At 39.8% G+C, this 72089-nt stretch overlaps 1 protein-coding gene and 1 long non-coding RNA gene across 4 annotated transcripts in view; both read right to left on the bottom strand.

Moving 5' to 3' along the window:
- The window catches only part of LOC114901779, an 8702-nt gene extending 8526 nt beyond the window's left edge, over positions 1-176 (bottom strand). Inside the window, exon 1 of the long non-coding RNA XR_003795291.1 lies at positions 9-176. This is a non-coding gene — a long non-coding RNA (uncharacterized LOC114901779). The remainder of the gene's footprint in view (positions 1-8) is intronic.
- A 16532-nt stretch (positions 177-16708) lies between these two features.
- On the bottom strand, positions 16709-71692 carry KLHDC10 (kelch domain containing 10). Of its 3 annotated transcripts, XM_029233376.1 has the most exons (10): positions 71280-71692; positions 43418-43504; positions 28313-28534; positions 26778-26932; positions 25430-25578; positions 23780-23864; positions 22851-22917; positions 21750-21797; positions 19810-19949; positions 18805-19178 (listed from the first exon to the last, which is right to left on the bottom strand). In XM_029233376.1, exons 1-10 carry the CDS (start codon positions 71452-71454, stop codon positions 18969-18971), a joined length of 1338 nt encoding a protein of 445 aa, XP_029089209.1. In that variant the 5' UTR covers positions 71455-71692; the 3' UTR covers positions 18805-18968. The 3 variants fall into 3 exon arrangements, with proteins under 3 accessions (XP_029089211.1, XP_029089212.1, XP_029089209.1); XM_029233378.1 differs by lacking the exon at positions 43418-43504 and having other exon boundaries at positions 16709-19178; positions 71280-71541; XM_029233379.1 differs by lacking the exon at positions 43418-43504 and having other exon boundaries at positions 16709-19178; positions 71376-71541.
- Positions 71693-72089: the final 397 nt, after the last annotated feature.

Below are 72089 nucleotides of genomic sequence, written 5' to 3'. Positions count from 1 at the left end.
TTCCTTACCCGCCTCCATCTCTTGCAAAATGAGACCAATTCCTCTCGGCGCTGAGGTAAGAGGCTCTCTCATGGCAGAGCTGGGGAGGGAGCAATAGCCAGGACCTTCGCCCCACCTCGAAGCCCGGTGAGGCGGTGACGCATTTTCTCTCCAAGGGCAAGAGCGAGCTGAACGAGCGTCGTCCTGACGCTGCCCTGCGCCACCGCCGCCCTGCGTCACCGCGTGGGCGGCCAACTCACCCTACCTCGCGTCACAGATTAGAGGCGCGGGACAGGGGTGAATGGCCCCTGGTATATTTTCCGGGTGTGCCTGCGCGTGTGTGTGGTATTTTGTGTGGTGGGTGTGGTGTATGTGGGTGGGTGTGGTGTGTATTTTGTGTGGTGTGTGGGGGTGTGTGTGGTGTATGTGGGCGTGTGTGTGGTGGGTGTGGGCTTGTGTATTTTGTGTGGTGGGTGTGGTGTATGTGGGTATATGTGGGTGTGTGTGGTGTATGTGGGTGTGTGTGGTATGTGGGGGGGTGGGTGGTGGGTGTGGGTGTGTGTGTTGCGTGGTGGGTGTGGGTGCGTGTGGTGTGTGGTGTATGTGGGGGTGTGTGTGGTGTGTGTGTGTGTGTATTTTGTGTGGTGTGTGTGGGTGTGTGGTGTGGTGTGTGACTTGTCTGTCATGTGGCGTGTGTGGCTTGTGTACGGTGGCGAGGTCAGCACTGGGGGTGAAGGCGCTGCGTGCAGAGGAGGTTTGAACAGAGGACAGGCCCTTAATGTTTCCTTCCAGAGGCTGTTACAGGGAAGGGCCTCGGTTTGAGCTCCTAAAAGAGTGATTCTCAAAGTGTGGTTCACAGTGGATCCTACAGCTGACCCCCAATTTACTGAAGCAGAACCTCTAGGGTTGAGGCCTCATAATCTGCACTTTTTCACCAAGCCTCAAATAGTCCTTTCCGGCCCCTCAAGCCTAAAAGCCGCTGATCCGGCCAGGAGGGGGCGCAGAACCCCAGCCTGCAGGCGGCGCTGGTGCGCAGGTTTCGTCCACGCCTGCGGGGCGCTGGCAGGTGTGGCCCATCCTTAGCATGGTAGCAAACAGCTCCCTGGGTCTCGGTCATTCCCTGCGCACAAATGTTCTTCAACTTTTTAAAAAGTCCTTCCGACTAGCCCCCTCGACCCCATCTTTTGAAACCTCCTGGTTTCGTAAGTATGTACTGCCCCTGGTTTGGTTTTGTTCTCAGGCCCTTTGGTGGGTAGATTTGTGTTTCTTGACCTAAATTAGAATATCCTTGAAAGCAGATGCGTTTCTCTTTTGTTTCTTTTTTGCTCCCTGGGGTCTAATGTGGGGTTCTGTACACAGCTGGTGCTAAAAACCGTTTGTAAAATAAAATGGTGACAATGTAGAGAGGGTAGGAGAGACTAAGAGGCCGGTGGGAGTTACTGGGGCTTGGCAGGCACCTCTCCGCAAAGCCCTCTTCCCTGCAGCTGCCTCCTCAGCACCCTGGCCTGGCCGGCCCTCCCTCACCCCCTTCATTAGATGAACGTGGAGATGAAGCAACTCTTGGCAGACGTAGAGCAGATGTGGGTGCAGCTGGGACAGCGTAGCAGGTGGCCGTCCTTATCCAGCATCCTCTCGGTGGAGAGCTGGGTTGGGTGGGCTCAGGCCCTTCCAGCCCAGCAGGACTGCGAGTGCCCCGCCACTGGTGGGCTGCTTGAAGCTCCTCTGCGGGGAGCAGGACCTGAAGCTGCACCCCACCATTAGTCCCCAGGCAGCAGAATCTGGGGGAGGGCGCAGCACATCCTCAATGCCCCCTCCACGATTATATGCCAAGCAGCCTGGGGGTGGAACAGGAGGAATTCCAGGCTTTCAGGGTCAAGTGTCTTGACAGGCCTCTTAGCCTCCGACTTCCCAAGCTGAGTCAAATTTTAATTGAAGCCTGTGAAGCGCAAAGTCCTACAGAAACTATTATGAGAGTTTTCTGGAAAATAGAGACTGACAACACTCCCTGTAGGGAAGAAGATGAAAGTAATTCAGGGCTCACCAAGCCCTCTGGGCCACGAGCCCCAGGGCACCCAGCAGAAGTCTTCTCCATCTCTGTCCTATCCCAGTCCTCTCCCAATCCTGATCTCATTAAAAGGAAACCGAAAGGGCAATATTACTTGGCTTCCATCTGGCCTCTTGAGATTTAAGGACTTTAATCAGTAGAACGTTAAAGAATAAAATAACTCTACAATAACAAGAAAGCTGCCAGCTGGCCCTTCCAGTGACCTTGCCAGAGTGCATGGGAAATGGATCGTACCATCTGGGCTTGACTTCCCTCCGGGGGAAGAGTGAGTGATTGCAACACTTTAGGATCCAAGTTTACCCAAATTAAGAAAAGCTGTGCCCGGAAACAGCTTATATGCCGTATCATCTGCTTCCTGCATCCCACTGCCTTCACCCCAACCCAGCCCTCCTCTGTGCCCTATTCCAGGTCCACAGTTCCAACATGGCATTTTCGGGAAGGGTTAACAGCACCACAGAAAGCTCCCAGGGAAGAAATGTGGAAAAGACTTTAAAAGCAGGAAATAAATGACACTGGTTGAAGAGACAAGAAAAGGTGTGGAATTCTTCCCTCAAGTCCAAGTCTAGGATTTCCCAGTCCTCCTCCGGAGGCCATCCTGCTCTCACCGGGGGAACTTACACCTAAATCTGTGAAGGAAAGCCAGAGCAAGCAAACTGCCCAGTGGTGACCGTCGAGGAGGGAGGAGGGAGGAGTACTGGCGGTTCATGCTGACCTTCCCTTCTTCGAGGAGACATTGAGAGGAAGCCTGAGTTTCTAGACTGGGAGGCAGCCCCTAAATTCCCACACACACCCCTCTGGCAATGGCTGACTAGCCCCACCTGATGAGTCCCTGGGAAAAAGAGGCTAAGAGAGCAGGAAGACTCCTCAGGAGGCAGGACTGAAAACTGGGGCTGAGGCTCGGGCTCAGCTCTCTGAAGCGCCACCGTGAGGAAGGGGCTGGGCTCTTCTTCCCCAAAAGGGGCTGTAGCAGATGAGGCCGTTCGGGGTAAATCTCCCCACTGAAGGACACACTGCAGCCTTGAGCCACTTGGCCAGCTCCCCCTCTCACCTCGCTGCCCCTCAGACTCCTTTCCACAACCTGTGGAAGCTTTGTCCCCCTTTGGCGGGTAGGACACCACAAGCAGGCCCCAGAGGTCGTCGGCGTCTTGGCCACGGGTGCCCTTTCTGAAGGAAGTGGCCATCCGTCATCCTCCCAGGGAGCACCCTGGGCTACAAAGGTTAGGGTGGCCAGACCATGGTGGGAAGAAGTGGTGGTGAAGAAGAAGTCGCTTCCTGAAGCACGAGAAGCAGACCCTGGAGAGAGATCCTCATGAGGTCAGCAAGGGCTTGAGGTGGGAATAGGGGCTGGTGGGTGGCACCTGGGTGGCTGGTGTGGATCCCGAGGCTGGGACCAGAGCTTCTCCCAGGCTGTAAAGTGTGACATCAATCACCCAGTAAGTATCAAATCAGACACCTACTGACATTCTGGCGCTTTACAGGCACTCTGTTTTTCTTCTCGTGCTTGATCCTCACAACCTTCTGAGGGCAGTTTTTCTCATTTTAGAGAGGAGGGAAGGAAGGTCCAGCAGATCACATTCTAAATAGAATCACTGAGACTCAAAGCTATGTATTGTTTAAAGCTCATGTAACTAAGCCTCCTGGCCTGGCCAGCTGAGTCCAGGTGCTCACAGGGCATCAGAGCCCACTCGCTCGCTGCCTTGTCCTGGGGCAGGCTCTCCCCAGACAGAAGTCACACGGCCCCAGGCTCAGAGCCACCAACCCCAGTAAAGAGAAGCTGAGTCTTTTTTTTTTTAATCCTTTAAGTGAAAGTATAGAGAATATTCATACCTACTACTCAGATTTGTCTTATATCTACTACTCAGCCCTGAGCTGGTGTTTAAAAAAAAAAGGGTTTTTTTTTAAGAAAAAAATTAGAAATAGATAAACTGTAGTATATCCAGACAGTGGAATATTATTCAGCACTTAAAAGAAATGAACTGTCAAACCATGAAAAGACGTGGAGGAAACTAAGTGAAAGAAGCCAATCTGAAAAGGCCACATACTGCATGATCCCAACTATGACATTCTGGAAAAGGCACAACCATGTAGACAGTAAAAAGATAAGTGGTTGCCAGGAGCTGAGGGGAGGAGAGATGAAAAGGCAAAGCACAGAGGATTTTTAGGACAGTGAAATTCTTCTGTATGATACCATAATGGTAGATACAGGTCATTAAACATTTGTCCAAAGTGTGAACCCTAATGAAAAGTAGACCCTGCCTACTTATGATGTGTCATCCATTGCAGCAGATGTACCCCTCTGGTGGGGGATGCTGACAGTAGGAAGCTGTGCCTGTGTGGGAGCCGGGGGTACATGGAAACGCTGTCTGCCTGCCTCTCAATTTTGCTATGAACCTTAAACTGCTCTAAAAGAGACAATCTTGTAAAAAACAAAAAGTACAGGAACATTAAGAACAGTAACACCCAAGTCTCCATGATGCCCCACGGAAATAGTTTCACAGGTCAGTCATAACAATGTACCTCAAACCACGTGGCTTAAACAACAGAAGTATATTGTCACACAGCTCTGGAGGCTAAACATTCGAGATCAGGGTGTTGAGTGGGTTCCATGCCTCTCTCCTAGCTCTGGTGGTTGGCTGGCGATCTTTGGTGTTCCTTAGCTTGCAGATGTATTGCCCTGATTTCTGCGTTCAGGTTCACATGCCGTTCTGTGTGTGTCCAAATTTTCCCTTTTTATAAGCACACCAGTCACATTGGGTTAAGTAGGACCCATCCTAATGACCTCATATTAATTTACCTCTGTAAAGGCCCTATCTCTGAATAAGGTCACCTTCTGAGGTACTAGAGGTTAGGACTGCAACATATCTTTTTTTCAGGAACACAGTGCAACCGGTCATGTCTGCTGGGGACAAGCCTTGCCCCAGCATGTGGCAGCTGATTGAGTGCTATGTTGCTACAGGACCATTCAGACTGTTTATAACCAGCCACGGCCGAGTTGATTTTATTCCATTTCGGAATCTCACAGGTAATTTCACAAATGGACTACAACTCACCCCTGGCTCTCCCATCAGAGCAGCCTGTCAACCCGCAGCGTGGCAAGACACATTTTCCAGGTGTCACAGGACAGTTCAACACGTGGCAGGTCAGCAGGCACTCAGCAGGTGCAGACAAGTCTCCACCAGTCACATCCAAAGGGTCTCAGGGAGACCTGGGCACTCCCAGAGCTTCTCTCTTTCTTATTTGTCTCTGTGCCACAGAACCCATGCCGGACATTCCACCAGCGAGAATTTTCTCAAGATCTGGTGCCCAAAACATACTTACTGTCTGACACAGTCATTTTTGTACCTTTTAGAGTCCCTTTTCGCACTGCTGACTCCAAGAAAGCTAATTAATTATTTTATACACCACTAATAAACTGACAAAGTGATTAATCTGATAATCCTTTTTATGAAATTACCTCTGAAATGCTAACTTCTCATCTTCTGAAACTCACTGTGTAAAGTACTCTGAAGATTACATTGTACCAGGTTTTGGCTCTGTAAATCTTAATGGCAGGGTTTTTTTTTTTTGCCAAAAGCAATAAAAGCTGTCCTGAATTTATCAGGTCAATCAGGAAAGAGGCAGGCAGCAGAAAATTGAAGGTGACTCACACCGCAAGTGGGGTTTGACTGACATCGTTCGAACCTGCTGTTGCCAGTTAGCTACGGGGGACTTTGCATCAGTGAGCGGTACAGTGGTAGCCTCATGAAGCAGAGGGGCATGTGGAGCCTGCAGTTGCAGGTGTCAGGGCTCCCTGCCTGAGAGAAGAACTAGTGTGGTTCTGAGTGGTCCCTCCCCCCACCCCTTCCACCGCCTTTCCTGCATCTTCTCTCAGTGCACCCACTGAGTCTCTTGGTGGTAGAGACCTCCCGGCGTGTCCCATTTGGGCTCAAAGCCCACAGAGAGCTGCTTCATGGCTGCCCACCCTGAGCAATTCCCAAAAGTCCTTGGCATGGGGTAGGGGCAGGGAGCGTACCTTGGCTATTGCCCTCCACTACACTTTACTCCACCCAGTGGGCAGGCTCCTGGACTCCAGTCTCAGGCTCTACCCATGCTGTCATCGCTGTCCCACAGAGGGAATCTTAAAGCCTGCAGAGGCTACCAGGTCTGGTAGAAATAGCAGAGTCCATCTTCATTCTTTTTTCTAACAGCTAGTTTTCTTTCTTTTTCTTTTTAATAGTAAGTCCTGTGCATCCCAAGTGTGCCTTACCAAGAGAGTGTTAGGTCACTTTGCCAGCATCTTCTAAAGCTGCATGCAGAACACCTTTTACTTGTTTTGAGAACAGGTGAAAGACAAAACCTATTGAACCCATGGCCTCATGTATCCATCCACCAGCCCAACCATCCATCTCTCTCTCCACGCCTCCACCCATCCATCCACCCATCCATCCATCCATCCATTCAGCAGTGTATATTGAGCAACCTACTGTGTGTCAGGCTCTGTTCTAGGCTCTGGGTTAAAACAGAACAAGAACACGGCAGGGATGATTCCTGCCCTCATGACACTTCCATTCTAATAGAGAAGTTGGACAATAAATAGGATAAATACTAAATGAGATGGTATTCCATGCTTTGGGAAGAGGATAGGGACTTCTAGTCGGGGTGGCAGTCTACAATTGTAAATAGAGGGGTCAGGGAAGGCTGGGTTGCCTCACTCACCTCACTCTATCCCTGGCTCTGCCTCATGGAGAAGATGACATTTGAATAAAGAACAGAAGGAGGTGAGAGATTGAGCCCTGTGGATGCTGGAGGAAGAGACTTCCAGGCAGAAGGAACAGCCAGTGCCAAGGCCCTAACACAGGAGCATGACTGACTGGTCAAGGAACAGCGAGGCAGTGCTGTGGCCGGAAGAGGGTGGCGGGAGTTGAGGTCAAAGAAGTTTGGAATCCACGGGCCATGGAAAGAGCTGAGTAAACTTGACACTTCTGGGTGCTCTGCAAGGGAAGAGAGCATCTCTGTGCCTTGTTCCTGTGCTCCCCTGGCATTCCCTTGTACCCCAATTATGACCTGAAGGTGTCTATCCCCCAGGCAGACCACAGCCGGAGGGCCCAGGCTAAGAGAAGGGTGTGGGCTGGAGAGCATGTGGGTGAGCATTTCTTGGGCTCTGAAGCCCCACTGCCAGGATTCTCTACATGGCCTGGGGAAACTGAGGTTAGAGGGCACCTCCCTCCAGCTTCCCCTGTACTGTCACTGCAGCCGCTTCTCCTCTGAGCAGGTTCCTTCTAATTCGCTGGGGCAGGAAGTTTACCACCTACAAGTTCCCTCTGTTCCAGATTTTCTCCCATCCCTGTGCACACAGGTGAGATAAACGAGAGAAGGGCCCTTCCCAGGAGCTGCTGGGCCGATTCCTCTGGTGGAAAGTTTCTGATGAATCTAACACGAAGCCTTGAAACCAGAAGCGGTTAATGATGCCCTCACGTTGCTCCTGAGGGAAGACCGCAGTGCGAAAGAGGGCTCCAGTCAGCGGCTGGAGAGTGGCACGGTGAAAAAGAGACAGTCATTGTCCTCTGGAGGGCTGAGGGGGACACTCCTCTGTGACCCTACACCCAAAATCCTGTGTGGAAGTTAGTCTATTTCATCACACTCCCCCCTTCAGCAAAAGGATGACTTTTCCATAGTCATGATGCCACATTGAGGTGTCAGCCTTCCAGGGGTCTAAAGGAGGTACAGGAAGAACCCAGGAGGCCTCTGAGGGGAGCACAGAAGGGACAGCAGTGTCCCCTAGCTCACCCGTAGTTGTTTGTTTCAGACAAACCCTGTCTTTGGGCCTGGAGCTCTGAATCTAATCTGTGACTGCCCCTCCGCTGAGCTGCCCCACGAAAAAATTTTCTGGAAAGGGACAGCCAGGTGTGAGTTTGGGGAGACTGAGAGCTCTGGCATCTCTGTTTTTTGCTTCCTGGGTGTGAGGATAAGTGACAGATCGATAGATGTCACAATAGCACTTTGGTGTGTCCCCAACCCTCTGGCTCATCTGCCACTCCACCGCGAGTGCCTGACGCCTGCCTCCTCTCCTCCCCTCCTCCCCTCCTCCAGGCCCACATCACGTTCCAGAACAACCCCCCACCGTGTGCGTGGGGAGCGGCCTTACTCCCTGTTGCTTTTCTAATGAGCCTTTTCTTCCTCCTGAAGCCACACTCACACACCCGAGAGCGCCATATCGACTGCCCTCTGGGTTGCCATGGAAACAGAGCATTCTTCCCTCCTCCCTCTTCTCTGTTTACCTTGGTCAGGGACTGCGGCAAAAACCAGCCTGTCGCGGAAGGAGAGGGAGGACGAAAAGCCAGCCGCTCTAAACCAGATCATTCCGGTTCAGAGTGGTGCCCCCGCCCCTTTCCAATCCTGAGAGCCTTTCCGTTAGGCGTGGTGGGCTACACTGGGAGGCTCTGGGCCCTGGGGCGGGCAGCGTCCGGGGCTCCTCTCTCCGGCCTACCCCTCTTCTTTCCTGCGGGGCTGGGTGATAGCAAAGTCTTTGCGGTGCTGGCCCAGGTTGCTGGGCCTAAGCCCAGAGCTGGGCAGTTGTTCACTGCACAAGAGCGCCCTGCTGGGGGTGAGGAGGAATGAGAGCTGAAATCCAGCCGTGCCCGCTGGCCCGGCCCAAAGCATCCTCACCCTGCCTGGACCACTGCCATGTCCTCCTAACAGAGTCTTGCTTCCTCTTGCACCTTCCCTAAGGCAGCCAGAAGCATCCTTTTGTGTTCTCCCTGCCTTAACGTTTTCCACGTTAAGGAAATAAAAGCTCTTAAAATAAAAGCTAAACTATCTGCCCAGCTCGTTATGATCTGCCTGGCCTGCCTCTCCTTTCTCGCCTCCAGTACCTCTTCTTCCGGGTTCCCCTTTCTCCTTCCTTCTAGAAGACTCCAGGAGGTGGGTTTGGTCTGTTACCATAACATTCTTCCTCATGGCGCTTTCTAGCTCTTCCTGCACATTCACTGGGTTCTTAAAAAGGCTTTATCTAACTTTTCTATGTAAAACGTAAAATAGTTCGTATTCACATTAGCCCCCCCACCCCGACCCGCAACCAGATGCAAGCTCCCTGAAGGCAGGGCCATATTCCCTGCTGCATACCCAGCACCCGGCACTGCGCTCGGCACGTAGTAGGTGCTCAGTTAGGAACTGACCCAGAGGTAGTGAGCGCCGGACCCCCTCCACCACCACTTCTTTCCGGGTCCGGCCGGGTGGCGGTTGCCCGCTCCGGGAGGAGCTCCGCCGGCTCCATCCCCGCTAGGGGGAGGCAGGGAAGCCACCGGGACGGCTCTTCGCAACGCTTGACTGCAGCACCAGGCAATCTTGCTGCGGACGGAGAAACTCGACTCTTTACTGCCCCGCCGTGTGTCCAGGACCCAACCGGGCAAAAGCCGGGGCGGCAGGGCGGCGGGGGTCTCACTGCAGGAGTGGAGGTGGCGCGTCGGGGATCCGGCGTCCCTGAAGCTGTAACCCCAGCGCACCCCGAAGTCCCGACAGCACGGCCCTTCCCTGCCCCAGACCAGGGCTTCACAGCCCGGAACAGCCCACCCCCGGGAGGCTGGGGTGGGCGGATGTGGTTCTCCAGACGCCCTTCGATAAGGGTTCTTTCGGTAACGACTTGCTGCCTGCAGCCAGGCCCCGCCCAGCGGGTGGCAGTTATTACAGAAAACCTCTCGGAATTGCAGGCAGGGCGCCCCTTTTCTGGGCTTTGCGGTTCAGGCAAATCCCCTGGAGGGCTGAGGGGGACACTCCTCCAAATCTCGTGACAAATCCCCTGACTTGTCTTGTCTTGGCTTCGCAATCTGTGAAATGGGGTAAGACCTCCCCATCCTTTGATTCACCCAATCATTTACAGCCAGACTTGGTCAGAAGGGACCCAGATTTACGGTATCCTGAAGAAGAACTAAATTGAAAGAGCTGTGAAATTCTGCTTTATAAAGGGGAAAAAAGGAAAAAAACAAAAACCAAGAACACACTTGAAAAATCAGCAGCCCCTGCTGCAGCTCTTCTTACCTTCCAACCTGTCTTACAACTGTTAGCTCTTTTGTCTTTCTCTGGATACCTTTACATCTCTAATTAATGTGTTTCCTGGTTATTTGAGACATTCTGTATTTTTCCTTCCTGGTATGGAAGATGAGGATTTATCTCACTTCCATCACTCCACCTCTCCTGTCTCATCCTCTCATATTTAGTTTCTTTATTGGTTATTTTTATAATTTTAGTAAGTAAAAGTACTTCACCTTTATTTCTTGTTCCATCAACTCCAGAGAGCAACCTAATAATGCTTACTATGTGCCAAACATCGTTCTGAGCACTTTACATGTATCTACTCATTTAAGGCACACAATAATGTCAAGAGACAGGTTATTGTTATTAGCCCCATTTTAGGGAAAAGAAAACTAAGGCCATTTTACTATCATTACTAGTGGTTTTCCAAGGGGGAGAGGAGGGGAATGTGGGTGGCCAGTCTGCCATCTTCACACTGAGTTCTAACAGAGCAAGTTTTGGGAAGCACTTATTCTGACCTTTGCTCTAGTTCCCTGTTGGGCAATGAAGTGTGACAGTGACAAGTAAGGTAGGGAGGTCTCCCGGTCATCTCAGCCAGTACCAGACAGTTAGCTCAGCTGTGGGACAAGGATTCCCAAATGTTGTAAACCAGCTAAATTGTAATCAACTGAGGAGTATGTTAAAATAACCCACCTACAAGAACAGAATCTTTGGGATTTGGGCCCGGGAATCTGTTTTTAACAAGCAGGCCTCCTGCTTGGAAGCCAGTGGGTCATAGGTGAGTCTGGCAGCTGGCCTTGTTCTATTCCATACTCCATTTTCAGCACTCTTCCTCGGAGCCTGCAATGAGCAAGTGGGTACCCTTTACTGTGTCACTCACTAAGGAACTACCTGGCTTTTGCAGTAGACCTCCTATCAAAGTAGGATCAACGATTTTAATATGAAGATCAAGGTGAAGAGCTAATGCAAGTCCAGTCCTAGTGTGGATTCTCACGTATGATGTTCACCATTATGCTCCAGGCCTTTGGTCATAATCACAGAATGTTAGATCTGAAAGGGACCTTGGAGATTATCTAGCCAAACTCCTCACTTGACAGATGAGTAAACCAAGGCCCAAAGGAAAGCAAATTGCATACAGAACTATTATGGACTGAGCCAAGAGCCAAGCCCTGGTCTCCCAATTCTCCAGGATGTCTCTTTCTAGAACTGTACTGTCTAGGTAGCCACTAGCCACGTGTGACTATTTACATTTAAATAAATTTAAATCAAAAATTTAGAAAAAAAGTTTTTTTTAGATTTGTTTTATTTTTGGCTGCATTGGGTCTCTGTTGCTGCGCGCGGGCTTTCTCTAGTTGTGGCGAGCAGGGGCTACTCTTTGTTGCGGTGCGTGGGCTTCTTATTGCAGTGGCTTCTCTTGTTGCGGAGCACGGGCTCTAGGCACACAGGCTTCAGTAGTTGCAGCACGTGGGCTCAGTAGTTGTGGCTCGCGGGCTCTAGAGTGCAGGCTCAGTAGTTGTGGTGCATGGGCTTAGTTGCTCCGCGGCATGTGGGATCTTCCCGGACCAGGGCTCAAACCTGCGTCCCCTGCATTGGCAGGCAGATTCTCAACCACTGCGCCACCAGGGATGCCCTAAATCAAATTTAAAATTTAGTTTCTCAGTCACAAAAACCACATTTGAAGTGCTCAAGAGCCAGCAGCTAGTGGCTACTACATATTGGACAGTGCAAACACAGAACATTTCCATCATCATGGAAAATTCTATAGTCTAGGGCTGGTCTGGAACCTGGGCCTTTCATCTGAAGGTAGTATGGGAACTGGATAGTTTTATCAATGTCTTCTCCCCTCAAACAATTACTGCAGAAGAGTAACTCAAGAGAATGTGGTTGTACTATTCAGTTAACAGTTAGCATTTTGACAAACTAGAATTTTATGCATGAAACTGGCAGAACAAACCCACCCAAACCAACTAAGCCACTGAAAACTCCTCCTAAGCTATGATGGGTCTCATCTAAGAACCAAATCAGATACTAACATGAGTTCATTTTGAAGCTCTGGCTGGTTTAAAAGGTGTAAGGTCCATTTCTTATTCCTGGTAGGTCTGAGGGGAGTATACTTTCGAAGAGACAGGAAAAATAAACCAAAGGAAAGAAAATTGCTCTGCATAATAACTGTAAAATGTTAACTGTAAGGTGGGCTGGGAAGGTTTATGAATTAATTAAGGGGCAGAAATTGTATCTTTTCCTCCTTGTGGATTTATAATATCTAAGATTATTCATCCCGGGAAGGTGTATTTGATCCAAAAGTTTGTCAATGGAAACACTGGAAAACAAAAGGTGCATGTGCAATTCTGGATGGGAGACCTTAAAAGTGACCAGACTTGCGAGTGTCCACCCTACTTCACACTTAAGAGACATGAAGAAAAGTACTACTGGGAGAGGGGATCTCATTAGAAGTTAAACTACACAAAGCAGAGGTCTTGGAGAAGGAAGCATCTGGAAGACCAGTTCCAGAACTAGGAACTGTGGTTTCATTCCCAAAGGACCCTGGCGAAGGGCTCAGATCCTCCTGGGGCTTTTCCCTTGAATCATACAGATAGTCGTGACTCTGTATGTAAAGGTTCACATTCTTCCTCTGAATTCCCTGTAGCTCCTCCAACCCATCAGAAGTCTTGATACATCCATATAAACTTGTGTGGAGGTGGTCTGGGGAATATATGGGAGGGGGCAGTAAAAGGGAGTATGCCTTGCCCCACAGTTACTCCCTTGCTGATGTCCTGGAGGGAGCCACGTTGCGTTGAGTGGATTACGTGTGTCCAGGAGTTGCAGAGGGGTAGCAGAGAGAAGGTGCCCACAGTGGGTGGGTGTGAAAGGTAGACGACACAGAGAGAAAACTGGACCCTGTGGGGTGGTAAAGGGAGTGGCGGAGGTAGGTTGGACTGACGCTTGGGTCATAGAGGTGAGCTCACATACACAAGTTACTGTCAGACAATCAAGGTGGCCTTGAACCAAATAGATCTGGATAAGATTTATTGATCAGATTGTTTTAGAAAACCAACAGCAAAACACTGACAAGATACATAAATACAGACTGGACATTTTAGGGTAAATTCACTATATTTCCTACCTGCTTGTAGGAAACCAGGTAAGGTGGGAAAAGCTGTCCTGATCATATGGCATGCACACCAGACTGCAAAAGGACTTCCACACTATTTAACAGGACTGTGGCAAACAGCTTTAAAGTAAGGCAAGCATCGTGTGTGGCCTAAGCATATCCTGTACCAAGAGCCAAGCCCAGGCTCGCCTCAGAGACTGCATGTGAGTGAGGTTTCCCTTTCTTGCCTAGTTCTTCCAGAAAAATCCTCATTGGCAGGTGCCTTTACAGGGAGATGCCTGGCGCTGTCCCTGCTCAGACTCTGTGTACAAGGAAGTGGCTTTAGAGAAAGTCAGTGTGTTTCTGATGCCTCCTTTGTATTCTAAATGTGCAACTAGTAAAACAGCAATTACTACAGCTTGGTGAAACTGCCTCTGACTCACCCTGTACAGTGACTAAGCAGGGCCTTTTAAAAACTTCTAAAAAGTGAAAATAATAAAAGATAAAAACATGAAAGTTATGTTAAAAAGATGGTACCACTTTTGAAGCACAACTCAAAACTTCTTTCCGTAACACCAGATGAGGGAAGAGGTCGCTTTCCACCAAATCTAACGACCTTAGAAGGGAAACGCCACTGCTGGGCATGATCTGGTGGCGATGCACACAGAGGTTACAGAACTCTACCAAGCCTACCTCAGGCCCTGCCAACGCTCCTAGAGCCCCGAGGCATTTGGGGAACCTAAGCCATTTAAGCAAATGGTGACCAGTTTTGGAAGCTTATGATCATAGGACCATAAACCCTCATCCATCCTGGAGCTCAATGCTAGAACAATGAAGAAGGAGGAAACTGACTTTTTGTGCTATATCGGAGTGCTGGCAGGTGGACAATTCAGTAACCTATGCCACCTTCTAAACATCTTTAAGACCACATAAAAACAAACTGGTTTTACAGAATTAAGACCAACGTAGTCTTAAGAGGATAATTCAACCTTTCCTACAAGCCAAGCTATGGGTTGTAGGAAAGGTTGAGGCTCCTTCAAGAATAGTGGAAAAGCAAGTATTTGCAAAGATCCAAAGAAATGTATTCAAATGATGGGATTTCCTCTGCATCATACACAGCTTTTTCTTCCAATATGTGCTAAGAGTTCTTTGGTGGTTATAGGAGAGACAGCCTAGAACTCAGGGCAGGAGACTATGCCAAAGCAGAAGAGTGAAGAGTGACATCTAAACTCACCATTAACCACTGTCATCAGGTTGATCACCTACAGCTAACTGGGCTGCTTACATGTTTGCTGGTTTCTAGCCCCTCCGTGATTCCTGCTTTTCAATTTCTAACTACACATTAGCCCCACTCCACTGAAAAGGAGGTGCTTGTGGGAAAGGGTAGGGAGAAGGAAGAACTATAAATCAATCGTCTGATAGAAAAGTTGAAACACTGATTATCTATGGATTTCAATTATCTGTGCTTTACTCTGGGTAATGAAAGGTCACTGTTAATATACCTTTTGCTTAGAAATGTTAATGTTTATTATTATATTTTTAAATCTAGCTATGTAATGGACACGAATAGCTTAGAGCAAATTTTTACATCATGTCACCAGGGCCCTGAAAAAAGAAGATTTGCCAGTAGAAAGGGTTTCAGTTTGGCCCCTGAACAGTTAAAATTTCAATCTATTCTATATTGGTTTATAGATTTTCCAGAATATGGAAAATACCTTATTAAATGAAGAAAGCATCATTTTCTTCATTTAATAAAGTATTACTTTCACAGATAAATTAGTATATACATGGGAGAACTCATAGTATTAAATATTAGGTTTTAATTCTCCATTTAGAAAACTCCTTACAGGTAGACTTCCTTGTTCCTAGGCAAAGAAATGTAAGAAGATATGCAAACATGAGATAGTACAAATATGACTGGGGAAAAGTCTCAATTCTAACAAACCCAAGAAACAACAAGTCTCTAAGAGTTGGAGTAAGGAGGCACTGGACTTGAAAGTCCAGCTTTACCAAGAGTTGGCCTAAGCCAGCCAATCACATCTCAAATTTTTGGTATAATTTGACTCTAAAGTAATGAGCTGGCTTCCCCAAGACAGATACAAAATAGTAGTCTACCTGCTTTATAGTCACACCTTATATATAATCTGTATATATCCATATGTGTTTCTATATATTGCACTTAAACTTACAGGACTGCAGTAAGATAGCTGGGAGTACCTCAAAGAGGCAGAGAAGCAGCAGGCATAAACTTTCCTAAGTCAAGTAACAGTGTCAGGAATTCAGAGTGCTGGTTTTGGATATACTGAAATGCCTGGTGACTCCCTATATAAAATTCTAGTCATCTACATTTAAGTCATCATACACACAGTCTCATTTGGCATTCAGAACACGTGCACATGTGTGGTTCTATAGCACTCAGAGCTGATCATACTACATCATTTTCACTAGTGTTATATTAAAAGAAGACACTTTAGACCAAAGATATGTACTTTTATGAAAACGTCACACACAAGGTGTTGGATGTCAGGCCTCCAAAGTCTACCTCAAAGAATACCGCCTTCAAAAGGTTTTAAAAAGGATGCTAGGGGCTTCCCTGGTGGCGCAGTGGTTGAGAGTCCACCTGCCGATGCAGGGGACACGGGTTCATGCCCCGGTCCGGGAAGATCCCACATGCCACGGAGTGGTTGGGTCCTGAGCTATGGCCGCTGAGCCTGCGCGTCCGGAGCCAGTGCTCCGCAGCGGGAGGGGCCACAGCGGTGAGAGGCCCCCGCACCGCAAAAAAAAAAAAAAAAAAAAAAAAACGGATGCTAGCAAGTGTGGATTGAACCAGCCTCTCTTTCAGCTCTCTGGTGTCACAGAATTAGAGACCTGCTTATATCCCAAGGACTATGGAAGGATAAGCACAGAGGCTGAACATTCAGTCTTTGGTCCCTATAAATCCAGGACATTGTAAATAGAGCTGCAATGAACATTTTGGTACATGACTCTTTTTGCATTATGGTTTTCTCAGGGTATATGCCCAGTAGTGGGATTGCTGGGACATGGAAGCAACCTAAGTGTCCATCAACAGACGAATGGATAAAGAAGATGTGGCACATATATACAATGGAATATTACTCAGCCATAAAAAGAAACGAAATTGAGTTACTTGTAGTGAGGTGGATGGACCTAGAGTCTGTCATACAGAGTGAAGTTAAGTCAAAAAGAGAAAAACAAATACCATATGCTAACATATATATGGAATCTAAGAAAAAAAAAGTCATGGAGAACCTAGGGGTAAGACGGGAATAAAGACATAGACCTACTAGAAAATGGACTTGAGGATATGGGGAGGGGGAAGGGTGAGCTGTGACAAAGTGAGAGAGTGGCATGGACATATATACACTACCAAACGTAAAATAGATAGCTAGTGGGAAGCAGTCGCATAGCACAGGGAGATCAGCTCGGTGCTTTGTGACCACCTAGAGGCGTGGGATAGGGAGGGTGGGAGGGAGGGAGACACAAGAGGGAAGAGATATGGGAACATATGTATATGTATAACTGATTCACTTTGTTATAAAGCAGAAACTAACACACCATTGTAAAGCAATTATACTCCAATAAAGATGTTAAAAAAAAAAAAAAATCCAGGACAAAGATCCTTTTGCCACCCTGGGTAGTGTGACTTGTTTAATTATGGATAGTTTCCGCCCAAACATCCAGAGACTAGATTGGAGTCACGCAGCAAAGCTTTGTTTTGAACTAATGGAGCTGCTCAGACTGACCTGCTCTGGAGAGAGCTCCTCATTGAAACAAGCCTAGCAGTGGGTGGCAAGAAGTTAAAGGCCAGACTGGTCATGGCAAGAGGGGGATGGGGCCTCTGGAGGAGATGCTCCTTTCCCTGCTTCCCCCCTACCCCCTCATTCCCCAAAAGGACCCAAACTCACAGATGAAAGGTTGTTACAAAACCTTGCAGAACACAGGCTCTATGAACTCAACCCCACATGGATGGGAGGTTATAATAAGGCCTGGAGGTTAGGAGTCCAAGTCTAGAGGCCACATTCTTCTCTTCCCCAGAATTGAACACTAGATGGTAACTTTTTAGCCATAACTCAAAGGTGATTTTCAGTCCACACATGAGCCTAAGAGATTCCCTTCTGGGACGAAGGGAGAAGAATAATTTTAAAAGCTAAGCGAAAAAGAGGCACTTAAAGCAAAAACATGTCCCTAGTCTCCCATCTGAGTCTCCTGTTATGATGTAACCAACGGAATGATCAGCACTGTGCCCTCTTGCACACCTTTAGCACCTTTCATACACCGAAGGACTTCCAACTGCTCATGTCTCAGTGACCACTCTAGCAGCCTGATGGCAAAGCAAGTAAAAACTTAGGTCATTTCTTTTTTAGAATTAAAATACAACACAAAACAAACCAGAACTAAAATTTCACACCAAAAAGTGAATGATACTCAGTTTCATTCCTTCCTCATGCTAGTTTTAAAAATGATACTTAGTTCTTCAGGAAGAATGACCTGTGGCTTTTCCCCAAGACCTTTTATCCAGTTACTAGGCAATTACTCACAGCACCATGCACATTAAAGCAGACAGAAAATGAGGCAAAAAGCTAAGAGAAAAATCAAGGGCCAACTGGCTTTCTAGAGATAAAACCCATTGCCTGAGAATACGGCAGGTGCACGGCCCAGAGCGAGAAAAGAAACAGTTCTGGAAGAGATACGGGAACATATGTATATGTATAACTGATTCACTTTGTTATAAAGCAGAAACTAACACACCATTGTAAAGCAATTATACTCCAATAAAGAAAGAAAAAAAAGAAACAGTTCTGAAAGGAAATGGCCGATATGACAGTCAAAGTTCACAGCCCAGAGCAGAAGCCCTCCCTGCCCTGCTCTATTCAGGCCTCTCACGAACTTACATTTATGTCCCACAGCATTTATGCCACACACTTAGGGTCTGCAATTCCCCACAGTGAAGTCAAAAAGATACTTGAAACCATTAATAAGCATAGGAGAATTTCAAAACTGCCCAGAACGAAGAACTGTGACCACCATAAATTTCTTGATTTGAAATGTTCTTGGTGCCATAATTTCTAAGAGCAACAACAAACAGCACAACTACAACACACAATAAAGTCTTTAGACAAGTCAACTCTAACCACTGCTGGCACCATAAGGATGAGAAAAGAAATCACTAATCAAGAGCTGCTGAGCTGCTTAACTTTTCTCCAAAGTCAAAGGATCGGTTTGGGTACCTAGGCAGCAAGACATCAACCACCGCTGCCATTAGATCCAGCTACTCAGTTAGATGTACCTTTGAAAACAGGAAGTTAAACATCTAGCTTTCCCTATAATCTGCAAGAGTCTCAAGGTTAGCCTTCTTGTTCTATCCCCAAAACTTCTTGTTGTTGTTGCTGGATTTAATTTTTTTAATTTTATTTTTGTTTTTATTGATGATGTTGCTTTAATTTATAGAGCACTGCCTGACAGGGTCATATCCTTAGAGTTCCTTTAAAATTTTCTTTATCTTATCTTAATTCATAACATTATTAAGGTACTTTCAGACTTTCCCTCAACTCCATCAAGGAAGAGGGAATATGTGAGTATGTGTGTGTGTACTGGGGCAGAAGGGAGAGAAGCAAAGAAAAAAGCACGAGGGAAAGTGAGATTCCATAAACTTAAAACAATTTACAGAAAGGCATCTGATGTATTTTCTGAATAAGGCCTTGATCAGGGTAACCAATCCTCTCTGTAGCACATTCTACACTGCCCATAAATAAAGGAGTCTCTTTAAATTAACATTTCCAGTATCAATGAACAGTCCAGAAATCCTCATTTCAAGCGCTCGATGAGTCCCTGTGTGAGTCCAAGGTGCAGAAGCTGTGTCCGGGAGAGGTTTGCTAGGTTGGGGAAGGCCGCAAGCAGCTTCTCCCACGCCAGTTCCAGCAGGCTAGGAACCACCAGCCAGATCTTAAACAACGACCCAGTCCGTTTATTTTCGTGGATGTTCACCACTCCTCCATGAATGTACATGCAACCAGCCTATGAACAAATGGCAGTCAAAAGAGGATAAATTCACATGGGAGAGAAACAGGTACTTACGCTGAAGATTCAGCCAAAAAGTTCATAGTAGGCTGAATTAGACAACAGGAAACAGAAAAGTTTCTCACTGATCCCAACACAGTGCAGAGATCAAGAAAGGCTTAGATACTGAACGAGTTACTAAGGGAAAAGCAAGAGGCTGGTTTTACTTCAACAACAACTCCAACAACGGTAAACTAAGACTATATTAGGCATCCCCTGTGCCCAGTACTAGGGTACAAGGTGAAAATAAAGGTCTTTGCATTCAAGAAAGTAGTAGAATCTTCAATAACATGGCATCTTGGGGGTAAAACTGTTCTGCCCTCCCAGGAAACACCTTTGATGTCACTGTCAGGGCCTGAATGCCACATGTAGCATTGCTTTTACATTTATGTTGCTCTTTTAAGCTTGTATTATGATGGTTTTTCTCCCCTTTTCTCAGGGGAAGAGCTAGCTTTGGAAGAAATGTCTTAAAAACACATTCTTAATCCAAGCTTTGCTAATATCAGAATCTTCTTTTCTTGCTCTATGTCTAAAAGTAGCTCCTTATCATCTGCAACTACATAAAAGAGATACGAAAACGAAGGCTTACTGGTGTAACAGCTGCACAGTGAAAATACACTGGCTCTGGCATGGTAGCTGGGAGCTTTACCCACTGAAAAGTCTGCAGATTCAGCTTCCAGATGTCTCCCAGGATCACTTCTCCATTATAGCCCCCGCAAATAAACACATCTATCAGGAAAAGAGAAAGCCAAAATCACACAAAGGAAAAGGGCCACGGTGACAGCATGTCCTGTCGTAGCTCTCACGGCTAGATGACACGGGACCAGTTCAGTCCCCATACCATACAGGACTCCAGCTGGCGGGCCGCTCATGCTGCTGTCCTGTCCCTCACTAAAGTTCGGACACTATGTTGGGATCTTTGCTAGGGCTAAGAATGCAAGCCTCTGAGGAAGCTTCATGTCTAGGTTCTCAACTACAGGTGCCAGGCATAGGAAGTGAATGAGCAAGAAGGTTCAGGGAAAATAAACAAATAGGTCCAGGGAACAAACAGGAGTGCACATGCTCTAACGAGGAAGATGGCGATGCAGCTCCAGCTCATCGATGCCATGCAGGACTTAGGGTCAGCAACTGCCAGATCTTCCAATTTTTTAAAAGACGCTGGAAATCCAGATTTTTTGAAAAGTGAAACATTTTGATTTTTAAGTATTGGCCACTAATTCAAAAACTGTAATACACACATGAGCCAAAGAGAACACATCTGCAGGCCACCAGGCTGCAAACTCTTCTTTTAAATAACATCCTTAAAAGGACATTTTTCTGCCCATAGAGACAAACATTCTCTACTTAGACAATTAACCTGCAGTGTTCAGTTTGGGGGCACAAAAGAGGTTTTTCCAAGCTTTCTTCAGCCCAAAGAGGACAGTTTGAAGTCCCATTTGACCTGTACCCGTTATTTATGTCAGGAACAAAACCTTCCCAAAATCAAAGGGTTTTTTTTTATTATTGTTCTTGTTGTTCTTTTTGTTTTTATAAAGTCAGTTAGTTATAACTAAGTAGACAACAAGTAACAAAGGCTATGTGAACCTTCAAGCTAAATGCCCACAACTATAGCTGAATTCCATTTGTATGGTGCCTGGACTCAAAGAACCAAATGAATACATGTGTTAACTCAAATCTAGATCAAGTTTAAGTCAATACAATTAAACTATAAAATACACTGGAAACTTTTCTGGCTAGGATTTTAAAAAAGTATGGATCCGTTCTTAAGAGAGGCAAAGCTGAACAACGCCACTATCTATAAATCTTGTCCAAAGAGCAGAAGCATAATAAAAAGCGCCTCTGTACTAGAGATGGCAGCATAATCCTAGTAAAATCTGAACTAAGCTGCTGAAAGGATACAGGCTATCAAACTCATTTACACACACCTTCCTCCCCTCCAAAAATTTAAGGTGGTATATCCAACTATAAAATAAGCTGTAAATTAAAAGACAGGATGGTTGTCCAAAGAGGAGTCATTTATCACACTCAGATAAAGTAGCTGCAGCTGCTTTCTGAAGCCATACAATGCTTGTGTTGTAATATGGCCAAAGAATGAGCTAAGAGTTCTATCTGGTATCAGATAGAGAAGAGAATAAACTTTATGAAATAACACTCTGAAGGAGCTATTACAATTTTAATACAATGTCTACCAAGGTTTCTACTGTATGTCAGGATTATTAGTGCTACCCGCCAAAACCAGAGACATCTGTTGAGGTGGGGTGCTGAACGATTAGGTGGTAGAGTAAAAGCTTATTTATCACTTATTTTTGAGTTCTGTGATAACTGAGGGAACCCAAACAATACATTCGTTTACTTTACGAAAATTGCTGAGAGATGCAGAACTTTATGGATTTCCCTTTAAGTCTAAACTAAAAGAAATAGACTCTCCCCAAAGTTATGCCTCTTTTAAAGAGTTATCATTAAGAAATAAAATAATCTCAGTAGGTACAATTACAAAAATGGAACCAGCCTGTTATTTAAAATCCTTACCATTTTTTATCTGAACACAACTGTGACACCTTCGGGCTGCAGGAAAACCTGCCAAACACATAAATACAGAAATTCCATTATTCACAGAAAGACTGGGAGTAATGGTGATCCGACACAGCAAAAGACATACTATGAATAACTTGCTTAAAACAATCCCTTTGTTTTGCATTAAAGCAAACATTGACTAGTCCTTCCAATCCTGCCTTATTTCACACTAGAATAAAGCCATCATAAGTTTCATCATAATGATATAATGTTAAGGTGTCAGGAAAACAAAGTGAGGTGGCAGTGGGCAGGGGTTACTAGTGGCTTTCCCAAGCCCTTTTACCCACAAAGAGACAGGTAGATCTTGATTTAAGGGCCTACTTTTATCCTTCCCAGATTTCCCCTCTTCCACAGAATTCACCAATCCCCATTAAAAGTCTGTGCTCATGGGCTTCACTGGCGGTACAGTGGTTAAGAATCTGCCTGCCAATGCAGGGGACACGGGTTCAAGCCCTGGTCCGGGAAGATCCCACATGCCGAGGAGCAACTAAGCCTGTGCGCCACAACTACTGAGCCTGCGCTCTAGAACCCGTGAGCCACAACTACTGAGCCCACGTGCCTAGAGCCTGTGCTCCGCAACAAGAGAAGCCACTGCAATGAGAAGCCCGCACACCGCAACGAAGAGTAGCCCCCGCTCGCTGCAACTAGAGAAAGCCTGTGCCCAGCAATGAAGACCCAATGCAGCCAAAAATAAATAAATAAATAAATTTTTAAAAAATGAAATAAAAAAAATAAAATTCTCTGCTCAGTTGCTGAGGAAGAATAATAATTGGACTAAGGAATACAAGTAATTTCTTTTCTTTTTTTCTTGGCCACGCCGCACAGCATGCGGGGTCCTAGTTCCCAGATCAGGGATCGAACCTGTGTGCCCTGCAGTGGAAGCTTGGAGTCTTAACCACTGGATCGCCAGAGAAGTCCCACAAGTAATTTCTAATACCAATTTAACAGATATTTTTCTTCTCATATAATGCAATAAAATTACTTTTTCTCTTTCAGAACAAGTAAAACTATAAAATACATTTATTAAAGATAAATGAATCAATACTTTAAATTTACCTATTTTTTCATGGGGTTTTGTTGCAATTTCCTCCCATGCATTCGTTTCAAGGTTATATGCATGAATCTTGGAGAGAAAAGAAAAAAAGAGGATACACAAAAAATTTTAGCTAGCCTGAAAACTGGATTTTTCATAACAGCCTGTACAAACATATTCTTGGTTGAAAAGCCTTCTTTTCCTTTGCTATTCTCTGATCTTTCCTAATTCTAATATAAGGCAAAACATTAAATGAAGCAATTGAAAATTAAGCACATACATAATTTTATTATTTTTAAATCATAGAAAAGAATGAAGAAAAAAGTTGGAATTCTGCAACTTGCACATTTTCTACAATGAACATGTATCATTTTTATAACAGAAGAAAGCAAGTGTTGGTAAGAAAACACGGAACTGCAGTTTTGACAAAACTTGAAAAAGACCATTAAGGTTCCCAATCAGGAGCTCTGAGGCCTACAGATTTCCCCTGGGACATATGGATTTAGAAATGCCACAGAGACAGATGAATAAAAGCCCTTCAGAATGCAGCTTTCTAAAGGTAGTGATGTGCAGTCCTAAACATGCCTGTTCTTTTTAGATACACAGCACTGACAATGAGAGGGATGTGACATTCTGAGAATCCTGGTTCCAAATCTAATTAGTTGCTCCATTTAACCAACTATTATCTTTCTTTTAATGTCTTTTCTCATCTAGCATAAAGAGATAATTCTAATAAAGTATTTTCAGTGTGTGATTATGCAACTGTCAACTGGAAAGCATATCAGGGGCACAGAGTTCAACCTTATAAAGAGCATCTAACACAAAATAGGTGTTGATGAAGAAACTGCTTGAAAATTACAATATCTACAGTAACAGAATTGTTACTTATTATGCTTAGTGTAACACATGCCTCTCTCTAGCCTTCTTCCTCTCTCTCTCTTTTTTAATATACCTTGTTTAAGGAATAAGCTGTCCAAGAAGTACCACCTCCCAAGATGTAAATCCTCTGCCCATCATGTGCAATTTCATGTCTGTATCTGAAAATATACAATAAAATACATTTATAATTACGGGAAAAATGATCTACCTAAGATTTGGCTGCAAGACTTTTTATTGCATCATTATTTATAATAATAAATTATTGGAAATAACCCAAATGTTTAATAATAGTGAACTGGTTAAATAAATTATACAATATATAAAAAATGGATTAACATGCAACCAATAAGAATGTAGGAACAGAGGATGGTTAATATACTGAGAACTTCTTTTCATGTCATTAACTGAAAAAAAAAAATCAGTTATATAAGAGCAGATAGGCTATAATCCTACTAAGAATTTATAGATATACAAATATGCACAGAAAATGACTATAAGGATACATGCAAAATGTTAACCCTGGTTATCCCTGAGTTTAGATTTTGCTTTTTATTTTCTTCATTTTGCTTATTGGTATTTTCTAGATTTTCTATCATCTTTTTGTGATAACTTTGTATAAGGGGGGAAATTATTACAGTTTTAAAAAGTGATCTGCCTACATTTAGACTATGGGCTTTCAAATTAAGACACTTATTTAACAGATACAAAAATATCAGAAAAATTATGCTACATAAAACTGTGAATATAATATGAAACACCTACCAGAACTTTTATCCAAGCAGTCTAGCTAAAAGCTGAAACAAGTTATAATATGTCCATAAGATGATTCAAAGAAGGCAACCATGTGAAAATGCTTTGAAAACAATCTATTTCCTCCTTTCCCTGGAGGCCCTGGTGCTGATAAAATAAATTACATCAAAATTGCTCCCCATACGAAGCCAGCTTCCAAGTCCTCTCATGGTAGTTCTGCAATAATCAGCCCACTAAGATACTACAATAGAAATAAGTCTTCCTTGGCACCCATATGTCGTTTTTTTAAAGGCAACAAAGACATAATAGTCTAAACAGTGAATAAAAAATTATTTACTGTCTTCGCTTTTAAACTAGAGGGCAAAAAAACCTCTTTAAGTTTTCCAGTGAGTTTAATTCTAAGAAGAGGCAACTGCTATTAGGAAAAAAAAAAGTGAAAGATCTACGACTGCTACTAGAAGGCAACTAAAGAGAATCATGTGATGTTTGAGTGTTTAACAGAGCACTTAAAATAAATGACCTTCCCTTCCTTTCTTCCATCCACCCAACCAACACTCACTGAGTACCACTATGGGCAAGGCACTGTGTTCTTACTGGGGATACGGTTGTAAGCAAATGAGCCAAAGAATCCTAATATGCAAGTTAAGAAGGGAAATCAAAAAGTAACTAGAATGTAATTATTTTGCCTGTAATATGAAATTTAGTTACAATTGTTACCATTGGTTTCACTATTTTCCTAATGCAGGAAAACTGAAGTACAAGAGGAAATAACAGGAAAAAAATTCTTTAATTCAGAGGGAGATATCATTCCCTCACCAGAAGATCCTTCTTTAATGCTGAACTGGGATCTAACAGCCAGTTAGCTATTTTAACCAGGCCAAAGGGTCTTCTTCAAACCATACTGCCAATATTCTGAAAAAAAAGTAAAATCTTAGCAAGAAAGAATAAATATGCTTTAATCCTAGAATCTCACCTCTCTTCTGGTAGATCACAGGATAGGTTGTTTGGTTTCAGTTGTGTCCACTCTCTGGTATTGAGATCTAATTTGTGCAGGTCTGTGCTGTAAATATAGCCAGTTGTCCCTCCAAAGACATAAAGGGAGCCATTGATGATAGCCATGGCCTGGATAATGAGGAAAGGTGAACGAGACTTCCTCGTTAACATTTGATTGAAGAATGTAACCTTATTAGATATCCCCAAATCAGGTTTTATGAAATTTTCTTGTATTTTTTAACTTTCTAAAAATCAGACCCTTAAAAAGGACTAAAGATTTTAGAGAAACAGAGATTATTTTTAGAAAAGTTAACTTTGCTCAACTGGAAAGAAAGTTCTATCCAGATAGGCAAAGGGCGTCAGATGATCCTTAGGGGTCCTAGCCAACCAAAGAATTTATAGATCATGGACATGAGCATTTCCACTGAAAGCTGCTTCACTTTCTAAGCAGTCTGAAGAAAAATGCCCTTAAGGAGAAGGAGCAAGTATGAAAATAAGGCACCAGAATCCCTTAAGTAAGAAGTCTAGAGGTGGCAGTCCCCCAAACTTGACATTTTCCACCAGACTCTTCTCAGTGTAAGTTTTGCTATTGTTATGGTAATTTATTAGAGTTTATTAAATGCCTCCTGTGGTGGGATACGGTCATCCAGTATGTGCCTCACACATAGTTCAGAAGCTATGTATCAGTACCAGTGCCAGCCAGTGCTAGTTGAGAAAGAAGCCACAGCTTTGGTTGTTTTAAGCTTAGCCCATTACTCTCAAAGGGTCCCTGAAGTATGGTGAGTTGTTTTCCTACCTTTTTAGATACAAATTTTCAAACCTAAGGTTTGAAGCACTAGAACCTAACTGGAAACTAATTTCTATATAATCTGTGTTTTAGCTCAGATCTGTATAAAAGTCTCTTAACATCACTGCCTTAGCAAAGACCCAGTGGGACTCAGTAGATAGGGATCATCTACCCTATTACTTAGGTTAGAAAGCTCTTCAAAGCATCATAACGCTCTGAAGACGATAGGACCTGGGCCATAAACAGCCAAATCTCTCATTGGGGGTGGGTGAGGTCCTGACATTTATAGAAATCTCCATACAGGTCTAGATCATTGATCTTAATCAGAAACAAAGAGTAAGGGGAAAAAAAGGAAAGAAGAATGCAAGCAACCAGATTTACAAACTACAATTTCACATCAGAACTGAAATATCAAATAGTAACCACAATGAATTTATTCTCCATTAACAAAAATTGGTGGCAATATAAATATTCTGACATTGTTCCTGGAACTAGAAAATCTGAACAAATACATCCACAATGACTGGCTATAGATTGGTACCTGTCCATATATACGACTGGGTTTCTTCCCCCGACAGCTGAGTAAAGCCCATCTCTTATACTTCACGTTACAGACATGGACGTCATTGCCGTTGCTCTCACCAAATGGGATGCCTGTTCCTCCAAACACCAACAGGTTGTTTCCATGCAGCACAACTGGGAAAGGAGAAGCACAAATTTCATTTTTGTACTGGCTACCTGCAATGTGTTCCCACATTAACCCAGAAAATCTGAGAAACTCAAAAATGTCCGCTTTAATACTTTCAGAAGATAGCTCAAACCACTGACATATAACTACTACAAAGTTTTACAGAAAAAGGTCTAATTCACACTATTTCACATAGCTCACTGTTTGATATGTGACATGTATTGTGAAATGCATGAAACACTGTAGATAACAATACAGAATGATATGAACTACAGTCCACCACTGCTGCGCAACACAGTTCAAGTACACAGTAAAGCAAAAGAAAATGAAGGATCATCACTGCCTTAGCAAAGACCCAGTGGGACTCAGGATGAAGGGATAAAAGGATCATTCGGTTTTTGCAAGGGGAATGATCTCTACATTTTAAATTATAGTTTCTGTCATCTTAATCCTCCACCAGATAAAAAGAACACGAATATCCTGCTAGTAACTTTCTGCTCCTGTCATCACACACACTTGTATATACTTTTTCTCTCTCTGATGGCAAATATTCTGAAAATACTGCTACTGTATTATTTCAGTGACTTTTTTTTTTTAAACCAATTATTCAATTGATGTAGTGTAAGAGTCAACAGCATGAGCTCTGGTGCCCGTGAGAGCTGGGTTTAAAGTCTCGTGTGACCTCAGGAAAGTTATTTAATCTCTCTAAATTAATCTTCCCAACAACCCTATGAGGTAGGAACTATTATTATCTTTTCCATTTTTATAGATGATAAAATAGAAGTGGTGAGAGGTTTAAATAATTTGTTGAAGGTTTCCTAAAAAGAACCTTGCCAAGCTAGGGTTCAACCCCAGGCAGTCTGGCTCCAGAGCCTGCACTCACAGCCACTGCCCTTCGGGCCTCTCTAAAGCCTCAGTTTCCTCATCTGTACAATGGCGATAATTCCAGTGTTGGCATCATAGAGATGTTGTGAGGATTAAACAGATACCACATGTGAAGAACTTTGCTCAAGAGCTGCAAACCCCATTTGTTGATCTTCTACTACATTTTGCCTAGCATATATATGATACTTTATGTTGAACCCTCTGAGATATTATTAATTCCATTTTATAGGTAAGGAACTAGAAGCTAAAAATCATCTGTCAAGTAAATGACATACAGCTAAGTTCAAACTCAGGACTATCCAGCTCACAACTGATTCTGAATCACCATGCTATAGTATTGACATAGTATTATCACAGTAAGAGTCTATCCATTAACAGGGTTTAATTATATTACTATTATGATTTAGTATTATTAAACATTATTAACAAGGAAAACATGTGACACTGAGCCAGACCTCTCAGACATTTCATAAAGTCAAAAGTTCAGAACTGCTGGCACTCACGTGACATAGATGCCAACTCTCGGGGCATGTAGCCATCTGTGCCCATCTGGTGCCATACTCCTGTAGCAAAATGATACCTCCAAAGCTCCCTGAAGAGAGGATAGTCTTCATTATCTGGCCCTCCTGATTCATCATAATCTGGGTTATAACCTCCAAACACATACAGATTGGTATTATCTGCCACACAACGATGTCCGCTTCGTGCTGGTGGAGGTCTGTGGCCTAGGAGAGAAGAGGACAGCTTTCCACAGATGACCCAGCACATTAAAAGCACAAACAAAATTTGGCAACAAACATTTTATCTTTAAAAGGAAATCAGGGAAAATTTATAATGTGGATGTACTTTTTATTTACTTAGGTTATTTTATACATTCACACATACTACTTAGGATTTTAAGGAGCTAGTCTCCATTTCTATTTCATAGGACTATTTTCAGATTTTGATAACTGTAAAAAGATTTTTCCCAAGGGAGGCAAAATAGCATCATAAACTTGAGAAAATGGCTGGTAACTTGGAGTTTTCAAGAAAAGAAGGACAGATTTTCTATTTTCTTAGAGGAGAAGAAAACACAGGCCAACGAAATTAAACTGAAAATATTAGAGAACTACATAAATATAATCACAAATGTGAATGAGTCATGTATAAATAAAAATACACATACATAAAACCTGTGATTTTTCCACAATATATAATTATACACTTAAAAAGAAAACTGGCTTTCAAAGAGTTATAGCAATGTCTGGAATTTAAATACCACTCCAGACATTATGGTAGTTAACAAAGAATATCCCTGTATTTATCTCAAAGAGCATCTTTCATCCTATTAAGAACTTTACTGAGAAAAGCTATTTCAGGGAATTTCCTGGTGGTCCAGTGGTTAGGACTCGGTGCTTCCAATGCTGGGGCCCCGGGTTCAATCCCTGGTCAGGGAACTAAAGATACCACAAGCTGCACAGCCAAAAGAAAAGAAAAAAAAAAGCTATTTCTACAATTTGTATTTGTAAGCTTTCTGAAGTTTAAATTATGTCAACTAGCTTACTAAAAGTTACTTCAAGATTATTTTAGAGTAAAAAACCCCGGAATTTTTATTACTTCTATTATCCTTACAATTTTTACACCAGTCTACACAAACCCTTATATAGCTACAGAACCAAAGATGCTTAAATACACACTGGATGGAATAAGCTACTATGGTCATCTGTTATCCTACAGATTTATCTACTTTCATATATTAGGAATAGATACTAGTATAATATTAATATTTATGACAATGCTGGACACCTAATAAACATTTGTTATATAAACATTTATTACCAGCCTAATATAGGCCTCACATATTTATATTTTAAATCAAAATCCCACTTCCTACGGTATGCTTTTAAACAAGAACTGAAAAGAAATTGCAGAGCTAGAAAAACTAAAAAACAAACGAACAAACCACGAATCACCCAATCACTTAATTCCAACCTGTTGGTCCTGAGAATCTTTGATGGCTCCTTACTGCTCAAGCTTGAAGTCTTCAAACAGCAATTCAGAGCCTTTCCTGATCCTGATCCCTCACACTCCTGCCTGTTTACGTCTGTCTCTCTGCTTAGAAAGCTGAGTCCTTCCCTTAGCTCTTGGCCTGGTCTACCTAGCCTTCAATGCCTGGAAGATCCCTGGTGGCCTAGTGGTTAGGACTCTGGGCTTTAACTGCTGTGGCCTGGGTTCAATCCCTGGTCGGGAAACTGAGATCCTGTAAGCCGCGCAGTGCGGCCAAAAAAAGAAAAAACCTACAGCCCTTACAATTCAGTACCATACCACTCAAATAATAAGACAGACATGGACAATTAATAAGACGATTATACCATAACTATGTAAATACATAATAAATATAATTTTAGGCAAACTATAATCACTTAGGAAATTTACTCACAAGCTGTGATTTACCTCACATGAACTCAATTTCTCTTTCTAAAAATCTTGAAACACAGAAAACGTGGTGTGGAAGAAAGAGCAATAACTTCTACAAATATCTAGATTTGAATCCAGGTTCTTTCTAACTGCTTCCTTGAGCAAGTCACTGACCCTCACTGAGTCTCAGCTTCTTCATTTGTATGAATGGATTATTATTCCTGTACTTTACAGATTTATTATACTTGCTATTATGTTAAAATGTTTATTGGTTAATAATATATGTATCTTCCCAGGAGGCTATAAGCTATTTGAGGGAAGAGGAATTATTTGCATTCACCTTTCTATTACCAAACCTAAGGCACACAGAAAACACTGAACAAATTTACAAATTTAACTTTTCTCTACTCATTTAGTTAATATTTATTTTTCTTCTCCAAATAATTCTAAGTTTCTAAAGGGCAAAAATCATGTATACCAATTAGCCTGTATCACCCACAACACCTAAAACAGAGATATATAACAGAAACTAGAAGTTTCACTGATACTAACTTCAGGTCAAAGTTAACAGTAACAGGGATGATCAAAACAGTGTAGAGCTCTCAGTGGACTTTGATATTGTGCTTAAGAGAGATACAATTTTGGGGACAGGGGTTGGATTATGCAATGGTCTTCTCAAAACACAAATGTTTCTAAGAATTAGCAAGACAAATTTTAAGAAAAAAAACAGAGTTGCTATGGTGAACAGACAGGAACTCTAAGGATCTCTATAATGTCATTTGCTTTATTACCTGGAGCCAAAAGATACTTTTTGAAACTGCTTTTGGGCAAATATGAAAAGACATACAGTATATTCCAGGATTTTCTCGAAACGACTGTACAACGGAGAAGACATTCCATTCTAAGTTTACTGCCAACTATTTTTGAGACAAATGTAACTCACATGGATTAAAGGTTGAGGAGTCAATGAAAGATGATTTTATATTTACTCACTCATTCATTCATTCATTAAGCCAAAAATATTACTGGACGCCTCTACATACCAGGTACTGTACTAGTTGCTGAGGATACAATGGTAAGACCATTACTCTTTCTGTCCTCTGCAGCTTACAGTCTAGTTCTGCGCTGTCCAACACAGTGGCCACTAGCCACATATGACTCCTGAGCATCTGAACTAAGGCTGGTTCAAACTGAGCTATGCTTTAAATGTAAAATACCCCCTGGATTTCAAACACTTAGTATCCAAAAATAAATGTGAAGTTACTGATTTTTATAACTGAATATAGGTTGAAATGACATTTTTGATCTCTTGAGTCAAATAAAAATTAAGATTAATGTCACCTATTTTTTACTTTTTTCATGTGGCTACTAGAAAATTTAAAGTTTTGTGGCTCACATAATATGTCTATCAAAAGTGCCTGTCTAGCTCAATTGCTGGCTTCTGTAAATAATGCCATTATCTTGCAAATTAAACTGCTGGGTAAAGAGCATCTGATCAACGTATGATAAATATTAAACATCCTGTCAAGAAGTCTTATAGCTAGGAGTAAAGAGGTAACTATTCTTTCTCTTTAGTCAGTAACTAAAGATTTCTTTGTACATATTTATAGTCCAAGAGTGACTAACATATTAGAAAGCCATATTTTATTTTGAATAAATCATGGGGATTTATCAGGGTTAATGTCACGGAGACTACACATTAATTTTCATTATAAAGAATATAGCATAGGCTCCTCAACCTTGACCAAAACTTAACTGGGTTTTAGATTCTTAAAGTAGTTCTCTGAATCTTGTCCCAAATTCTCCATGTGCAAACCCCACTTTCCTAAAAAGTACTTGCTACTAATAAAATCAGCCACAGAATTAGGTTACCTGATTGAGGAACTCCAATTAGAAAATGCAGAAGTCAAAAATTAAAACTGAACCTGTGGGCTTCCCTGGTGGTGCAGTGGTTGAGAGTCCACCTGCCGATGCAGGGGACACGGGTTCGTGCCCCAGTCCGGGAAGATCCCACATGCCGCGGAGCGGCTAGGCCCATGAGCCACGGCCGCTGAGCCTGCGTGTCCGGAGCCTGCGCGTCCGGAGCCTGTGCTCCGCAACGGGAGAGGCCACAACAGTGAGAGGCCCGTGTACCGCAAACAAAACAAAACAAAAACTGAACCTGTATGCAGAGGTGAACTCAATACCCAGAAGGGAACATGCAGCTGAGGGAGTTTGTACCTGTGGTAACTGAGCCATCTTTTTGCTTCAGTGTGCTCATCATGTGACAACGATGAGCACACCTGCTCTTTACCCCAGGGAGTAAGCCAGAGTTTACTGTAACCAGGGACATGGGCTTTAGTTTGCAGCCCAAAGGAAGAAAGAAGCTGTCAGAGATAAGGCAATGATGAGGTTGCGCCAATGTTATTACCGTTACAAATAATTTTGTAACAAAGCTTTCTTTATGTAGATTTATATGCAAATGTCTAAAAATTTCTGGAAACAGAATTTCTGGGGTCAAAGGAATATACACTTAAAATTGACACAGATAGGGGACTTCCCCGGTGGCGCAATGGTTAAGAATCTGCCTGCCAATGCAGGGGACACGGGTTCGATCCCTGGTCCAGGAAGATCCCAAATGCCGTGGAGCAACTAAGCCCGTGCACCACAACGACTAAGCCTGCGCTCTAGGGCCCACGTGCTGCAACTACTGAGCCCGCGCACCTAGAGCTCGTGCTCCACAACAAGAGAAGCCACCGCGATGAGAAACCTGTGCACCACAAGGAAGAGTAGCCCCCGCTCACCGCAACTAGAGAAAGCTCACGCACAGCAATGGGTCTTCAACGCAGCCCCCCCCCAAAAAAATTCTTACAGATATAATATTGTTATAGAGCCATATTGCTTTCCAAAAAAACTGCAACAATTTATACCCCCAGCAACAGTGTATGGTAGTGCCTATTCCTTTATGCCCTCTTCAACCTTTTTAGTTTGTGCCAATCTGATGGGTGTCAGGTTACTTTGTATTTCCCTGATTTTTACTAGTTCACATGTTTATTGGCCCATTTGTATTTCTTCTTTGGGGAATTGCCTGATCATATCCCCTGTCCACTTTCCTATCTATTGTGTTGTCTTCTCACAGATTTGTAGAAATTATTTATTTATTCTATTTCTTTCTTCCAGCCTGCTATTGGGCTTTTAATTTTGTTTATGGTACCTTTTACTATATGGAAGTTTTTGTGTAATTGAATCTCTCAATCTTTTCTTTTAAGGCTCCTTTGCAACAACAACAAAAGGCTCATTTGCTTTACATCTCATTTAGCTCTGCATCATTATAAAATTGCTATTCTTATTTATTTCTAACAATTTTTTAGTTTTGATTTTTAATATTCAGAACCTGAATACATTCAGAACATATTTTTGTGTATTTTATGAGGTAGGGCTCTAATATTTCCTGCAAAATGGATAGGCTATTGTCCCTAAACCCCTTATGGAAAGTCATCCCTTCTACACTGAACTGAAATGCCATCTTTATCGTGTACTAAATTGACATGTTCTAGAGTAGAATTAATAAAATCCCAATATCCAGGTCTAATCACCTTGGACACAAAATCTATTGCTCTTTAAGAATGCACACAATCAAGACACATCACACAATCTTAAATGCGAAAGCTTGCAAATAAAGTAGCATATAACATTTTTGCTTAATAAGCCTATCACAAGATGTAGCCACCTCTAGATGTGCTATCAAACATTTGTGATAAGGCCATTGTAAAAAAAAATTAAAACCTTTATTGCTAAAAGTATTAACTAGTTATATATATCATACAGCCTAAATGATAAATTCAGTTTAACTTAACTGGTCCCTTCTTTCCAAATATAAAGTCCAGCATTACCTCTACCTGAGAAGACAGGTCTTTTATTGTACACCTGGAAGCCTGGACAGGAAAGCCGGGGAAGACTGGGCCAGCTGGTTCCTATCCCTGACTGGTACGTAGACTGTTTTACTACTCCCAGAGTCCAAGCTGCTTAGGCAAAGGCCATCCATCCACAGCAGCACACAATATTCTTGGTTATGTAAGCATCTCCTACCACAGAGACTCCATACACTGTATGAGATTCATATATAAAGATCTGGCTTCTTAAGGCAGAGTAATCTTAAGTCTAAGTTGGCAGCAGTAAAAGAAACTTGCTTTGACAGACTGGTGTTACCATGAGTTAGTTTCAAGCGCTGAGCAAAGCATACTGGAGACAGCTGTCACTACATATCAGCCTGGGCTTCTGGGCTCTGTTCAGTCCCACTGTTTATTTATTGATTCCTGTACCATTACCACACCGTTTTAATTACGAAAGCTCTGAAGTATCTATCAACATCTAGTAGGACAAATTCCCCTTTGTTACTCTTTTACAAAAACTTCTTAGCTATTTTCCCCCATTTACTCTTGCATTAGGTTTTAGAATCAGTTTGTTAAAATCTGTAAGAGGCCCCTTGGAGAGACACCATCTTATCCAGGTGATCAAAGTTAACATCACCAGTAAAGGGACAAATCAACATCATGTGCAGTGAAATGAACACAGCATTACTTCCGACTAAGTCCCTACTGTTCAAAAATATTAAGGCTAAAGATACATGAGAACTGAATGCAACACATGATTCTGGGACTTTATTTTACTATAAAGGACATTATTGGAATAATTGGCAAAATCTGAAATGAGGTCTGTAAATCTGATGATAATGTTAATTTAATCCATTATTTATAGTGTTAATAGTGTTAATTTCCCAATTTTGGTACTTGCTCTGCAGTTACATAAGAGAATATCTGTTTTCCAGGAACAAACACCAAAATATTTAGGGGTAAAGGAGCATAGTGTCTGCAGCTTAATCTCAAGTGGTTCAAACAGAAAAACAATATGTATATGCATATGTATTACAGAGAGCGAGGGGAGAAAGGGAAGAGGAGAGGAGAGAGAGAGGGAGCAGGATAAAGCAAATGTGATCAAATGTTAACATCTGGGGGACCTGGGTGAATACAGGACAATTTTTTTACCATTCTTGTAACTTCTCTGTAAGTCTGAAATTATGTCAGACTAAAATTTAAAACTAAATTTTAAGCAAGTCCCTTGAGGATTTTACTTGAGATGACCCATGAAGAAATATAGTCTCTAGCCATTTATCCTCATCTTTTTGATATCATCAGTATAGTTTCATTGTTTTCTTCTTGTTTTTTATTCCTAAATACCTCATAATTTTCTATATAATTGTGAATAGATATCTTTTATTTTTTAATTTCTTGTTGTTAATATACAGGAAAGTAATTTATCTTTGCAAGTTTAAATTTTATCCAGCCAATTTTCTAAACTCTAATATTAGTTATCATTAGTTAATTATCTTGAATTTTACATCAGACAATCATATCATCCTGTTATTAAAGACAACTTGCAGCTCTTTCTTTCCAATATATGTACCTTTTAATTTTTTCTTCATTGTATTGGCTGAAACCTCCAGAACAAGGTTGAATAGTGGAGATGATAATGGGCATTTTTGTCTTGTTTTTTACATTTTTAATGATGATACTGGTAATGTTTCACTATTATATATGATATTTGCTATTGGTTTCTTGTAGATAGTCTATCAGTAAAATAAAATTTCTTTCATTCCTGGATGCAAATTTTTTTCTTAACCAGGAATGGTTTAAACTAAAGTCTTTATTAAAATGTATGTATAGAAAAGTACATATATCATAAGAGTATAGCTTGATGCATTTTAATAAAATGAACACACTGAGTATCAAATTTTATTAAATGCTTTTGGTAACGGAAAAATCAAACTGTTTCTTTTAACCTTTTAAAGTACTAAATACATTCCACAGATAGACCCAATTTGATCTTAATTTCTATTTTTATTTAGATTTATCCCTGCCATCATATATATATATTTTTTTAACCATTCTTTCTTATGATTTCATTTTCCCACTTTTCTAATTTTACTGAAATAATCAAGCTTTCTTTTTTCCTTTCCTTTTTCCCTAGGGAGATCTACATAGTATTACCCCTAATATTTTTTAAAAACCCATAAATTGGTATTTCTCTAACAACAGAGTAAACCACGTCTGGAAAGAACTTTGGCTATTAACAGTGGTTGCTTCTGGAAAGGGGAATAAGGTGAGGAGTAAAGATGCAAAATGGGACCTTGCTTTTTTAATTTAACCTCTTTCATTGTGAAATACAACACATGTATAGGAACATAATTATAAATGTATAGTTTAACAAATTATCAGTAAAGTAACATGTCGTCATCATCCAGGTCAAAAAATAAAATACTGCCAGCACACAGATGCCCTCTTACCTGCCCCTTTTGATCACAACCCTCTCCATCCCACCTCCTTCACTTCCAGAGGAAACCTATTTCCTCATTTTTATGGCAATCATAAAACCTGCTTTCTTTTAATAGCTTTATTATACCTAAGTATGCATCCCTAAACAATATTGTATATTTGGGCCTAGTTTTGAAGTGTCTTTGTATAGAATGATATAGTATGTTTCCTTTATGGGATCTTTCATTCAAAATCATGTTTCTGAGATTCATCCACATTGCTGGGGTTAGAGGTAGTCTGTTCATTTCCATTGACAAATAGTATTTCTTTGTATGAATATATACCACAATTTATCCAGTCTATGTTGCGTGAATGGACATTTGGGTTGTTCAAATCGGTGGCTCTTAATGCTGCTATAAACATTTTTGTACATGTTTTCAGGTGTACAGGGGCCCATATTTGTTGGCTATAAATGTAGAAATGGAATTTCTGAGTCATAATGTATGGAAATCTTTACCTTTGCCAGATAAAGGCCAAACTGGTTACAAAATATTTAGTATTAGTATCATCATTCTTTTTAATTGAGCAATTCCTGTGAGTTTGTAGACCTAGCTCACTGTGGTTTTAACATGCATCTATCCCATTACTAGTGAGGTTGAGCACATTCTCATGTTTGTTGGCCAACTGGATTGATCCTTTTGGGAAGTGGCTGCTCAAGCCTTTTATACATTCTTGTACTGAGATGTCTTTTTCTTATTGATTTATACAAATTTGTTACATATGCTTGAGATAAGGACATTCATTTTTCACCCTATATATTTCCATATTATTTGAATTTTAATAAGCATATATTACACCTAGAAATTCTAAAATGAAAAATTATAAGATCTTTAGCAGAGTTTTACTTTCTTCCTATCCCCAGTTTGTTTAAATCATCTGAAATGTTAGTTACAGAATGTTATATATATACATACACATACATACACATATACTAGATTTACATTATTCTTCTATATATTTAGAAAACTTTTCTTATCAATTATACCAGGCTTCACAGTCCCTGTATTTAGACACAACTCTAAGTTTTTCTGCTTTTTTTATACACTACTGCTTCTTATGCCCAAACCTTCCTCTTTCTTGGATTTGTTTTTCATTTTACTGGGAACACCTCTTCAAGTAATTTTCTCAAAAAGGGTGTGTTCATAAACTTTCAGAGTTCTTATTTATTTTGACCTCCATTTAAACATTTAAATATTAGTGAGGCTGGGTACAGTTCTGTGTTCAAAATAATTTTCCCTCAGAACACTGAAGGCACTTATCTTCTAGCAAACTATGTTGCAGGTGAGAAATCTCAGTCTTGAGTCTTTCTATGTAGCCTGTTTTCTAACTCTGGAATCATAAGTAGTTCAGTAATGTACAGATAGATGCTTTTTGCTTTTACATTTTTCTAGCTTGTTCCTTGGTGGGCCCTTTATACTTGAAAACTCGAGAGTCTTTCTTCAGCATAGGGAAATATTCTTTATTTCTTTATTTTCTCTCTTCCACTGTCTTTCCTTATGTAACACTATAAAATGGATACTGGATCACTTAGATCTACCCTCAAAGTATAATTTTCCTCATGTACTTTCTCTTTTTGTCCTCTTGCTTTATGGTCTGTAAATTTCCTCTACTTTACTTTTGTAAAAATTGGTCTTAAGCCTGTGTATTATTTAATCCTCCAACTGCATCTTTATTTCAGCAAGTTTCAATATGGAACTAATTCCTTAACCATTCCTTTTTTTTGCATGGCAGTTGTCTTTTTATTTGTGGACCCAATTCTCTCTTGACTCTGGGGAAACCTGCTGTGATCAGAACAAGTTTAGTTTCCCTAAAATGTCTGGTAAGCCTTGATCACTGATTCATATTAATAAGTGAAGGACTACATTGATTAGTATTCTAAGAGATAATGAATTTCCTCCACGGTTGTATTACTCTGTCTCCAAACCTCCAAATGGGAGATGTGTTTGATTATGGGTGTCTTCAGGTAAGTGGTACACTCACAGACAGGTTTCTCTTTAGAAGTGGAGAAAAAGCAGTTTTTCTAAAATAAGGAAGGCTGCATTTTGCTAGCATGGTCATTTAATGTACATCAGTCCTTGGTGGAGTTTGCTTTCTTCTCCTCCCCCTATTCCACCCTCCTCATCCAATCTATTGTGGAGGTCCATTACCTAAAGCTCTGCTTTGTGCGCACACTTTCCAATCCCAGTCCATGAAAGCACTGCCTGTTCAACCCTCCCCTAAACAAATCCCCTACTTTGCTTGAAGAACTGTTCTTAGAGCTTTATCTTAGAACTAATGCCATTGCCAGGGAGGGAGGGAGAGAAGTAGGAGAAATAACAGTTCTGAAGGCAGTCCCTTAATCACCTGCCCTGATGTGCCGTCTTACCCCTACCTGCTCCCTCCTCCTACACTTGCTGATTCTAGGCTTGAGTTTCAGGAAAGGAACTCTTTAGGAAATTATCTGATTTCCAGCGTGCAGCAGGAGTACCTATTTGGGGTTGCATTTTATTCTGTTCTGGTTCTCAATCACTAGAATTCCAACTGCTTTCTGTCACCCTGAAATTCCTCAAATTTGCTGGTATTTTATAACAATAGCAAGAATGACAGCAGCTAACATTAAGTCAACGTTGGCTACACAGACTGTCAGTATAAATATTTGTTATCCTGGTCTTTAGCTAGTTGACAAGCTAGAGTTAAGGGAATTAATTTGGCTTGTTAGGCTGACTTTGTTTCTGACAAATAAAAGTTTTCAATTATGGAAAAAAAAAAACATCGGCTAAACGTAAAAACTCTTCTAAGTGCTTTGCACATATTACCTCTCTTGATACTCACAACAAACTTAGGAGGTTGATACTATTATCATCATCCTAATTTTACAGATGAGGAAACTGAGGCAAAAAAAAAAAAAGAATAAGCAACTTGTCTAAAGTCACACAGTTGGTAAATGGCAGAGCCTGGATTCAGACATAGGTAATCTGGCTTCAAAGCCTCCCTTTTCTGTTTTTCAATATAGTTATGATTCATTCTTTTTTGTAGGTCTGCTTTGTCATTTTCAGTTATAAGTGAGAAGTATGGGAGGGTAAATGGGTGTAATCGGTCTATCATTTTGTAATGAAAACACACTGTTTTCACTACACTGATACTGTTTTCACACCACTTATAATGGGTAGCAACATCTTTTAGAGAATATGCAGGATCTAGTGAAGGAATCTAGCGACAGAAAATGAGCCCTATGAAACTGTTTAATCAGAATCAAAAGAGATAATGTGTAGTAGGAGTCCCAGAACGAGAGGCTTGAAAAAGTGGCAATTTCAAAAGTATAGATAAGTTGTTTTAAAAATCTAAGGAAACACTAAGTAGCATTTTCGTATTCTCAGCAACTTATTAGTTTACTGTCACCACCACCAGAGAGAAGTTGAGAATGTACTAAAATTTTAGTCCCATCCTATTCCCTGACAGCAGCCTTACAAATAATTCAGTTCAACTCAAATACATATGATATACCTACTACATGCACTGAGCTACAAACTGGAGATAAAGAAATGAAAGGCACTCTCCCACTGTCCCTGCCCTTACAGAGCGTACAGTCTATGGCAGGCAGGAACAAGTAAACAAATGACTATAATTCAGTGTGGTAAGTGTTATGATACAGGCAGATACACAGAGGGTGCAATCAAAACAAAGAGACAAGCCTTCCAAGGAGGTTTCTCTAGAAATAACTCATAGACTGTGTGTTCAAGGATATGCTATTATTGGCTTGGGGAGATTAAACTGAATTTATCATCTTTTCCCTCAATCTACTCTTCCATCCATCTATATAATACCTGGTAAAGAGAAAATGGTCCACACAGAAAGCTGGAAGCTTTCTTGACTTTTCCCTCCTCCTCTTGAATTGGTCATCAAGTCTCATCTAATTCCACTTCCTTATATTTCAAATCAATTACCTACTCTCTATTCCTACTAAATATAACTACCTTAGTTGCAGCCTCTTATCATTTCTCACCTTGATAACTCTAATAACCCTAACTGGTCTTCCAATTAAATCTCTTCATTAATTAAATAAACTGATCCTGAAAACTCCCCTTGGGTTGTGCTCCACTTGATATGGGCCCTCTCCAGCTTCTTCTTTCCACACTCTTTCCCACTCTGCCAAACTTCCTACAGTTCTCTGAAAGACTGTGCTCCGTTTTGCCTAACTGCCTTTATTTAAGCTGTTTGGTCCTTGTTTTGGTCCTTGTTTGAGATGTTCCAACCTTCCCCTGTTAACACATACTCAGACTACTCAATACATCTCTTCTGAAGAGTCATCCTGATGGCTACTTATCTTCCCCTGTCCTTCCCACATGCTGAGTCAGGTACCTCTTCTGTGTGCTCCCATACCACACTAACTCATCAGGACACTTATCACAAAGAATTACACTCAAATTATTCTGTAATCGTTTCTTTACTTGATTCTCTATAATCTAGATGACTGAACTAGCACAAAGCCTGTTACACAGGAGGCAATCAAAAAATACTGAAAGAATGAAAGCATGAACAAACGAACGAACGAGGTTAGTTAAGTCTGTGAAATCTGATGAGATAACCAAAGGAGATAATGGAGAGGACAGAACGTTGGAGCAATGCCCATCTCTAGTGAGCAGGAAGAAAGAAGCCAGTAAAGGAAACAGAATAAACAATCAAAGAGGCAGGAAGAAAACATCTCGGATTGTACAGCAAAGTATAACCCAAAAGAAGAGAAAACGTTAAGAAGGTACAGGTGGTCAACAGATCAAACACTACAAACAGGTCAAAGAAGGTGAGGACTAAGACAAGGCCACTGATTTAGAAGCGGTCACTGGTGATCTTGCTGTTGCTAATGCTGAGGTTACTCCCGCCTCACTCTTCTCAGCACTGTCAGAGACCATCTTCCTCAGAAATTTTTTGAGGCAATTTAGGGCTTACGAAAATAACCAAAGATATGAAACTTACCTGTGCTAATCTCTTTTTTCCATGATTAAAATATTGAAAAACAGAGAATATAAAGAAAACAAAATCCCACCATCCAGATATAATGTTATTTCACTATTTCCTTTGTTTTTTATGTTTATATTTGTACAAAACTGATATTATATTGAATTTTACATCCTAATTAAACAATTTCTTAATTATACTTAAGTTTAGTCAGCCCCCAAGTCAGCCTTCTCATTGTAAATCAAAAAATTAGTATTCTAATTTTTAAATAGAAAAAAGAAAAATTTTACAAATTAGATGTACTGCTTGGCTACGTGTGCACAATGGTTTTTTTTTGTCACATAACACTAAAATTACCTATTAGTTTCTATCAATAAAATTATTTATGCTAAAAGGTAGCATAGCAGGAATTCCCTGGTGGTCCAGTGGTTAGTACTTGGTCTCTTCACTTCCATGGCCCGGGTTCAATCCCTGGTCAGGGAACTAAGATCCCATAAGCCACACGGCACGGCCAAATGATAAAATAAAATAAAATAAAAGGTAGCATAGCACCCTAAGTATGTTATCTTGACCCATTTAGGCTAGATTTTTTTTTTTCATGATCTGGACCTTGGCCACTAAAAATAGGTTAGGCACTAGATATAGAAACATCTTTAGCTGCTGCAGGTCTTTTTTCTAGTCTTTTTGTTTTTTTAAAAATAATCTCTTCAGTCAAAATTAGACACACTGGGGGCCTTCCCTGGTGGTGCAGTGGTTGAGAGTCCGCCTGCCGATGCAGGGGACACGGGTTCGTGCCCCGGTCCGGGAGGATCCCACATGCCGTGGAGCGGCTGGGCCTGTGAGCCATGGCCCCTGAGCCTGCGCATCCGGAGCCTGTGCTCCGCAACGGGAGAGGCCACAACAGTGAGAGGCCCGCGTACCGCAAAAAAAAAAAAAAAAAAAATTAGATACACTGGCTTATAAACAATAAGGTCTAAACTATAACATTAAAAACGCTTGTCTGACAATTTATTATATCTAGAAAAACAGTATGAACCAGAGTTTTCAACCCTCTTCTGAGATTTTCTTTTTTCAGTAGGGAGTATGTTTTACTAGAAGTAGTAAAAAATAGAAAGAATGAAACATTTCTAAAAGTAAGAATTACTAGGTCAAAGGATGTGAACATTTTCAAGGCTTTTGATACATATTGCCAAATTAAATCCAGAAAGGCTGTGTCAAATTTACACTTCCTTCAATATATGAGCTTCATTTCCCCATACCCTTGCAACACTGAGTATTCTTATTTTTAGTCTTTGCCAATCTAATAGGTAAAAAGATAACCTTATTATTTTAATTATGTTTAAAACAATAGTGAAAATAAACATTTGTTCATATTTATTGAGCTTTCTTTTTTACAAATTGATTATTCATGTTCTTTTACCTATTTTTCTAGTGGGTATTTGCTTTTAAACTATTGATTTATAAGAGCTCTTTATATATTCATGATATTAACCATTTGTTACAAATACTTCCCCCTTTTATCTTTTTATTTATGGTTTCTGACATAAGAGGTTTTTAGTTTTATAGTCAGATAAATTTTATTTCTTTCTTAAAATCATATTTAGAAAATGATTTCCCATACCCCATATTTTATAAATTATTCAAAGTTCTTTTTAATATGTTTACAGTGGAATAATACTGACATCAATGAGATGATTTATTTCTATGACCTAATACACATTAAGTGATTCTAACTTCCTAAAACTTATAATTACAATTCCAACAGTGGTCACTATGAAACACAGGTTTAAAATTAAATTCTAGATTTTCTTTCATCCAATTTTAGCTGTTTAGACAATTTTTTAAAACCAGAGTTTTGAGTTTAGAAAATTCATTCAAAGTTCCCTTTAACCCATACGAAGCACAGATCTCTTGCTAGTTATCACCCACCTCTCAAAAACCTGTTAGGGATCCTTATGATGGGACAGGACTGAATGAAGCGCCTCCTAACTGGGTCCCATCGTATTTTCTTCTTACCTGTTACCACAATTATCAGCAATAAGTCAGACACATACAACACATGGCAAATAATACATAGTAACTGTAGTTATAAAGACAGAAAAACAGGAAACAAAACAATACTTGAATACAGAAAGAAGTGATGTAAAGTAGCATTTAACCCTGTTTCGGAAGTCAAAACAAAATTTAATTAATACATAAGCAGTGATGAAGGTTTTCAACTCATCCCCAAAAGAATAAGAACAATTATGTGCACCATTTTTCAGAATTCTGGTTCAACAGACATGCATTCAATAATCACCAATGCCATCTTGTGGCAAAAATTCACCAGGAGCTTTATAAACAGATTAGAAACGATGACATTTTTACAAGTCAGTGAATGTTAAAAAGGGAGCTCTGACTAAAATTAATTTGGCATAACGTAGGCTCCTGTTCTCTTCCAGGTTTGGTATTCTTTTATCAGTTATATGGTTAAGAGGATAAAACAATGGGCACCATTCTTTAAATATGAAATAAGCTGATCTTGCTATAATTAAAATTGTGTGGTAGCAACCAAATAAAACAAACATTTAATATCATGACACTTCCACTGTGGGGGGAGAAAAAAAAGGAAATTCCTCTGCCTTCACAGGAAGCAAATTAACTGCACATTAACCCCAATTAAAACTTGTTTTCTTACAACATGGAAGAAAAATGCAAAGCATAGAAGTGCTAAATGGGATAATTTTGTCTCTTCCCAAAGGTTTGATAGCTCCCAAAAACAGCTCTTACAAGCAATAAAAACAATTAACACTGGTATAGAATTTAAAGTTTAAAACAGCTTCTACCAGTGTTATCTCATTTGATCCTCACAACAACCCTGTATGGATTCAACAGTCATTTCATTAAGCACCTGCTATGCCTTGAGCCCTAGGCTAGGCTCCACGTAGCCAAAGGAGGATATGACTCCTAGCCTCAAGAACTCATGTGAGGAAGGCAGATGCCTAAACTAATAATTACACTACAGTGAAGTAATTGCTATAACAGGGACTATAAAAACACTTTGAGGAAGATATTATCATCTTAATTTTACAAGTAAGGAAGCTAAAAAAAAATTAAGTGACTTAATGCCAAAGCCAGGAGTCAAGCCTGGGCAGTTTGACTCTTAACACCTGCCTTCTTTCTACTATACCACACTTAACCTGTCTCAAATTCCTTGGAAAGCATATAGTTTTTGGTTTTGGCAATTGGAAATATCTGAGATGTTCATCAGCAAGGTCTGGTCTGTTTACTAGAGCACTTGTACATACAGATACATAAATTCAGTGTAATGAAATAGCATTACCCGCACATGTATACTTAATATTGTGGTGGAGACAGACTCGTGAGCAAGGGAAAGAATTATTTTGCAAAAGAGTTGCAAACGGGTTTATCTATTAATTCTCCAAGTCTTTTAAATCAGTAGTTCCCAAATGCTGGTCTACAGACCACTGGTGGGCTAAGGTGAAGATTCACCAGTCCAACACAAAATGAGAAAAATATGGACAAGGCAATGAGTTTTTAAAAATGCTAAAATGTTCCATTTAAAAGTCTGTCCTTTTTTCAGAAATTAGAAACTTTTTATTAAATATTCTTTTATTTTAAGAGATGAAGATGATAGAAAATGGTACTTGATTTTGTTTTTTAATATTCTTTCTCGGAAAAATAAAAAACTTGCAAGCCTATATGTATCCCCAAAATATACATATATTTAAATTTATAGGTTTATGACATCCAAAGACTGGAGAAGCACAGCTTTAAATCAGTACAATATTTGTTGATCACTCATAAGTCCAACATTGTCAACCACACTATCAAAGGATACATAAGATGTATAAGAAAATTCCCTTGCCCTCAAGAAGTTTATATTCTAATTAGGGAGACAAGACAAACACATAAAACAATTAGATAGCAATACAAGACAGAATATAACAAGTGATTAGCTTAAAATTTGACATTTTTATGTATCAAAAGCATTAAAATGTACATACCCTTTGACCCAGCTATTCCACTTCTAGGAATTTATTCCTAAAGAAATAATCATAGATGCATGGAAAGATGTATGGACAAAGATACACACTACGATATTATTTATAATGGTAAAAAATTAGAAACACTTTCAGTGTCCAATGATAGGGAGATGGTTAAGTATGCTAAATAAACATATTTAAATATATTCATATTCTATGCACCACTAAAAAAAGTACATACAAGAATATTTACTAACATGAGAAAACATTCACAATATATTGCAAATGAAAGGTGCAAGGTACAAAATAGTAGCAGTGCATGATACCATATCAACAAAGAAAAAAGTATATATTCATGAAAAATACAGGCAGGATATACATCAAATTTTAATTGTGGTTATCTTTGGGCAGTTATTATGAGTGATTTTGGTTTTTTCTCCTTAGTGCTGGTGTTTATTTTCCAAGCTTTCTCATTGAGTAGGCATTACTTTTGGACTGGAAAAAAAAACAATACCATATTACTTTAATTTTTTTTGAAGCTATGATAAGAAAATACTATAAAGAAACATACCAAAGTATTAACAGTGGTTATGATTCAGGTTGAGGATTATCACCCCTTTTATATTATCCAAAAATTCTAAGACATATTGTTTTATAATGGAAAAATATAAAACAAATTTAGATAACAGTGAGGGAGTAATACTGAAAATTATTGAACCAAAGTTGTAATCAAAAATCCTTTTTGATGTTTTCTCAGAGCTCTGTCAGACATCTTTGGCCTGCTTTTCTCTCAGCAACCAACATAAGTCTGTCACAGGCATAGGCTAATGTTGACTCTACAGAGGTTATTCACCCAAAGTAGGCACTAAGTTCAGAATCCATATTTTCTTCCTTCAGCCAAAGAGCACAAAACAAGAGAAACCAGCAACATAGCATACATATGCCTCTCCAATTTCATGTAAATATATTCCTGAAAAATATATTTGTTCTTGAAGCTTTAATTTTTATATATTTGAATGCCAATGTTCATTTGTGATTGCTTATACTCTTCAAAACAAAAACCATAATTTTTTCAATCATTTCATCAATATTTTATTTTTTGCTAGCTTTTCAATTTTTCCTTTTTATTTATTTCACTATAAATATGACATAGTCATTGACAGTCAAGATGGTAGGCTGAGCACACTGCAAGCAAGCTCCCCTCTCCCCAAAGCCCCACAAGTAACACAAAAGCCGTTTAAAAAAAAAACACCTAAGGCTTCCCTGGTGGCGCAGTGGTTGAGAGTCCGCCTGCCGATGCAGGGGACGCGGGTTCGTGCCCCGGTTCAGGAAGATCCTACATGCCGCGGAGCGGCTGGTCCCGTGAGCCATGGCCGCTGAGCCTGCACGTCCAGAGCCTGTGCTCCGCAACGGGACAGGCCACAACAGTGAGAGGCCCACATACCGCAAAAAAAAAACACCCCAAAAAAACTATAATCAAAAGAAAGCAAGAAATGGTCTTAGTCAATCACTGAAAGATGTAAGGCTGACAGAATCAGCTTAAAGAAGGAAACCACAGTGCTATACACCCAGAGTAGAGGGCTACTGCAAGTGATCTGAACAGCCCTCAGAGTAAACTAAGCCCAGAGGTGGAAGACAGCAGAAAGAACTGAAATAATTTATGGAATTTACAGCATAACTGGTTAGGGGGTAACATGGAAGTTACAAAGCAGGTCAACCTCTCCCACCATTTACCATTTTGGTTCAAGCATTATAGAACAGAGGTACATAATTTGCTCCTAGATGGGAACAGTGGCATCAAACAAGAAAGGTGTCACTCCCCAGGTAGGAACAATGAGTATAAACCCTTGGATCAGAAAGACAGGACAGAGCCCTGGGTGGATATTAAATCCCAGGAAAAAGAGGGGACAGACACTAAAGAAGTCTGGCAATTGGTACGCTCTATCTCATTGCACATTCCATCTCTACCCACAGTCAGTGGAGACCTGCTGCAATAAACATATGTAACATTCACAGGAAGGCTAACAAGGGCTCTCAAATAAAGGTGAATGAGCACAAAACCAAGACTCAAACATGAAAAAGTTATTAATGTGACAAGCAGAACTCGTACCCAAAGAAAGACAGTTGACAAATTAAATAGAATAAAACCTTAGATTAGGTACAATTACTGTCCTGAGATATGCAAGATGATAATACATTTATTTTAAAAGAAATAAATTGGAACTCTTAGAAGTTAAATTTTGATCATTTAAATAAAAAAACTAATTAAGGACTGAAAAAAATAAAGAACAAATTAGTAATCTAAAAAATGGAGCCAAGAAATGCATCAGAATATGGTATAGAAGGAAAAAGAGGTGGGAAGCATTTTAAGAAGTTAAGATATAAAAGGGGATTAAGCAACTACTATCAAAACGCCACCTGCCTTTTTTGTAGAAACGGACAAGCTAATCTGAAACTTCATACAGAAACACAAGGAAACCAGAAAACCAAAACAATCTTGAAAAAGAACTAAATTGGAAGACTCACATTTCCTGGTGTCAAAACTTACTAAAAAGATGTAGTATTCAAAACTGTAGTCCTGGCATAAGGATAGACATGTATATTAATGGGACAGAAATTGAAGGGTCTACAAGTAAACCCATGTATCTATGGTCAATTGATTTTTTTTTAACATCTTTATTGGAGTATAATTGCTTTACAATGGTGTGTTAGCTTCTGCTTTATAACAAAGTGAATCAGCTATACATATACATATACCCCATAGAATAGACTTATGGTCAATTGATTTTTGACAAGGGTGACAAGATTACTCAACGGGGAAAGCATAGTCTTTTCAACAGATGGCCCTGGGAAAACTAGATATACTTTAAAACCTAGAATTCTGTATCTACTCAAACTCTCAGTCAATTGTGGGAGTGAAATTAAGACTTTTTTTTTTTTGGCTCTGCTACATGGCTTGCAGGATCTTAGTTCCCCGACCAGGGATCAAATCTGTGCCCCCTGCAGTGGAAGTGCAGAGTCCTAATCAGTGGACGGCCAGGGAATTCCCAAGACATTTTTGAATGTACAAGGACACAAAATTTTTGCTTCCCTCAGGGTTCTAGTGAGCGAATTACTCAAAGATATACACCTGGAATTTAAAAAAAATAATCCAAGAATAATAATCAAGGTATAAGAAAAGAGTAAGCAGAGAAATCAGTAAAGTAAGTTTAAATAAGTGCTGACTGGAAAACAAAACAAAACACAAAAGCTTACTAACATTCAAAACTGTAATCTCAGTGATACCGACAGGAGTAATTATGAGGGTAAGAACAAGGGCTGGAGAAGGGAAACCAGGTGAATAGTAAAGTCCTTGTCTTGTTCAGAAGAAAGATATAGAAAGTGATTAATACAGATACTGATAGAAAATATAAATTTAAGTATTATGTAAAAAATTTAAGATGGCTTCACTCCAAACATTTAAAGAAGACACAAATTCTTTCAGAGAATAGAGAAACTCATTTATGAAACTAGTAGAACCCTGATATCAAAGTCTGATAAAGACATTAAAGATCATTACAGGTCAACATCCTTTATAAACATAGGCACAGAAATTCTAAACAAAATATTATCAAATCCAAGTTACATAAAAAGAATAATACATCATGGCCAAGTGAAATTTGTTCCAAAATTGTGAGGCTGTTATAACGTTCAAAAATCAGTATAATTCACCACAAAAACAGAATAAAGAGAAAAACTATGCAATCATCTCAATAAATGCAGAAAAAGCATTTGATAAAATTCAACACCAAGCCAACTGGGGGAAAAAAGAAATTTATGCTTACACAAAACCTTCTACGTAAATGTTCATAGAGGGACTTCCCTGGTGGCGCAGTGGTTAAGAATCCGCCTGCCGATGCAGGGGACACAGGTTTGAGCCCTGGTCCAGGAAGATCCCACATGCCGCAGAACACCTAAGCCCGTGCACCACAACTACTGAGCCCGCGCTCTAGAGCCCGTGCTCCACAACAAGAGAAGCCACAGCAATGAGAAGCCTACGCACTGCAACAAAGAGTAGCCCCCGCTCACCGCAACTAGAGAAAGACCACGTGCAGCAACGAAGACACAACACACCCAAAAATAAATTAATTTTTTTAAAAAGATAAATAAATAAACGTTCATAGAAAGTTCATTCATAATAGCCAAAACCTGGCAACAACCTTCCAATGAATCAGAATGGGTAAATGAACTGTGGTTCATCCATACCATGGCAGACTACTCAGTTATCAATGAACTAACAATTGATGGGGGCAATAACTTGAATGGCTCTCAAGGGAATTATGCTGAATAAAGAAAGCCAATGTCAAAAGGTTGCATGATTCCACTTATATAACATTATTGAAATCACAAAATTATAGAGACGGAGAACAGATTAGTGGTTCCCAGGGGCTTGCCAGGGGGAGGTGGCTATGCCTAAACAAGGGCACATGAGGGGCCCTTGTAAATGGGTCTGTTCCATATCTTGTCTAGGTGGCCATGCAAATCTATACATGTGATAAAATTACACAGAACTCAATACAAACACATGCACAGACACACACACAAATTAATGCATGTAAAACTAATGAAATCTGAGTAAAGTAAGTTGATGGTATCAATGTCAATTTCCTGGTTGTGTTACTGTGCAGTAGTAACAAGATATCATCTGGGAAACTGGATGAAGGGTGTATGAATCTCTCTGTATTATTTCTTACAATTGCATTATAAATCTACAATACCTCAAAGTAAAAAGTATGAAAAATTAAATAAATAAAAAACAAAATGCAGAGAAAAAAAACCTGACTATGTTGATATGGGGCAGGTTGCATTCAAAATGATATATCTGAAACAATTATGAATATTTTAACAATTAGAACTATTGATAGAGAACATGATCTAAGAATTCTGGTTTAGGTGATATGGTCCTAATGCATTATACAATTCAGTATCTATAAAGAATTTCAAAAGAGAAGCAAATTAACACTGTATTCAGAATCACTGCACAGTTGTGCAGACTGCTTACTGCACGAGAGCTCCATGCCAAGTGGCTAAATTGGGACTAAAATCCAGCCTGCACTTTGCTGCCCAATGTACTCACAGAACTATGTCTACATGCACCATGGCACACTTTGGGCTGGCAGTGACCAACTTGTTAAGTGAATGACTTTCTTTTAAACATAAGAGAAATAACATTTATTGAGTATCTATTCCTAGCACTTATATACACTCATTTTTAAATTTCTGCCTTTGCCTTTCAAAATAAGATCTGAACCCATATCTTAGTTCTTCTGTGCTGCTCGTGTATAGAGTATTCCTCAGGAGGCTTCGGTTCTGTCTCAAATCCTTTTTGAAACAAAGTGGTGTATAAATTAATACAAACCAAAATATGAATTACAGTACAATATTGTACTGTGTTATGGCTTAATTAGTCATGGCATTATATATATGTATGTTTATGTGTGTGAAAACAGCTGCATTCCTTAATAAAAATACTGTTCCAAGAACTCATTTAAATCCTCACCACAACTCTTAGATAAAATTATGATCCCCAATTTACAGATGAGAAAACTAAGACATAGAGAGATTAAGTAATTTGACCAAGGTCACTTCGCTAAGTAAGCAAGTAAAAACTCTGGGATTCAAACCCATGCAGTTTGGATCCAAATCACTCTTAACCACTCACAATAATGCTCATAGTCACAATTCAATTTGGCACCTGAAAAAGTATGTCTGACAGAGGCACTTGATAAATACTTATTAAATGAATGAATGAATGAATACTATGGCAGTAATTCTCAACCAAAGGTACACTCTCCCAACTCCCTAAAGAAGTTGCTCTCCTCTCCCAGGATTCTGGTATTATTCTCCATTATACAGTCATCCCTTGGTATCCACTGGGGGTTGGTTCCAGGACCCCCGAGGATACCAAAATCCTAGGATGCTCAAGTCCCTTCTTCTATAACATAGCTAAGTGTTTCCACACAACCTACTCGCACATTCTCCAGTATACTTTAAATCCTCTCTAGATTACTTATAATACCTAATACAATGTAAATGCTATGTAAGTAGTTGTAAATACAATGTAAATGATCTGTAAATAGCTGCTGGAGTGCAGCAAATTCAATTTTTGCTATTTGGAACTTTTATTTTCCTCAAATATTTTTGATCCGAGGTTGGCTGAATCCATGAATACGGAACCCGCGGATACAAAGAGCCAACGGTATCATTATACTGCCACTTAATTAAGAATAAAAACCAGGGACTTCCCTGGTGGCACAGTGGATAGGACTCCACGCTCCCAATGCAGGGGCCCTGGGTTCGATCCCTGGTCAGGGAACTAGATCCCACATGCATGCCACAACTAAGAGTTTGCATGCTACAACTAAGGAGCCTGTGTGCTACGACTAAGGAGCTGGCGAGCTGCAGCTAAGGAGCTGACAAGCCTCAACTAAGGAGCCCATATGCCACAACTAAGGAGCCCGTAAGCCACAACTAAGACCTGGTGCAACCAAATAAATAAATAAATAAATATTTTTTTAAAAAAGGAATAAAAACCATAGTAAGTCATAGCCTATCACAGACTTCTTTCCTCCTATAAAAATGAAGTAATCACAGCACACTGAGAGACATCTTCAAACCTTAAGATATTCTTGTCATTTTGGTTTATATCATTAGTTATTAAAGTATGACTTTACTGAAAAAACAGCCTTGTAGGGTGAGTAGTTTTGTCTTTGGGGGAGGGAGAGAGCACAGGAGGAGTTGTATCAGGCTCAAACTGTTCCAAAAGGCAGATGTGATACTGAAACCACTGTTCATAAATGACTGAATTCTAAGTTATACTATCCTTCCTTAGAAATAGTAAAAACAAAAGAGGCTAAAAATTTTACAGATTAAAAATTAATCAAAAAGTATTATAATTCATAAACCTATGTTAGATTAAAATATTAAATCGGGACTAACAAACAAAAATTCTAGGAATACTCCTGACTTAAAATAGCGCCATCACATTCCTAATGTTTATGAATGGCTGCCAAGACTTTGAAATAAAGTTTTAAATAAAAACCCCACCCTTTGGGACCAGTTTCATCTTTTGATAGGAAGAATTAACTATAAACACACCACAAACTATATGTATACTAGATGGTCTCTAAAGCTCTAAAAATTCTACAATTTTCAGTGGAATCAAAAATGCTCTAAGAATCTTAGAACTTACCCAGTGCAATGGTTCCTGAGATGCTGACTAGATGGCTCGTTGCAAGCTTATTAAAAAATATAAAAATAAAAACAAAAACAAAAAAAGCAGATTACCAGGTCCATCCCAGTAGGTCTGGTATATTAACTTTGGTAGGGAATCGGGTTCTATTGAGACTAATAAGAATTATTGGCTCTCTTCCCAGAAAAATGCACATATATGCTCACAATTTTACATATGATATAATCCTCTGAAGACTATTCACAGACTTGTGAATTGAGGGACTCCAAGTTAAAAAAATTAAAAGAATTTAACCCACAATGTTATAATTGTTTTCAAAGGGTAGTTAAATGGAAGAAGGAATAACCTTTTCCATATTCTACCAGAAGACACAACTGGGAGAAACTCATAAAGTTGCGGCTGAATTTAAGGCAACAATTAGAGCCAACAAATAATCTGACAGCTCTCTCCACAAATAGGCAGCCCATTAATTTAAGAGGTCAAAATAAGTAGACCTCTTTAAAATAGAGGTTAAAAAAAAAAGATTAGAGGTATTGTGGAAAGGATTCCCACACTGGGTAGAAGATAAGGCAAGATGACTTCCAATGTCTTTTTCAATTTTATGATTCTAAGGAATTTTAGAAGAGGGGAAAAGGGAAAAATAAAAAGTCAATCTTAAAACTTTTTTTTTTACTCCTTATAGGTTGTTTTCCACATTTAAGATTAAAAGAAAAAGTCTGCATTTGCGCTCTATGTTACCTGTGTCGATGTGCCTGTCTTCTTTATTTTTTAATTGAAGTATAGTTGATTCACAATGTTGTGTTAATGTGTGCCTGTCTTGAAATGTAAACCACAGCCAAAGGATCTGTTTTTCTTAATTCAATATTGCCTCCTTCCTTTTTATCTCAAGCAGAACTTCATTAACAAGCAAACAAAAAAAGCGTATAGAATATATCCTACAACCCTAGAAAATAACCCAATCAGTTTCTTTACTAACAACTATGTATTTGAATCTTAATTATACTGAAATAAAAATTTATAGTAATAATTCACTCAAAGAGCCAGACTATATTATTTGATCTTTTCTTGTTCCTGGATTTCTTGTACTCTATAACTTGAGTTTCCAGAGAATAACCTCTCTCCCCAAAAACATCCCTGAGAGACAGAGAAAAAAAAAAAGACTATATACTGGGTGAGTATAGATGTAGGAGATTAAATATGGAAAATAGATTTTTAAATCAATACATTTTGGCAAAGCCTACTGATCTAAAATTTTGCAACCTCCCTCCTTTAAGGAGCACCAAAGATGGGTAGCTCTTTAGAGGTACAGAGTCCACGCTCTTTCTGCAAGTGAAACTGAGAAACTAAAGAGAAGGAAATCCATAAATTCTAATAGTTAAATGAATGTATCCAGAAATGTCATTTATTACTTTTACTATGCATTCTGTTCCTTGATTAAGACTAGAAAAGTGATCAGTTTTGAAAGTGAAGACACAGCTGTTCTATATGAACTCACTTTCCCTTCTCTCAGGTAGCCATTTTCTGTTGGCAACTGCAGTGTCTTCCTAAAAAAATACCTAGACTTGACCAAAGGCAATGAGAACTTGTGTTGGACTAAATCTGGCAAAAAGCAACAAAACATTCACTAAATAACAAAATTTTAATACCAGATATTTTTAAGAACTGTTTTTAAAAGTCCAATATTTAGAAACAAGCTATCCTGAGAAACTGATAGTAATCCTGTTATGTAAAAAGCAGAGGAGCCAATAAGAACATCTTAAATGCAAAACTAAAAGATGCCAGATATGAATATAGCCAAAGTACACATGATTTCTAGTAAGACATTTGCATGAAGCATTATATTCAGAAATAACAGCTATTCTTTTTTTTTTTTTTTTTTGTGGTACACGGGCCTCTCACTGTTGTGGCCTCTCCCGTTGCGGAGCACAGGCTCCGGACGCACAGGCTCTGCGGCCATGGCTCAAGGGCCTAGCTGCTCCGCAGCATGTGGGTCTTCCCAGACCGGGGCACAAACCCACGTCCCCTGTATTGGCAGGCGGACTCTCAACCACTGCACCACCAGGGAAGCCCCTGGAAATAACAACTATTTTTACTCAGAAACAAAAATTTCACAAGAACATTTACATTGAAGCATTTTTTCTATAAGTGCACAGATCAGTTTTGGACTTAAAATCATAATTGAAAAGATTTTGATGTAGCTTTAAGAAGTTATTTCTCTCCCTGAGTGGTTTTCTCAGTGTTTTCTTTTGTATATGCACGTTATTAAAGCTAAATACATTACCTCTTTCTAAGGTACACAGTTCACATTATAAAATTCATATTCCTGCATCAAGTTTGTGTGTTTGTGTGTGTTTTAAGGAATTTATTTTATGTGACACCCAGATATTTGCGGTTGGCTTTGGTTTGATCAATTACACATCTGATTCAAATTAACTGAGTTGACAGTTTGCTGATGAAACCATATAGCAAGAACTACTGTGGGTAAAAAGGGAAACAACTTTTTCAAAAAGTACCTTTCAACTCCAATGACTATCTACCTCATTTTTTTTTTGGCTTAATTACTTCTAATTTCACTATCCAGTCTTACAGACAAACTCAATGATCAAGCTTGGAGCAAATGCACTGACAGTATAGCATATATTAAAAGCAAGAGTATTAGATCGAGCTGAATTCTAAATGCAACAGGAAGCCACTAAGGATTCTGATCTTGGAAGCAATAATAGTTATGCTTTGGGGAGATTAATCTTGTTTCCGTATATAGAATGAAATAGGAAGACTGAGAATGACAAAAACATTACAGGTTTCCCCTGTTATCCTAAAGTAGAGTGTTCCTAATGAAACATTTCCTAAGTCGAAATGGTGTAATGCACAGAAGCAATTACCTTAATTACCTTTGTGCTAACCAATGCACAAAATAAACCCTGAAAAAGCACGGATGCTCGCAGACACAGTACAAAGCTATACAGCTCGATGCTGAGATGATGAGTACAGTTCCCAGGGAAGGAGCTTGGCGAGGCCACTCACGCTGCTTGGGGTGCACCCTGCCTCTATAACAGCTAGCTGCAAAACAAACGCTGAACCAAGTTTTGCTTTTCACCTTTTTTTTATAAAAGTGAAAATCCTCTTCAGATTTCTTTCAGTTAGTGAAAACAGATACTCTCTTAAAAATGAAGTGGCGTGGGCTTCCCTGGTGGTGCAGTGGTTGAGAGTCCACCTGCCGATGCAGGGGACGTGGGTTCGTGCCCCGGTCCGGGAAGATCCCACATGCGGCGGAGTGGCTGGGCCTGTGAGCCATGGCCACTGAGCCTGCGCGTCCAGATGTGTCCGCAACGGGAGAGGCCACAACAGTGAGAAGCCCGCGTACCAACAAAAAAAAAAAAAAAAAAAAAAGAAAGAAATGAAGTGGCATAAAGCAAACTTTGTAAAAGCAGGGGATACCTGTATTAATATAGTCCTATTTGAGGCAGTGAAGGCCTGAACTACAGCAGAACTGGGAAAGACAGGCAACAGAGACGAGGATGGCACAGTGGTTAAAAGCATGGACTTTGGAACCATCCTGCTGTATCCAAATCCTGGCTCTGTCCCTTGCTAGCTATATGGCCTTGGACAACGTCTTATCCTCTGGGTCTCAGCTTCTTTCTCTATGAAAAGGGGACGATAACATTACCTACTCCTCATTAGGTTATGAATAAATGTTTATGAAAGTGCTTAGCTAAGAATATTATTTGGGGATAAAGCACAAGGACTTAAAGACTAGCTGGATGGGAAAGCTGAGTAACATAAAGAGATAAACTATAAGTGTGAGTTTTTTAATTCTGTAACTTAAAGAAAATTTTAAAAACACAGATACTATGGGCTTCCTCAGTGGCGCAATTGGTTGAGAGTCCGCCTGCCAATGCAGGGGACACAGGTTCATGCCCCGGTCCGGGAAGATCCCACATGCTGCAGAGCGGCTAGGCCCGTGAGCCATGGCCACTGAGCCTGCGCGTCTGGAGCCTGTGCTCCGCAACGGGAGAGGCCACAACAGTGAGAGGCCCGCGTACTGAAAAAAAAAAAAACAAAAAAAAAACCAGAAAACACAGATACTAAAGGGTAAGTTGGCAATATTTATCACTATGCATTGCACAATGCTTTTAAAGAGTAAAAGACCAGAGACAATTTAAATATCTGTCAATTGTGTGGCTGGCACCTTGCTGTACACCTGAAACTAAAACATCATTGTGAATCAACTATACACCAATAAATTTTTTTTTTAATTTGTGTGGCTGGTAAATTAGTGTACATCCATACAATGCAATACTTTCAGCCATTAAGAAGAAGCAGATCAATCTAAATGCGCTAATATAGAACAGTCAGTCCCCAGAATATATTTTCACTAAAAAGAAAAAAAAGAGGAAAAAAGGGCAGGTTCAGAAAGAATACTTTATGTTCTACTCTAATTCGTTTAAAAATAAAGTCGACATACACCTATATGCATGTATATGCGAATTCTAATTCTGTCAAGATACACCAGAAACTAACAGATGATACCTCTGGGGAGAGACTAGAGAATCAAGGATGTACGGAGAAAAGAGATTTTTGTCTCCCTGGTATACAATTTGATTTTATCATGTGTATGCAGTGTTTTTTAGTTTAAAAAATATTAATGAAAAAACAATGACAGGCAGGGAAGGTTGAGTTCAATAGTAAGAAATCATATTTACATATTTAAGTGAACATAATTTTATGTGTTCTACAAGTTTGCCCAGTATAGATTCTGGTAACAGTCTAATGATCTGGGGGTTCAAAGACACTAAAGCCTTTTTTTAAAAAAGATGGTCTTAAAAATAGCTCAGGGAGAATAAACAAAATGAACCTTAAAAAGTATACAGGCTATTAAAAACTAGGCTGCATTTCAAAATTCTAAATTTTTATGTCAGTTTGTGATCTGAAATTCTGAATATGGTTTCCCATGTTACATATAGTTAGTAAGTCTCTAGGCCACCCCACAAAAGCCTACTATACCGACAATGATAACTACAGTACTGCAGTAATAGCAGTACAGAGTCCACCATTTTAAAATCTTATTTTACTCAAGTTCTCAGGCACATCTGACGAGGTGAGCTCTCCCTCCTTGGAACAATTTCTTCTCTTGGCCTTTGTGAAACCAAGCATCCCTGCTTTTCCTCCTATTTTACTGACCTTCCTCACTTGCTTCTCCTTTCCTTCTCACCTTCAAGAGTTATAGTCTTCTGCCGCTATTTCTATTTAATCTTTCTTGGTGATCTCACCTAATTCAGTGACTTTAAATACCATCTGTATGCTAAGAATTCCAAACTTTATATCCTGAGCCTCCACCTCTCCCTTGAGTTTGATTTATATATGAAGACTGCCTCCCTATATCCTCTACTTGGAGGTCAAACAGGCATCTCAAGCTTAACACAGCCAAAACAGAACTCTCGATTGACCCCTCACAATCCTGCTTCTCTCAGTCTGCTCCATCACATTTAATGACACCATCATCCATCAAGTTGCTCAAGACAAAAACTTTGGAGTCATCCTGATTCCTCTCTTTCCTTCATAATTCACAGTAAATCTTGTTAATGCTACTTTCAAAATATATCTCATACTCAATGACTTCTCACCACCTATACCACTGTACCCTACTCCAAACCACCATCATCTTTTTAGGAGACTACTGCAATACTTTTCTAAATGGCCTTGATGCTTCACTTTTACCAATTCCCACAATCCATTCTCCACCCGGCAATCAGAGAGAGCTTTAAAAAATGTAAATCACATCACATACTCCCCTGCTTAAAACTGTCCAATAGCTCCCCTTCTTAGAATAAAGAAAGGTCACAAATTCAGTTTTAGACATGATAAACTTGAGGGGTAAAAGCCATATAAGTGCAGACATGGAGAAAGCAAGTATTTGGCCCTCAAGAGAGATCCGGGCAGAAGTTACAAAGTGACCCTACTTATTAGCATATGAATGAAAAAATGAAAACCATGGATTTGGAAGAGAATACTTAAAATAAGTTGAAAAAAGAAGAGCAGAGGCAAGGGACCAAGACTTGAGAACTCCAATAACTTAAAGGTCTGGTAAAAGAAAAAGGATCAACAAAGAAGACTAAGTATGAGAGGCCAGACATGTAAAAAGAAAACCAGACCTGATGCCAAGGAAGCCAAGGATAAAGGACGTTTCAAAATGAAGAGAGATCAGGTAAGATGGAGACTGAAAATCAACCACTTTATTTGACAACATATAAGTCATTTGTGACTTTAGCAAGAGCTACTTCAAAGACAATCGGGAGATATGGCAATGAAGACAGCAACTCTCAGTCAATGCTTTCACGAACTTGGTTATGCAAGAAAAGGGAGAGACCAGAGATATAAAGCTTGAGAAAGCTCAAATGTTATAGGGATGATTTGATGGAGAGAATGAAGTTGAAGACACAGATAAGTGACAAAAATGTAAATTTTCTGAAAAGACAGGAAGGGATGGAATCAAGGCACAGATGGAAGGATGCAACAACTATTCTGATAATACTAAACATAAAATTGTACTTGGAAAAAAAGTATTTGGAAAAACCACACAGAAATTGTATGTGCTAAATTCCTGGATTTAAAAAAGTGTATTAGACTTATGTAATGTAATGTAAAATAATCTAAACTCAATTCTTTTGCATGAATAACTATAGACATTGACAATTACTAACTCATTCAATAAACATTTAGTAAAAGTCTGCTATAAGTGGGGCAGTGTTCTAGTCTCTGTGGAAGGTGACAGAGAATAAGACATTATTTTTGTCTTTAAGAAGCCCATTGTTAGTAAGCAGATAAGTGTGAAAACAAATACTTGCAATTCAGTATAATTACTGTAATCTTTTGTATATAGAAAGGAAGGTGGTGACACAAAGAAGAGGCACAATAGCATGGACTGTGAAGTCCAACAGACTGGGTCTGAATCCTAACTCTGACATTTATTAGCTGTATAAACTTTGTGCAAGTTGTGTAGCTTCTCTCTAAGCCTCAGTTCCTCATAACAGAAGGGGATGAGAAAGTTAATTACCTCATAAAGTTATGAGAATTAAATAAATTAATACCTGCAAAACACCTTGAACAGAGGCAGACACACAGTAACTACTCAGTACAAGTAACTTATTTGTATTAAAAGAGAGAATAGAAAAAAAGCTGTATAAAGTATACTTGGGTAGGTCTTAGAAGACAGTAGGAGAATGGCAATCTAGGAAGAAAAACCGTTATGTGCAGAATCATGACACAGTGTGGTACTGCAGGAAACTGCAACTCAAAATAAAATCTCTCCCAACCTAACTTCTTCCAAGAATTTATGGCAACTAACGGCAAATAGATCTATAGCTGAAATATAAAATGAAAGACATGAATGGCGAGGCTGGAGAGGTAGAAAAGGACAGACAGAAAAGTTAGAGTAAAGAGGAAAAATTGACACGACTTTATGACCAATTGGATAAGGAGTGAACAAAAGAAAGGAATCTAATGTGATTCTCAGATTTCTGGCTTGATTCACTAAATTGATGAGGTAGCCATTAAATTAGAATAAGGAGCATAAAGGGGAGAACAGGTTTGGCAGGAAAGATAATGAAATTGTTTTCAGACATGCTGAATTTAAGGCACTCATCAGTCACTTGGGTGGCAATGGCAAACAGGCCAGGAAAAGAGGTCTGGATTGGAGACAGATTTGGATGTTGTCAGGATAGTAATGATATCACCCAGGGGAAAACGTAAGAATAAGGAGGGAAACAAACAAACTAACATATACTCTTGGATGTCAATACTAAGGGACAGATAAAGAAAAACTAATGAGAAATTCAAGCAATAAAAAGGATAACTAAGAGCTCTTTAGTAACTAAGAGCTCTTTAGGAATACAGACGTGTCTAGTTATGTATTCCCAGACTTTAGTACAGGAGGTAGTCAAAATCAAAATCTAGAGAAACTGGGTAGGATGAAGACTAAGAGATACTAATGGATTTGTCAGTTAGGAAGTTATTACCTTACCAAGAGCACTTGAGTAGAATGATGCAGGTAGAAGTGAGGCTGCAATAGACTGAAGAGGAAAAAAAGAAATTAAACAAGAGAGTCTATTCTTTCTGAAAGCTTGGCTGTGAAGGAAAGAAGTAAAATAGCACATCAACTAGAAAAAAGCCTAAAAGGTTATTAATATGATAAATTGAGAAGAAACAGATTCTACTTGATAAAATAACAGAAAACATAAATAAGTGTTTATGAGTAAAACATTTAAATACAGAACAGCTTTAGGAGAATCCCAAGTTGCTACTAGTAATATGTACTTATTTATATTGTATTAAATAAAACACAATTCACTGATAAAGAACTAAAAGGAAAGCAAAATATCAAAATGTTGACACAGTTGTCTTTATGTGGAATTAGTATAGATAATTTTCCCCTTGTTTCAAGTTTTCAATATTTTCCAAATTTTAATAATGAGCTTGTATTCCTTTTTTTAATCAAAGTATAGTTGATATACAATATTATATATTTTACAGATGTACAATATAGTGACTCACAATTTTTAAAGATTATAATCCATTTATAATTATTATAAAACATTTGCTATATTCCCCATGTTGTACTATATATCCTTGTAGCTTATTTTCTACCTAATAGTTTCTTAATCTCCTACCCCTATATTGCCCTTCCCCACTTACTTCTCCCCACTGGTACCCACTAGTTTGTTCTCTGTATCTGTGTCTGCTTCTTTTGCTTTATTCACTAGTTTGAGGTGTTTTTTTAGATTCCACATATAAGTGATATCATACAGTAATTGCCTTTCTCTGTCTGACTTATTTCACCTAGCACAGTGCCCTCCAGGTCCATCCATGTTGCTGCAAATGGCCAAATTTCATTCTTTTTTATGGCTGAGTAGTAATCCATTATATATATAAGCCACAACTTCTTTATCCATTCATCTGTTGATGGACACTTGGGTTGTTTCCTTATCTTGGGTATTGTAAATAGTGCTGCTATGAGAGCTTGTATTCCTTTTATAGTGGTGGTGGTAGGAGGTGGAAGACAATAAGCTTTACCAAAATTAATGATACTTCAGGGGCAGAAAAGACTTAAGTGATTCTAACTTGAGGAAGATAGATAATAGAGAAAGATGAAATATTAGCAGGCAGAGAGCAGAAAAGAAATGGAAGGAAAAAAATAAAACCAATGCAGAAATGAAATCTTCATTGTAAGTAGCACAAAGGAGTACAAATACTGTTGAAAACACAGTAAAGGACCTGGACAACAGGACTGAGAAAGGCAAGCAAGATATAACCTAAATGGGAAGGAAATCAAAAAAAGAGGGGATATATGTGTAAGTATAGCCAATTCTCTTTGCTGTACAGTAGAAACTAACACAACATTGTAAAACAACTACACTCCAATAAAAATTTTTCTTTAAATACTGTTTTCACCCCCCCAAAAAAAGATATAAACAAACTCTGAAAACCATAAAACATTGTTGAAAGAATTAAAGAAGATCCAAATAAATGGGAAAACATCCCATGTTCAGGGATTAGAGGACTTAACATTATTAAGATGGTGGTATCTCCAAACTGATGTACAGATTCAACACAATCCCTATGAGAACGCCAGCTGAGTTCTTCATACAAATTGACAAGCTGATTCTCAAATTTATATGGAATTGCAAGGGACCCAAAATAGCCAAAACAAACCTGAAAAAGAATAAAGTAGGAGAGGGACTTCCCTGGTGGCGCAATGGATAAGACTCTGTGCTCCCAATGCAGGGGGCTGGGGCTCAATCCCTGGTCAGGGAACTAGATCCCACATGCATGCTGCAACTAAGAATTCACATGCCACAACTAAGGAGCCCTGGAGCCACAACTAAGGAGCCAGCGAGCCGCAACTAAGACCCGGTGCAACCAAATAAAAAATAAATATTAAAAAAACAAAAAGAATAAAGTAGGAGAACTCACATTTTCTGGTTTCAAAACTTGTTCCAAAGCAACAGTAACAGAAGCAGTGTGGTACTGGCACATGGACAGATATTATAGATTAATGGAATCAAGAATCCAGAAATAAACTTACATATGTTTAAAGTCAACTGATTTTCAACAAGAATGCCAAGACCATTCAATGGGGGAAAGAACAGTCTTTTCAACAATGGTGCTGGCACAACAGGACAGTCAGTTAAGATAACCTTTACCACAAACCAAACATAAAAACTAACTCAAAATGAATCAAAACATAAGTGTTAGAGCAAAACTATAAAACTCTTAGAAAAAAACAAAGGGGTGAGTTCTTCATGACCTTGGATTTGGCAAAGGATTCTTAGATATGACACCAAAAGCAAGAGCAACAAAAGAAAAAAAATAAGATAAATTGGACTTCATCAAAATTTAAAACTTTCATGCTTCAAAGAACACAATTAAGAAAGTGAAAAGACAACCACAGAACAGGAAAAATATTTGCAAATCATATATCTGATAAGGGACTCGTACCTAAAATATACAAAGAGCTCTTACAATTCAATAATAAAGACAAATAATCCAATTAAAAATTGAGCAAAGGATCTAATAGACATTTCTCCAAAGACATACAATTAGTCAACAAGCACATGAAAAGATACTCAATGTCAACCATACCTCAAAAAAAAAAAAAAACAGAAAGAAAGGAAGAAAGCAGGAAAGGAAAGGAAAGAAAAAGAAAAAGTGCTTGACATCATTAGACATCAGGGAAATGCAAATCAAAAACTACAATGGGATGCCACTTCATTCCCACTAGGATGACTGAAATCAAAAAGTCAGATAACAACAAGTGTTGACAAAGATGTGAAGAAACTGGAACCCTCTTATACCACTGGTAGGGATGTAAAATTCCAGCCACTTTGGAAAACAGTTTGACAGTCCCTGAAATGATTAAACATAGAGCACAGAGTTACTAAATGACCCAACAATTCTATACCTCGGTATATACCTAAGAGAAACAAAAACGTATCTCCACACACAGATCTGTACACAAATGTTTACAGCAGCATTATTCATAATAGACGAAAAGCGAAAACAATCTATATTTCCATCAATGGATAAACAAAATGTGGTATATATCCATACAATGGAATATTATTTAACCAGAAAAAGCAATGAAGTACTGATACCTGCATCAAATGAATAAACTTTGAAAATAGTATGGAAGGTGAAAGAAGGCAGTCACAAAAGACTCTATGATTCCATTTATATGAAAAAGTCCCTAATAAGGAAATCTATAGAGACAGTAGACTATGGTTGCTTAGAGCTGGGATAGTGGGTAGGGGAGGATGGGACAGGAGGATAAGGGAGTGACAGCTTAAAGGACATGGGGCTTCTTCCTGAAGTGATGAAAATGTTCTAAAATTGACTGTGGTAATAATTCCACAAATCTGAATATACTAAAACCCACTGAACTGAACACTTTAAATGGTGAATTGTATAGTATGTGAAGTATATCTCAATAAAGCTACTAAAACCACAGGAATGAAAATGTTAAAGTTTAAAAGGATTAACCACTATTGTGCCAAAGAAAATAAATAAATAATTGAACTGCAAAATATTTAGAAAATAACTACAAGAAGCCTACAACCTACAAGACACAACTCAAGTAGTATTCAGGAAAAAACTCATAATTTAAACACTTAGAAAGAATGAAAAGAACATTAAGCAACTAACATAAGAAGACAGAAAAACAACCACAAAATAAACCGAAGGAAACCTAAAGGAAGGATTTAAAACATGAAAGAAAAAATAAATAAATAAGAAAAGAGAGAAAAATAATAGAACTAATTTTTTTAAAAATCCAAGAGTGGGCTTCCCTGGTGGCTCAGTGGTTAAGAATCCACCTGCCAACGCAGGAGACACGGGTTCAAGCCCCGGTCTGGGAAGATCCCACATGTCATGGAGCAACTAAGCCCGTGCACCACAACTACTGAGCCTGTGCTCTAGAGCCCACAAGCCACAACTACTGAGCCCGCAAGCCACAGCTACTGAAGCCTGCGTGCCTAAAGCCCGTGCTCCGCAACAAGAGAAGCCCCTGTAATGAGAAGCCCGTGCACCACAACCAAGAGTAGCCCCCGCTCACTGCAACTAGAGAAAGCCCGTGCACAGCAACAAAGACCCAACACAGCCAAAAGTAAATAAATAAATAAATTTATTTTAAAAAAAAATCCAAGAGCTGGTTCTAAACAAAAACAAACCAAAAAAAGGGCAAGGCCTCACATGTACAAAATAAGAAGTGATAATGAGTAAAGTGATAATGTAGTCACAGACACAGGAAATTTTTTTTAATCGTTAAAGAGTATCTTGCCCACTTCACACGAATAATTTTGAAAACTTAGATGAAACGGACTATTTTCTAGGATAATATAAGTTAGCAAATCTTCCTCTCAAAGATATAAACTATAAGCAGTCGAATTATCATAGAAGTAAGGAGATAATTGTCAAAGAGCAATTCTCCCCCCAAAATACTCAAGGTCCAAGTAATTTCACAGGCAATTCAACCAAATCTTTAACTTCAATGCCATTTAACTGGACAGGGAAAGAAAAAAGCATAGAAAAAGAAAGAAAAGTTTGAAATTACTTTTATGAAAGTGGCAGAATCTAACAAAGATAAAATACATAAAAGAAAACTACAATGCAATTTAGCTTAAGAAGAATGATGCAAAATTTCTAGATAAAGTTTAGCAAATAGAACCCAGCAGCACATTTTAAAATAATAATACACAATAACAAAGTGAATTGATTCAGGAAAGCAAGGATGGTCCAGTAATAGTAAATCTACTAGTACAATTCACCACAATAGTAACCAAAGGAAAAAAATTACATAATTCCCACAGAGGCTAAATTTTCCTTCCATATTTTAAAAAATCTTAATAAAATGGTAAGAGCTGACTACTTTAACATAATATTTGTACTTCAACTAAAGTCAGGTCTAATCTTAACAGGAAAGCACTAAAAAAAAAACTCGAATTGGGGCTTCCCTGGTGGTGCAGTGGTTGAGAGTCCGCCTGCCGATGCAGGGGACACGGATTCGTGCCCCGGTCCGGGAAGATCCCACATGCCGCAGAGCGGATGGGCCCGTGAGCCGTGGCCACTAGGCCTGCGCGTCCAGAGCCTGTGCTCTGCAACGGGAGAGGCCACATCAGTGAGAGGCCCACGTACCGCAAAAAAAAAAAAAACTCGAATTGATGTCAGGAATAAGGCAAAGATCCACTACTATCTTATTGTTTAATATTTTTGGAAAGTACTAGCCAAATCAATTTGACAAAAGAAAGAAATAAGTATAAAAGCTGGAAAGGAGGAGATAAAATTATCTTTACTTGGTAATGATATGATTATTTAGCTGCAAAACCCTAGAAAAACAACTGGGAAACCATTACAGATAGTATGAGAATTCCAAAGGTGGCCAGGTACAAAATTAATACTCAGAAATTAATAGCATTACCATATTCAAACAACAAGATAAAAGACATAATAGCAATAGAAACCCCATTTACAATAGCAACAAAAAAGATAAAACACCAGGAATAAACATAAAAGAAATGTGAAAGGTCTACATGAAAAAAACTTTAAAATGTTATGAGGGCTACAAAAGAACTCTTGAACAACAAGAAATGAATGTACACCCTGTTCCTGAACAGGAGACTGAACCTCAAAAAGATGCCAATGATCTCTAAATCAGTCTACAAATATAATGCAGTATCAATAAAAATACCAAAAGATGGGGGAGGGGAGCTCGATAAACTAATTCTAAGTTTTACAGAACAAGCAAAGAATATTCAGGAAAACTCCAAGAAGTAGAATGAGAGAGGACTATAATCAAAGAATGGGGTCACTAGGTATAAATAGGTAAACTGATCAATGAAACACAATAAAAAGTCCAGTAAGAGTGCCAAATTATATGTAGGAACTAAGTACACCTATAGATAATATTTCAATACTGTGATAACTGGGTAGCAACCTAGAAGAATAGTAAATTCCTACCTGAATACTTTACATAACTTAAATTTTGTATGAATAACTTAACTTAAAAATAAATTATAAAATTACCAGGAAAAACACAAGAATTTTAATTTTAATTAGAAATAATATCGAAATAGGAAAGGCCTTTCTTATGACAAAAAAACCTAAAATCCAAAAAAAGATTAATAATTACAACTACAAAAAAACTTTAATTTCTTCTGAAAAAATATACCATAAACAAGGTTAAAAGCTAAATGAAACTGTGACAAATATCTGCAACACATAACCAAGGCAACTAATTTCCGTAAAACAGAGCTCCTATAAACAATATAAACATCCCAGTAGAAAAATGAACAAAAAATATAACCAGATGAATGATAAGCAGATGTTATAAATAAAGGAAACAAATATGGCTGTATGGTTCTTATACCTATTGAAAAGATGAAGAAAAATATACCTTTTAAGTTGGCAATGTAAAAAAAGTTTAATAACCCACACCATTACCAAAGGTAGGGAAAGCCAGAACTCCAGCACCAATAGTGGAACACAAACTGGTACAACGTCTCTGAAGGGCAATTTGACAATATCTATCAAAATTTAAATAGCACATATCGTTTGACCCAGCAATTGTACGTCTAGCAATTTACTCTAAAGGGATATTAACTGTATCATCCTTTGGATTAGCAAGACTGTAAACGTTTTAAATGTTCATCCAAACAAAGAAATGCTACCATTTTTCTCCCCTCCTACACTCACACACACACACACACACACACACACACACACACACAAGCCAATTAGCTTGGGTCAAAGGAAGAAGGAAAATCTGCCTTTTACCATTTGTACCATTTGTGTCTTATATCATGAACATATATCACATTGAAAATTTTTAAGTTAAGATTTTCAGTATTATTTTTACCCAGCTTTACCAATTGTTATATTTTTCCTCCTCTTTGTCAGTTTTCCAGTTCCTACATTAGCAACAATGTTTAACTGTTTCTCCAAGAAACACATGGCATTTACTAAAATTCACACAGTTAAATCACAATAGTAATGTGGGTTCATTGTCCCCATGATCTCCTTGCCCCTGAGCTCTACACCTGCATACTTATTCTACAGAGAGCACTGTCCCTGTTCTTTACCGTGTATACGGAGATTATGAGTTAGGAGAAATCCAGGACTAAGAAGCTATGAATTTCTTGGCCTATGGAGCAAACACATAATCACTATTGTATTTTAGGAGACAGAAAAAAAGTAAGAAGCTGCTCAAACAAGGTTTCATGAAACATTATTTGTGCTGTCACCGCGGATGCAGAGTCTAGTCCACTATTTTTATGTTTAAGAAATTGATTGTATCCATTTGTCCAGAGTCAATGGGGCTACAGGGAATTGAACCACACTAACCAATCACATTCACAAGAACTTAGTTGCTTACACATAATGCCAATGTATTAATTTAGAATTTAAGTATATGTGTGTGTATGTATACATGTATATATACATATATATTTGATGTATATGTGTATATGTATATATAAAGAGTAGCAAATCATGCATATCAAGGAATCACACACAAATGGTAATATATGCCCAAGGAGAACCACATGATAGCATGAGTGTGTATAGGGAGAAAAGAACAAATAGAAGGTCAGAGAAGACTTCCCTGAAAAACACAGTGTGATCAAGCTGAGATCCAATGGAAAATAAGTTTAAAAAAAGAACAGGAGAGGGCTTCCCTGGTGGCACAGTGGTTGAGAGTCCGCCTGTCGATGCAGGGGACACGGGTTCTTGCCCTGGTCTGGGAAGATCCCAGATGCCGCAGAGCGGCTGGGCCCATGAGCCATGGCCGCTGAGCCTGCGCCTCCGAAGCCTGTGCTCCGCAACGGGAGAGGCCACAACAGTGAGAGGCCAGCGTACCGCAAAAAAAAAAAAAAAAAGAACAGGAGGAGTAAGAGGGTTGCTGGATGATGGAATAGTAAGTACAATGGCACTGTGGCAGAAGGGAGCATGATCTAAGGAGGTAGAAAAAGATCAAAGAGCAAGACAACATGATGTAGGGTTATCTGGAGAGCTAGAGAGGGGCCAGACCATGCGGTGGCTTTTGGGCCATGTTAAGGACTTTTGCCTCATCTTAAGAGCGATGAAAAGCTAGTAAAGGGTTGTAAGCTGAGATGAGAACAGACTTGTGCTTGCAAAAGATTAGTGTGCTGTACACACTGCAGGGCAAGAGTAGAAGCAGGAAGACTGCTTAGAAAGCTGGTGCAGGAGACCTAAATCAGGGATGATGGCAGCATGGACTGCCACGAATAAAATAAATAGGACTTGGTGACTGACTGCACCTGAAATGCAAGGAAGAGGAAACCCTTAAGGAGGATGCCCAAGTTTCAAGTGTGTATAACTGCAGGAATAAAGATGCTATCACTGAAAGAGAGAACACTCCAAGACCAGGTTGTTTTGATTTTGCTGTTTTGTTTCTTTGGGGGCTAGAGAGAGGGTAGATGTGCAAAAAAGTAAGAAAGGGTTCTGAGTGCCCAGTATCTGAAAATCTTGCTAGAGAAGGATGAAAAATGGAAAATGGGATTAGAATTCAAAGGCGGGAGAAAGTTAGCTCAAAAACTTATTATTTTTTAACCTCCATGGTCAGCCATAAAACAGGCCTAGAGATTTCTACCCCTCCCCATCACCTAAAATCTTTTTAAACATATCAAAATAAAATCTTTCAATCAAGGGGAGAGGTAAGGCTTAAAATGCAATACTTGTAAAAATAAAGAATTGGTGTGAAAGAATTTCAAAGTATATACCGAAATATCAGATGTTCTTAATTCTGAGAGTGAAAAGAAGACAGAGGCTTCCTACTTGGGAAAGGAAGAATTAAGTGCCAGTCAAGGAGAAAAGAAAGCAGAAAAGAAGAGCTGATGGTTCCACTGCATGAATTTTCAGTTTAAACACATTTATCTTTACCTCTGGACAAATGGGTGTTCTTGGCCTTGTGTGCTAAGAGAATGCAGAGATAGCTCCACACCTAACCCCCTTTTCAGAAATTATGGCCTCCACTGCCATCAGGTGGTGGCAATGAGGAAGTACACCAACCAGTTTCTTCGAGCCTATATGAATGCCTATATGAAGCCTATGGTATAATTAATCTAAGATCAAAGTCCTAAGATTGCAGTAGTAGAGGACAAACTGGTTATAGTCTTTGGTAACAGATTTATCTTCTAACCTGTCAATACACAAAAATGAAATTTTTTGCTATTAATTTGGGGTAAGAAAAAAGATTTCTCCTTTTTTTCTTTTTCATGTTAAAGAGCATATATTTAGCAATTTTAAGAATACCCAGTCTGATACTATCATCTCAAATCCAACTTTTGGTGTATTATATATTTGACTAAAACTGCTTCACTGTTAATTTTAATGGCACATATAAATGGTGCATTTCTAGCATACATCAATAACCTTATCACAAACACAAGCAATTGTCTCATTGAATATGCAAAATTCCCTTTATCTTCAAATTAATCAAATAATAATTTTTTACTACTTGGAAGTACAAGGCATGGTAGTAAACACAATTCAAAAACCCTCATATTCTCAAAACTCATCAGCTAAACAAATATATCACTGATAAAATCAACTTCAATCTTATTCACAAAAAACATGGTGAAAGATTAACACACATTCTTGATAGTTCTCGTCATGGTAAAAATAAGCTTGCCCAATATAATATCTGACATTCTGGGCAGTACACCTTTATTCTACTATACTGAATATTCACTTACAAATGTAGTTCTTTAAATTTGCTGCACACACACATCGATTTGATTTGTCTGTCTTTCAAGTCATTTGAACACAAGGACACAAGGATAGGAAATCGTAGGCAAAAACGTGAAATAATCACACTGGGTACATTTTTCCAGTTCTCAATCAGCTGTTTTCATATGGTAGACACTGCATAATTTTGTCACTGAGTATATTCCTGATCTTCATTTTCTCCCATTAAAATCCATACACACTATCTATTCTGTCTCTGTACCTTCCAAAATATTAATAATTCAACTAGTTTTCCCTAATTCTCTTGGTTCTGTTTCCCACCCACCTCCCACCCACCCCACTTCCTCCTCCTTTCTTGTTTCAGAATGCCTAACTCTTACACACTCGAGGTGGTTTTTTTTTTACAAAAATCACTCTTTGGGATGCTCTTCCCTTTTCTCTCCTTAAAAATATTTCCCACAGATAGGCGCCAATGTCTTTCTTTTACAAGATCAAACTGCGGAAGAGGACGAGACTGGGAATCGAGTAAGCGAAACATTTGAGAATGTCAATGAGACAGCGGCCTCTCCTTTGAAAAGAAAACACAACTCTCAGCACAGACCTTTCAACAGAGCAAAAATACTTTTTATTTTCCGCTGTGTTCCTGTTCCCTCCCCGACCTCAAAGACACCTTTCCTTTTCTCTAAGCCCCAGTCGCTTTGCTATGCGTGGGGCCTGCCTTTCCTCCTCCCGAGGAAAAAAAAGACAGGGAGAAAAGAAAAGGTAGCAATCACCTTCCCGCCGCGCCCGCGAGCTGTCAGGATCGTGCCCTACGACTCACCTGGCAGGTGCGGCCGCCCGGAGAGTTGCACGAAGCGGTTGAGCTGGCCGGTCCCCCGACCCCCGCTGCCCCCACTGCCCCCGCCGGCCCCGCTACCTCCGCCGCCGCCGCCACCACCGCCTGCGGCGCCTCCTCCCCTCCGGCGGTTCCTGTCCCAGCCCTGGGCGGCCGACATGACCCGCTAACGACGGCTGCAATCCGATCGCGGCAGCCCGTGGCCCGGCGGCACTAGCCGAGGCTCCTTCCTGGGCTCCTCAAGAGACCCGGGAGACAGGGGAAGGGGGAGCGCCCTGTCTCACCAGCGGCCAATGACTGACGGACTTGGTGACAGAGAACCAATGGCCAGTCGTCTTCTTGGTAGGTGGAGGGAGGCGGGGAGAGACGTGGTAACCATAGCTATGGCTAAAAAAAAAGTGGGGGGAGAGAAAGGCAGAAGCAGCCACTCATCACTCGCATCCACCGCGCTAAGCAAGACCGCGTCGTAGTGACTCCTGCGGGATCAGGCGAGCCAATCGAAGGCCGAGTGAGAGAGGCCACGCCTGCAGAGAGTCCCAGGGGCGACTCCAGGCGTGTCAGGATTCAGGAACGGGACGCGCACATAATACAGATATTTTGAGGCAGTACTGTGTTCTGCCAGCTTTACAGGCTGAGATCCCTTTCCCACACTACACAAAGAGCTCTCTTCGAGGGGGAAAAAAACAGGGGGCGGAGTCAAAGCTTAACTGTAAGAATGAGGTTTCATTTGTCTTGTCTTTCAGTCGACTGACGGAACTCCTCCCTAATTCAATATAAGCCACGTCCCAAGCAAAC

The sequence above is a fragment of the Monodon monoceros genome, unplaced genomic scaffold, assembly GCF_005190385.1.
Source record: "Monodon monoceros isolate NGI ecotype Baffin Bay Population unplaced genomic scaffold, NGI_Narwhal_1 Super_Scaffold_2, whole genome shotgun sequence".
NCBI lineage: Eukaryota > Metazoa > Chordata > Mammalia > Artiodactyla > Monodontidae > Monodon > Monodon monoceros.
Note: the sequence above shows the minus strand (reverse complement) of the source record. Positions and strands in the feature narration are given on the sequence as shown.

Bases quoted from the DNA above. Each gene is read 5' to 3' on its own strand.
- KLHDC10 (XM_029233376.1), bottom strand. From the start codon at position 71,454: ATGTCGGCCGCCCAGGGCTGGGACAGGAACCGCCGGAGGGGAGGAGGC. The intron at 28,535-43,417 runs GTGGGTGATAAC...CTTCTCTCCTAG, and splicing joins CCCTAACAGGTTTTTGAGAG to GCCACAGACCTCCACCAGCA. The intron at 22,918-23,779 runs GTATATTAAAAA...TTTCTCTCCAAG, and splicing joins CAGCTTATTCCTTAAACAAG to ATTCATGCATATAACCTTGA.